The sequence below is a fragment of the Lacerta agilis genome, chromosome 4 (genome assembly GCF_009819535.1).
Source record: "Lacerta agilis isolate rLacAgi1 chromosome 4, rLacAgi1.pri, whole genome shotgun sequence".
Classification (NCBI taxonomy): domain Eukaryota; kingdom Metazoa; phylum Chordata; class Lepidosauria; order Squamata; family Lacertidae; genus Lacerta; species Lacerta agilis.
The window spans coordinates 40142646-40214734 of NC_046315.1; the positions used below are offsets into that span (position 1 = coordinate 40142646).

At 42.6% G+C, this 72089-nt stretch overlaps 1 protein-coding gene across 1 annotated transcript; it reads left to right on the forward strand.

Annotated features, from left to right (window-relative positions):
* Positions 1–9535: 9535 nt before the first annotated feature.
* On the forward strand, positions 9536–33479 carry VGLL3 (vestigial like family member 3). Its single transcript, XM_033146822.1, has 4 exons — positions 9536–9994; positions 21906–22152; positions 26542–27045; positions 33307–33479. Exons 1-4 carry the CDS (start codon positions 9761–9763, stop codon positions 33348–33350), a joined length of 1029 nt encoding a protein of 342 aa, XP_033002713.1. The 5' UTR covers positions 9536–9760; the 3' UTR covers positions 33351–33479.
* Positions 33480–72089: the final 38610 nt, after the last annotated feature.

Below are 72089 nucleotides of genomic sequence, written 5' to 3' on the forward strand. Positions count from 1 at the left end.
AGCCCGTTGCAGAAGACCTTGGATATTTTATTGAATAGCCACACACACAAATATGTACACATCTCCTGCTGGGGGATTCTGGGTATATTAATAACTTTGGGGAGCACGTGGGAAGGGTTTGGTTCTTTTTTTTACTATGGTGACTCACTAACCTTTTCATGGTGCTGTGCCTTGGCACTGACAAACATGAATTCTCCACAGCTCAGAGGGACATCTGAACCCCCTGGGGTCTATCTATTGCCTCAGAAAGAGCTGGCGTGGCTGGCACGTTAATAACATTTGATTCCCACATGAGAATGGGTGGATCAGCTGTTGTCCATCGACACAAGATGGTTCTCCTCATTGCCAGATTTAGGGAAGTGTGGGCAGTTCCCCCGCACAGGGTGCCAAGCTGACAAGGTGCAAATTATTGTTGTTGTTACAGTCAAACCTCGGTTATCAAACGTAATCCGTTCTGAAAGCCCATTCAGCTTCTGAAATGTTTGACAGCCAAGTCGCAGCTTCTAATTGGCTGCACTCAAGCGGAAGCCCTGTCAGACGTTCAGCTTCCGAAAAACGTTTGAAAACCAGAACACTTCCGGGTTTTGGCGTTCGGGAGCCAAAACGTTCCAAAATGGAGGCTTTCGGGAGCCGAGGTTTGACTGTACCTATATTTATATGGGTACCTACTCAAAGTTAGGCCCTAGTAGGATAGGCAATTGAGTTGCAGCAAAGATGACGTAGTGCACATGAGAGCATGCGCAGAACAGAAGGTGGGGGGAGGTGAGAGATATTTAGGAATGAGCACCAAATTTTGCCTTTGCTCAGGGCACCATATTACTAAAGTCTGCCACTGGTTTTCCTGCACCTGCTTCCATTTGTCCTCCTGTTCTTAGGCATGTATGTTTCACTCAGCTTAAACATCCTATGAGTGCACAGAGCAGTTCCACTTAGACAGAGCCCTCTTCTGCAGCCTTCCGCTGCTTAGCTTGGCTTGTTTTACTTTCTCCTTTTTTGCTATGTAAGAAAGAAGATACAGTAAAAGCCTGAAATGCCCACTTGTGCCATAAAGTGCCATCTTCTCTTAAGAGTGCTCACCCACTACATGCTCTTAACAGGAGAGCTGGACCTAATAGTTCTCCATATTCCTAATGCACCTTCTTGTGTTAACTTTGTATGTAGGTCATTGTGTGGCAGACTAATGCATGCATACATAAACTTCTGTTTGTTCATTTTCCAACCAGGATTTGGGAACTTTTGTTCTGGTTGTGTTCATCTTTGTTTCTGGAAGCGATGGGACAGTTCAAGCCCAGTGGCACATGCCGTTTTAGGTGCCATAGGGACCGAAGGGGAAGACATAGTAGTCTGTGGTGACAGTTGTTTGCTAATTGGGGCAACTCCAGCATAAGAATCAAAAGAGGTCCCTGATTTTACAGCACCCAACAGGGGCCAGTCCTACCACTAGGCAGAGTAAGGCAGCAAATGGCAATGATCTGGGGTGGAACGGACAGCAAGAGCAGGGTGCTAGGGGGCACAGTGGTGTTCATGTAGTCTGCTCTGTGCCCCTAAAGCCAGCCTGCTGCACTAAGATGGGTTGTCCTGTCATCACTGTGTAAGATTCAACTGCAAGCGTGGTTGGCTTTTGCACATGGAATAGGGAAATGGACATCATCTTGTTTGCCTCCAGCAGAAAAATCTCTTGAGTTGGCCTGGCAGTCAAAGCCAAGCTCAGACATTTGTACATTTTTCTCCCATTAATGCACTGATTTATTGCACTTTTCCCACTGGCTGAAGGGCCATGCCATATTTTTATTTGGGTCATGTTAAGGGGTGTGGGGTGGAACACTTTGGTTTATTCATCCAACCACTACTTGCAGGAGCAAATGGATCAGCATGAGGTGCGACCTCTCGTTCTTGGATCACCAAGTTGTCCTTTCACTTTTCATGTATGTGTGCATTAGATCACACCTTCAATTAAAAGTACCTGCTTTCCTTTAAAAAAATTGTATCTCACTGCCACCATTTAGTTTCATATAAATAATAGTTTAGCTCACCAGTTATCGCATTAATCAAGACCGGCCATAACATCTCTGCACCAGTTTTATATTATAATTTATATTATAATAGATTATATTATAATCTCACTGTAAACATGTGGTACAGTGACAATAAAGTATTTCTATTTCTATTTCTATTATGCAGGCACATAATGGTGTAGTGGTTAAGAGCGGTAGACTCGTTATCTGGGGAACCGGGTTCGCGTCTCCACTCCTCCACATGCAGCTGCTGGGTGACCTTGGGCTAGTCACACTTCTCTGAAGTCTCTCAGCCCCACTCACCTCACAGAGTGTTTGTTGTGGGGGAGGAAGGGAAAGGAGAACGTTAGCCGCTTTGAGACTCCTTCGGGTAGTGATAAAGCGGGATATCAAATCCAAACTCTTCTTCTTCTTCTTCAAACTGAGGTGCCCCCACCCAAGTGGAGGATGCTTGTGGGTGAGGAGGAATGTAGCAATCAGCCTTCCATTCCTTTTAAGCCCACCTCTGTTCATCCCTCCAGAACCACACACACACACACACACACACACACACACACCGCTGCTCTTCCTGAGCCTATCCCAGGCATAGGCAAACTCGGCCCTCCAGATGTTTTGGGACTACAGCTCCCATCATCCCTAGCTAACAGGACCAGTGGTCAGGGATGATGGGAGTTGTAGTCCCAAAACATCTGGAGGGCCAAGTTTGCCTATGCCTGGCCTATCCCAACCCAGGCTGCACCAGTAATTCCTCATGAGTAAATGTAGGGGGATGGAGAGGTTGGCAAAGCACACACAGATCTTCCAGGGCTCTAAATCACAGAAGGCCTCTCATGACAAGAAAGGGCTTTCTGTTTTAGAACTTATACATCAGCATGTATAGGACTAGGAGTGTTCACAAAAACTTCAGGGGGTGACAGAAAGTATTCAGAGCAAGTACTGAAAAGGAGAGATATGCTCAAAGAGGCGGGGGTGGGGAACCAAATATTTTAATAAATTTTGTTCACAGCTAGGCTCTTAATAGAAAGGAAACGTCAGATTTCCACACTTTCTGGGAGTGAAGTACTCCTCACAAACATGGCATGGTAGGTTTCTTGAACATCACATTTCTTAGAAGATGCTAGTGAAAAAAAGGCTTTTTCAAGTGAGAGAGGACTTTGGGCCCAGAACACGTAACTTCAGATAAGGAGCTCTAGTTTGGCCCAGGATTTACGAAGAATTTATTGGTATTTTTCATAACAAAGAATAATCCCACACCCACACCTACATCTACCCAAACAATCACCCACCCACAATTATACAAGACAGATACAGACATAACCAAGATTCTTCTTCTTGTTTACATACACACACACAAAAAAATTCTTGTTTCGAATCTTTACAGTTGACTTCCCCTGCCTTCTCTCCTTCGGTTTCAAATCCAGATTCTACTTTAATAACTTCACCTCTCTAAAAATTAAATTCATTTAAACAAAAAAAATTCAAATCTAAACAAACCTCTTAAAATCTTATTTTCAATTTTCAATTATATCTCACTTCTATCTTAGATAAAATCGAATCATATTGTAACTTCATGACAATTCATAGCAAAACTTTCTATCTTAACATACCGGTATTATTCTTGTATCACATCAAAACAAACTTCTTCTTTCCCTTAAACTGCTGCTAATAACAAAACAAAAATTCAAAATATCCCCTTTCTTATTTAAAAAGACTTAATATCTTGACACACCGGTTTCAGGTTACCATAACAGACCATTTATATTTTACGCTTAATACAGTTCACCCTATCCCCCCTCTAACCATTGTCCTTCTCCACCTTACACCGGAACCACTCCTCGAATTGTCCTCTTTCCTTATAAATCCACAGATCCAGACGTAGTCCATAACAGTCCTTGCCTCGAGCATCAGGGTACACAATTGATCTTCTTCCAGCTTCTCCGGTTCAATGCTGCATTCTTCTTCTATTTGTAGACATCTCAATTTTTTGCCCATCGCTCCCGAGCTCTCACCTCGAGGGCTGGATATAACAATCTTTACCGTCCCGGGTCTGCCACCCCCAAAGGACATTTCTTTTCCCCGGAGTCGCCAAGCCATCTCTCTCTGTTCTTCTATCATCCCCTTCAGCTCTTTGCCAAGGCTCTCTTCCATAGAATCAATCACCTGAAAGGTCTCCTCTGTGGGAAGCACATTTTTCTTCATGCCCCAGTTCAAGACCATCAGTTTCTGATTAAGCAGTTCCAGTTCCAGAAAAGTAATCTTTTGTTCATCGGTTAATCCAGAGTTCAAAACAAGTTCGAGAACAAAGCCCAACATGGTAGAAGCGGGCATAGGTGTCAAATTTCAGTTTCTATTTCAATGTTTCTCCATCTTAATACCAGTAATTTTCCACTCCAACTCAAGCTTTCGCAGCCATTTTCCCCGAAACCGGGGCGTAAAGACCACAACTTTAAACAGGGATATTTTCCATCATCTTCCTCCCCAAAGGGAAATCTCAATAGTCTCAATTATCAAAAAGACAAAACAATGTAACCATCATTGTAGCAGCAGTCTATCAAAAACCGTTATTTTCTTGCCACCGAAGGGAGGGAGGCAGGCTTCCTTTCCCTGAAACCTCCCGGATCGTTAAGTCCACAAATTAATCCAATCAAGTACTCACAACCACCGGGCTTCATTTCCTTTCATCTTCTGCAGGGAGAACGTTGTCGCTCGTCACGGCCAGCACTCGCCACTTTTCCGCCCGGTTGGGGCATATCCCCTAATGGCCCAGCTCCGCGCTCCCTTCACCCCCACTCCCCCTTTACAGGGGGAACGAGGGAAGGGTACAGAGCTTAGCGGGCCCGCCGGGGAGCCCGAGGCGCGGGACGCTCTTCCCGCGCCTCACCGGAGCCCCGCTTAACGGTAGCGGGGCTCCAACCCCCGGGCTGGACTGGGTCGCCTCGCTGCCGAGGCAACCCACGACCGCCCGTGATGGCGACCTCGCCGGAAGTCCTAGTTTGGCCCAGGATTTACATCAGGTTTTGCCTTCTCCCCCATTCTCATGACCATAATTAAACACTCATCTTAAGTCAGATCGGGGCCCTTTCAGATTGGACCCCAAATTGAATTGGGGAACATGCACAGCCCTAATAAGTACAATAAGTACAAATAACCTGCTGGATGTTTGGAGACCAGACTATCTGAAGGACCAGCTGCACCTGTATGTGCCTGTGCAACTTTTAAAATCACCCTCATTTCCCCTGCTCTCTGGATCATCATTAGTTTGTTAGCATTGTGGATATTAGACACAGGTCCTTTTTGGTGTTGGTCCCACAGCTTTGGAATTCCTTTCCCAGGAAACTATGCATGGTCCCACCAGTATATGCTTTTAAGAAGATCCTGAGGACTCCCCCTGCCCCACACTTTTCATTCTGTATTTGGTGGGTGTGTTGCTTCCTGAGTGTACTGTTGTGGCTCATTAATTCATGAGACAGTTTTAGTAAGCAGCAAAGCTGATTTTGTATGATTTTATTCATCTTTCTGTACAATGCCTTGGAAGTGCTATGCCCTGGAAGGTGGGTTAACAAATCTTAATAAGCAAACAAAGGAAAGATCAGGAAACCACACCATCGGTCTCCTGGATCTCATCTAGTTCGACCCCTTAAATAGGACCACTGAACTGAAGAAGTCTCTGAAAAAGTACATGAAAAACTTCAAAAGCACTTTCTGTTTGGCAGCCTAATCATTTCTGCTCAGAAGCAAGACCTGCTGCATCCAATGGGGCTTATTCTCTAGTAAGTGTGTTTAGAATGTTGGCCTTTATTCTTCTATTAAAAAGCAGGTTCAAGTCCTCACATGCCAGGCTTCACATGAACTCTAGATGTTTGATAAAAGCTAGTGCTTAGTGTCAGGGGATATAACCAGTCCAAATGTTAAATCCCCACCCCCCTTTTAGCAGCCAGAACTAGACTCTTAATACTGTAGTAGATACAGAGATATATGAAAGCTCTTTTGCTACTGTCTGTTTCCCTGCATCAATTCCATTTACAAATAACTCAAGAGCTTCTCTCATCTCTCCATTAATGCACTCCTCATCTATGCTGCAGGGTAATGGAAATAAGAAAATAAAAATATGCAGTGCATGCGCAGAAAGAACATCCAGTCCCGGACATTTTCTCACCTTGCTCAAACTTGCTGTGATTTTAAATTGATATAAAATACGATATAAATTTGAAATGGCATGAGTCTATATTATCTTTCATTCTGAAAGCAACAGCAAACATCTTTCTATTGGGTTGTAGCTAATGTTAGACATACTCAAGAGCAGGACCATTGAAATTAACAAGTATGACTAACTTGGGCTTCTTTATTTCAGTGGGTCTACTTTGAAAATTACTAACTCTATTGATTAAGTTACAGGTGGGTAGCCGTGTTGGTCTGCCATAGTCAAAACAAAATAAAAAAATTCTTTCCAGTAGCATCTTCAGCTCTCTATATTGGACAAACAGGCCAAACCCTACGCCAAAGGATAAATGGACATAAATCTGATATCAGGAATCACAAGACAGAGAAACCAGTAGGAGAACACTTCAATCTCCCAGGACATTTTATAAAAGATCTCAAAGTAGCTGTCTTAATACAAAGAAATTTCAGAAATAGACTGGAAAGAGAAGTGGCTGAATTGCAACTAATCACCAAACTTAAAACCATGGAGAAACCTGGTCTGAACAAAGACATTGGATTCTTATCTCATTATACATGACAAAGCTATCTTTAGCCATCTCACCCCTTGCCTTTCCCTGCAAGACTAATTGCAGCCGTTAAGAGTCATCAACAGGTTTTCCACACCTATCAGCTGATCACCCATTCCCACCACCCTCTGAGTAATACCCCTCCCCACTCCCTCACTATATTCAAGGATCTGGTGACTTCTGTTTCAGTGTATCTGAAGAAGTGTGCATGCACATGAAAGCTCATACCAAGAACAAACTTAGTTGGTCTCTAAGGTGCTACTGGAAAGAGTTTTTTTATTTTCTATTGATTAAGACTAGTAACTTTAATACTCTGCTCTTCTAACAGCACCTTCCTTTTTTTAAAAAAGACATAAAAATCAATTATATTAAAGTAAAGCAGAACAGCTGCCTTGGAAAATGATTTGGTCTGGAATAGGGACACAAGATTATTAACTGGAGCTGCATGGCTTTGACCATATTACACCTGTGCTACTGCTTTGTCAGCTACAGTGTCTCCTAGGACATTTTTGGTCTCAATTTGAAGCCGTGAACTGCTTGGGACCGACTTATCTGAAAGATCATCTTCTTTCAACCTGAACACCAGGAGAGGACCCTTCTCCAGGTCCTTCTGCCTAATAAATAAGACTGATAACTAGCAGCATGAGACCTTCTTGGCAGAGACACCCCAGTTTTGAAGAGCCTTCTTTTTGGCACCAGGCGAAAACTTTTCTGTTCACTCACCTCTTTAAAACAGCAAATATTTCACAGTCTGAGTCTCTCGGATTAGTGTTTTATTTTCTAAAAACGATTTTTTTGCTACAGTTTTGTGCTATGTTGCAATATTGCTTTTTTTAAAATTCCTACTTTGCACTGTGATCCACCCCAATAATTTCTGTTATGCAACAGCCATATAAATACTGTGATATAAATAAATCATTTATGGGAAAATAAAAAGGGGTTTACCTGGTGCCCAAAGACAACATGCAGCACCGGGGAAATATCTGGGCATAGAGTCCCAAAGCCAGGCCACCACCCCAGAGAAGGAAAGTGAAATCTGTGGGCCTAAGTTACACACTCTGGGAGTTTGGGGGCAAAGGATGAAAGACAGATTGGTCCATTGTTAGAGGAGGGTGGTTGTGTGAGATGGACCTTTTTCTTTTTAAGAAGGCTGGGTGGACAACCCTTCTTTCTCCCATTTTCCTTATCTAACTATTCTGTCCTTTCCTTCTTTAACCCTGCAGTGTACCAGATATTAGCCCTATCACTGCATTATGCCTGAACAAGATGTGTGTCAGAAGCAGAAGGAAGTGATATTCTTCTATAATGCAGTATTTATCAGTAATTTGTATGAATGCAGCATTTTCACAGGGAACTGTCTGTAACATTTGTTATTGTTTAAGTTGTCTGTAGCTGTTTTTGTTTTCAGTACATTGCATGTGTGTGTGTGTGTGTGTGTGTGTGTGGTCTATCATGTGTAGGGATGATGGGAGTTGTAGTCCCAAAAAATCTGGAGGGCCGAGTTTGCCTATGCCTGAATTAGTGTAAACCAGTAACCAACCTTAGCTACAGTCTGTGTTTGGACATAACGCTAAGGCAAACTGTTGCTTAGCCCTTGGTAGTGCAACAAGACTGACAGGGTGAATGCTGCTTCATCCACTTTTGCTTGTTCCTGCTAAATGCTGTTTTGGGTTAGCATGTGCAAACTTGTTCTTGCATTTGGATACAAAATAAGGCTCCTTCCGAGTGCTGCTTCAGAGTTTATATTCTGCTCTCATTCAGTGAAGCGCATATGATGTTGTTTTTTGAAATTTCTGTGAAACAAATTTAAGGGAAGATATTGCCTCTTACCTCTTTGCAAGCTGAGGAACAGGAACCCTGAACAGGAAACAAAGGTGTTCTTTGGGTAAATGAATACTAAAAATGGCACGCAAAAAATCTCCTCATTATGCAGAAATGAGGAAGAAGAGGAGCTTTTCTGGAATTCTTCATGACAGGGCCGGCACACCCATGAGGCAAGGTGAGGCAATCCCCTCAGGTGGCAAGATCCACTGTGGCAACAGATCTGACCTCAAAGGTTGCTGCTACTGCCCTGCTGGCCAATAGGAGGTGCTGCTGGTCTCTTCCCACCCTTGCTCCTGATGCAGATCTTCAACTTAGGTGCCAAAATGTATTGACCCTGCCCTGTTTCATGAGATAGCAGAGCTTTTTTTTCTGGGGGTACGCATACCCCTAAACTTTTTATGAATCTCTGTACTTTTGTCGATTTACTGTATTTCTTTCCCCCGATTTGAACTAAAAAATGGTGATTTTCTTGAGTCAAAATGAGAGTACCCCTAAACATTTTTTAAAGAAAAAAAAGCACTGGCAGGGTCCATATTGTCGTCTAATTGAACTTCTTAATTACAGGGACTCAGGTGAAGGGTCTTTGGCGACCTGCCTACCCCCTTTCCCCAACACTTTCTTTCACCTCACCTGCAGTTACACCTTTACCGACCAGGTCACTGACCAAGCCGCTCTGTCAACACGATCCCAGCTGCCAAGCTCGTCTCCCCTTCTCGCGCGCATCGGTTGCCTCGCTTTCCCAAACGCCTCCCTCGTTCTCTCCAGGTGCCGCTGCCTTCCCGGGCGACGTAGGAAACTCGCGTGGCAAAAGCATTCTGCAGAAAGGGGCGGAGTCCGCAACCTTCTTTTTTTCTCTCCGCGCCTTCTTTCTCGGCCAATCCCCTTCCCAGCCCGATCAGTCCGGACACAAACTTTTACCCAATCCGAAGGCGGCGGGGCGGAGTTTCCCAAGTTGGGACGCGGCTCCCCCGCGCCCTGGCTATTGGCAGAGCGCGACAGCCCCTCATTGTGTCTATGATAATCAGGGCGGCGGAGGCGTGCTGCCCCTTCTCTGCCTCCCCGGGCTGCTCTGCCTCCTCCGCCCAAGGCAACCCGACTTCTATTTAAGCGCCACGACGGCTCCCCGAGACTTTCGAAGATGACGGTGCCTCCGCCACTGGCTTCCGCAGCCCAAGGCTCCGTGGCCGAGCCCGGATGGGAGAAGGCAGCGCGGCGACCGGCACCGGCGGCTGGAAGGCTCGGCTCCCGCTTCTCCGGACGGTGGCATTAGTTGGCCCCGCGGCGGCTGCCATGAGCTGCTCCGACGTGGTGAGGCACCAGCCGCAGGCGACGTGCTGCCCGCCCCAGCTCAAGCTGCCCGGCGCCGTAGCTGCGTGTCCCGCGTCCCCCGGCGCCTATCCTGCGCCGCCCTTCGCGCACAGCCAGCAGGTGAGACTCTCGCTGGACACGCAGGAGGCGGGGCAGGTTCCATTCTAGGAGTGTGGGGTGGGAGAAGAGCAGAAGGGGCAGCTCACTTTGGATGAAGCGAGCTGCTTCTCCGAGCGACTCTCCCGCTGGGTTTTACACGTGTCTGTGATGAACCTGACATACTTGCGAGCCAGGTCGCCAGCTCATGGCCCTGAACAGAGATTCCTAACTCGGTATGTGCGAGTGACGGATGCAGCGGTCAGTGAGTGATGCACGTGTGAACGAGGCTCAAGCGTGCACGATATTCTAAGCGCGCGCGACGACCTGTGCCTTGAGTATTTGTGCCTATAAGCGAATGTTGACATAAACGTCGATGTGCGTCACTCCCAGTATCTTAGGAATGTTTATGTCCTTCTTCACGGTCACCCGCTCTTTGTCGCACAGACGCCCGCTTTGTCTCTCCCACGTCGCAGGCACATACATTCCCTTGGGTGCGGCACACACTGCCTGTCACTACTTGTGACAGACAATGAATTGGGGCTATTTGCCACCACGTGTGTGTGTGTGTGTGCCCGGGCGGGGTGGCGGAGAGGGGGACCGAGCCCCAGCCGAGGGGAGAATGTCAGGCGCGCCGGCCTTTGGACAGAGAGCACACCTGGGGGTTAGGGGTGTGGGGCGTGAGAGAGACTGGCGGCGACTGCGACCTAGACTGAACGGGTTTTCACGACCTCCCGCCCTGAAAGTAGCAGCAGAGGCGCTCCAAGTCACCTTAGGATCTGACGCGGAAGTTTCTTGGAGCTTTCCTGAAGCTCAAATAGCAAAAACAGACTTCTTCGACGGGACGGTGTCCTTTAGTGGTGCCTGCAGGGCAGGATTGCCCCCTCTGGCGAGTTACCTCACTTGCTCGTGACTGTGAGGAAGTGGGTCTGGGGAGAGGAAAGGCGGCAATGAGAGAGGTGAACGTCTGGGCCTCGACGACGCGTGTTTGTGCGTCTTAAAAGCGCGAGAGAGAGCGGGGGAAGTTGGGCGTGCGTGTGAATATACCCGTGAAGGTTTTGGACTCCAGGGTCTGGAATGTATGTACTTTTGCGGATTCCCGCCCAGTGACTCGGGTTGCCCGGACTCTGTGGCCGGACCCTTGCGGGGCTCGCTTTCTCGACAGCCATTCGGGTTGCGAGAGCCTCGCGAGGTAAGCAGGAAGCGCTTCTCCTCGGCCGCCTGCGCCCGTCCTCCGGCACCTGAGGGCCAGGGCAGCCCCGGCGCTCGGCCCTGCTCCTAGAAAAGATCGCGCGGGGCCGGGTCCTGGACTCCTGGCCAAAGTTGACCACGGGGAAGCGGAGGAGAGCTCGACCGCATTACTTAGGCATGGCGCCTGACGAGATCGCTGGTGCATTTGTACCCTGACTTCGGAAGGTATACTTTCGAAAGCAAGCTCCATTGCTTTCAGTGGGACTTATTTCTAAGTACAGTACATAGTACTTTACAGTGGGATAGATTGCGAGATCTATTTGTTTGGGATATAGGTAGGTAGCCGTGTTGGTCTCCCATAGTCAAATAAATGAATAAATAAATAAAAATCCTTCCAGTAGCACCTTAGAGACCAACTAAGTTTGCTCTTGGTAACAAACTAAGTTTGTTCTTCTGTTTCAGTGTATCTGAAGAAGTGTGCATGCACACAAAAGCAAACTTAGTTGGTCTCTAAGGTGCTACTGGAAGGAATTTTTTTTTTTTTACTATTTGTTTGGGAGTTAGTCTCGTTGACTCTAACAGACATACTCTGAACACAGTTGCTTTGAAGGGAGATCTTCCTGTCCATACAACGTAATTTGGGATTGTGGTATGTAAGGGTTTACTTCCAAGTAAATGTGCGCTCCTTAAACTTGCTATCCTGGTCAGTTGTAGGTGTTGTCCCATTGAAGAGCATAGCCAGAAAGTCATCTTCGTAATTGCAGAGAGTTAAATGGGTCTGTATGTTGGAGCAAAACGTACAACAGAAGAGTTTTGTGGTACTTTAATGACTACCAGATTAATTTGGGTTTACACTTTTGTGAATTGAAGAAAGTCCTCTTCATCAGATGTATCTTATATTGTGGGCTCTACTACACAAGAACTTTAGTTGCAACAAATCTGTTACATTCAGGTGCCACAAGTATTTCAGTAATCCTACACAGGTCAACTCAAAAGTGAGCCCTATTAACTTCAATGGGAGTTAAGCATGTATACGATTGCAACCTTTACTGCCTTTACTGTTTTAATTGCTTCATTTGGGTTTTTAATTGAGAGCATTGCTTTGTGGGTGTAAACAGTGTTAGGGCCTACTTCCATTCCAAGCATAATTCATTGTAATTAACCATAACAATGGCCTAGTTGTACGTACTGCATATTATTACTATGGCTGCAATCCTGAACACATGTCCTATGTCCTCCTGAACACGGTATAACTTACTTCAGAGTAAACATTCACAAAGTTGCATAGTATGTCTAATTGGTGTGCACGACACCTCACTTGATAAAACAAGCCCCAGTACTCTGTTTTTGTTTTGTTTTGTTTTGTTTTTTGTTACAGTGCTGTTTTAAAGTACTAAGTTCTTTTGCAGATCTAAAGGAGAAGAGGGTTGTTGTTTTTTAACGACAGCCAAACATCTTGTTCTTCTAGTAAAGCGGCAAGGGCTGTTTTTACCCTTTAACTTAAGAATCTGATGTAACAAAGTAAATCAGGAAATTCTTATCAGGCTGACAGCATTTTTAGACTATGCTTGTGCGTGGGTGAAGTGGGACTAATATTGACTTGGCCCCAATGCAGTCATCTGAGAATACATTTTTTGGTTGTTGCTGCATTCCATAAGGTTTTATCATTATTATCCACAAAAATTGTTTTCTCCGTACATGGGAAGTGACCCTTAATACCAGCTTGCCTGGGAGACACAAATATGGGCTAAAATACAAAATCCCTTTTTTCAAGTTTATTATTTCCTCTTTATTCATTGCCAAGGCAGTTTGAGCAATGCTTGGCTAACTGTTTCAGGTCCATTATACATGGACAGTAAGAGCATGTAGAATTTGGGATGTTTTCCCATCACCATCATCACTGAAGTATACTGAAGTGTATTTTGCAATCTGGGTTATTACAGTTGCAACAGAAACCACTTTACTGATTTGTAGTTTTACTGTTTAAGCATTCCACAATTTCAAGTATTATTTGCTAAGATATCAAATACGAACAGATGTTCCAGTTTGCTATCATATTTGGAAATACAGCATGGCAGTGAAAAATTTAGGGTTTATATACCTTAAATTTCTTCATCTCTGCTTTTTCATTTTACACTTCCAGGTTTTGAGCATCTTTTTTCATCTATGTATTTTTAAAATTAAGAAGCCGCTTTCTTTTTAGGAGACTACTGAGTCCGTAGAGCAAAGCATATATTTAAGCAGGTAAATTTCTTTGCTGGCGAATTGTTAGATCTGACTTCTTCTATATGCCACTGTCCCTATGTTTCCCTGCCTTGAACTTTTCTCCTTGGGTTTTTGTTTAATTTTTTTCTATATGAATCTTAACAGCGATAAGAAAATGGTGATTAACTTTAATTGTTAACAACTTGAACACAGGTATGCTTAATTGTCTGAACACAGTTTAGTTTAGGAAACACTTTGGCATGTTCTCTCTCTCTCCCCCCCCCCCTTTTTTATATTTCCAAGCTGGCAAGTTTGTAAAGAGGTGATGACTCTGCTCTTTTCACATATTTGTGTATTTCTGATTTAATAAAACATATGATATTGCTTAACATTGATAAGAACCCCGGCTCTCACTGCTATCTAGCAGAGGTAATGTGCCTGGAGCAGCTTCCACATACTGTTTTCTTTGCTGGGTCACATTCCTTGCAGCTTTTGCTGCACACCATAAAAATCTTCCGTGTATGGCACCTATGGCTGAATGCTGATATGTTCTGACTCAGTCCAATATGCATCCATGATGGCATCAGCACGACGAGGTTGAAAGCACTGGTTTCTTCTAGGGAGAAGAGGACCAAATCTAGCCTATCCCTCAAACAGGTGATGGGCACTCTTCACCAACTGTGCTGGTCATCTGTTTCACAGGTGCACATGGATAGATTTTAATGGAAGTGGACATGCAAAGAAATGTGTCTGGGGAGTCTTTGGTCTAAGACAAAAAAAATTGTAAAAAGAGTCACACTTCCTTTACCTTTGCACACTTAATGGTTCTAGAATGTCAATATTTGGAGTCAATACAATTCAGAAGACACTGCCAGTGATATTTTAGGGAATTTGGAATATTTGTTTGCCTATGTAATACTTTATAAGCCCATAGCAGGCAAAAAACAAACAAACCCTAAAACAATAATAACCCCAGATTGGAAGGTCATGAAAATATTTTTGGTTGGCACGCTTATTTGTGGTATGAAAAGTACATAAAGGTTTTACAAATCATATAATTGGGGGAAATGTATAGAATATGGGACAAATATTTTTTTTTAATTGAAAACTAAAGCACCACTTTGGCTTTCAGCTTTTGAAGCCATAGCAGTGAAAAAGAAAAATATGCCGGAAAGTTGGGCTACTTAATATAAATTTGCTAAGAGAGGAGGGTGGAGAATTTAAATTGAGAGTTTAAGGATTTACCAGGGGTGTTAAAAAAATGGTAACAGTATCATCATTTGAATGAAATATTTAGAAAGCATATGAAGCGGGGGTTTGGGGAACAACTATCACAATTAGAGAGAGAGATGTTAAATTGTAATGTTAAAATGTACAAGATGCTATTGGGTTGGGAGACAAAGAATGAACAAGTGAAATCTTCAGTGATAGAGTGGGCAATAGATATTAGTCATAATATAGAAATGGAAGCATGGGAACGATTATGGAATACAGATATAAAATTTACAGCATGTTATGGTTTAAGAGAAAATCATATGAAAATGCTATATAAATGGTACCTAACACCTAGTAGATTGGCAAAAATGTATAAATCAAAGTCAAATAAGTGTTGGAAATGTAAAGAGAAAGAAGGCAACTTTTTCACATGTGGTGTATTGTTAAAGCTTACTGGGAAATGATATATAATGAATTGAAAAAGATGTTTAACATTAGTAAAATAGCCAGAAGCTTTTCTCTTGGGAATTACAGGATTAGAACTACCCAAACAGTATAGAATTTTATTTATGTATGCAACTATAGCTGCAAAAATGTTATTTGCCCCAAAGTGGAAGGATATAGAGGTCCCAACAAAAGAAGATTGAATACAGAAACTAGTGGAGTGTGCAGAAATAGCGAAACTTACTGGAAGAATAAGAAATCAAGACAACAAACGTTTTAGAAAGGAATAGAAGTGATTTATTGAGTATTTACAAATAAGGTGTAAACAGATCAAGGCATTGGCAGGATGATTGTGAAAACCTGCAGTTTTAAAAATATATATGAGATATATATGAGAATAGATGATTAAAAGCAATTTGAAGTATGCAGGAAAGGATGGAAATAATTGTAAGGAACTGCAGAAAGAGGGAGAAGAGAGTCGAAACTTGAAAATGTTAAAACTATGGTTAAATAATTGTTATAATGTATTTAAATGAAAAATAAAAATAAAAATTTAAATAAAATATTAAAAACCCCAACCATTGTTTACATAAATCCTAACATAAACAACAGATTTAGACAGTTTCATTTTTTCCCTTTTCCCTTGGCTCTGTCTATCTAGTCTGTTCTGCTTTTGGTGTTGTCAAAATACAATGGGAAAAGAATTCCAAATTCATTTTCTGTTAATTATAATTTAATCATGAATATTGCCACAAGCTGATGTTTTCCGAACTAAAATTGTACAATAGATTACTCACTACTTTAGCCTTGATCACGCCAAAGTGAACTTTCAGATCCCACTGATTTCAATTGGGATGCTTCAGCACATGTTAAGATATTTTCCCACTGAACCGCTGGTATGGTGAAGTGTACACCTTTAGACTGCAGCATGCCCTAGATGGACAATCTGTGGCCCTCCTAATGTTGTTTGACTTTAACACCCGTCACCCCTGACTATTAGCCATACTGGGTGGGATTTATGGTACTGGAATTCCTTTTGCATGCTTATTAGGATGATTCTTATGATAGGTAGGAAAGAAATTGGCATTCATTTTCCATAGGCAGCAATGGCAGCAATGGCCAGCCCTACTGCTTACCTGCTGCTTACCAGGGTTGGCCATTGCTGCCTTTGGAAAATAGGCAGTGACTAAACGCGGGTGGCGCTGTGGTCTAAATCACAGAGCCTAGGGCTTGCCAATCAGAAGGTTGGCGGTTCAAATCCCCGCGACGGTGTGAGCTTCCGTTGCTGAGTCCCAGCTCCTGCCAACCTAGCAGTTCAAAAGCACGTCAAAGTGCAAATAGATAAATAGGTACCGCTCCAGTGGGAAGGTAAATGGCGTTTCTGTGTGCTGCTCTGGTTCGCCAGAAGCGGCTTAGTCATGCTGGCCACAGTAAAGCAAGATGAGCGCCGCAACCCCAGAGTCATTCGCAACTGGACTTAACAGTCAGGGGTCCCTTTACCTTTACCTTTAAACTGCACCAGATTATTTCATATGCTGTACTTAGAATCCCTTGTTCCCTATCCCCATATTTACTTACCTGTCATGCCTGCTAGCCAGGTGATATTTTAAATGCACAGGCTGCATTTAATTGGTGGAAAGGGGGTGGGGGAATCGGGCATGCTGCTGTAGGTGAAGAAAGGAAGGAGTAAAGAAGGTAGAGGAGAGGAGAGCCAAACATTTGCAAGTGCCAGCAGATGGACATAGCACTGAACCAGACACATTTGGCCTGTGGCCTGACCATCCTTTTCAAACCAATGCAAATTTATTCATATCAACACTCACAGGAAGTGTGCTTTAAACTTTGCTGCTGACATCCAGTTATGCCTTCAACAATTTCTGACACTTCACCTCATCACTAAGAAGTTTTATAAGCATTGATCCAAGCAGTGGCAAGAGAATAATCTGAAACTTTAAACAAAAACACCAGTTGGTTATATCCAGTTATGTACGTCTGCTCTTGGAAGGCTCTTTCCTTTAGTGGAGGCTTCCGTAAATGAGAGGTGGAAGGAAGAGAGGGTTTTGTTTTTGTTTTTTTGCAAATCACACCTTTCTTTTATAACTGCCCCCCCCCCCCCCGTTCACCTCCTGCAGTGCTCCAGAAGGCCTCCCAACATTCTGGAGCAGATTTCTGGTGGGGACAGTGGGCTGCAAAAGGGAAGGCAAATCCTCAAATACTGCTCCCCCCTCAGTTCATGGAAACTTCTGCTAGGTTTAAGAGCCTTCCAAGAGCTGAGAACCACAATAGGCTAAAACCTGTATTCCCCCCCCCTCAAATACGATGGCATTAAAAATAATGGGGGAAAGCACTGTAGTATGTCACACAGTTTGAAAAAAGGTTGTAGTTTACAATTCTCAGTAGTGTAAGTTATGTGAATGCACTGACTTAGGAATTTTCAGCCTTAAAGCTTTTGGGGATCTGTTTTCAAAAGCTCCAGAATATCTTCATAATATGGGGGTGGATTGTATCTCGGTGCAAGGGTGCATGTTTTGCATGTAGAAGGTGCCAGTTTCGGTCTCCAGTTTAAAAGAATAATGTAGCAGGTGCCAGGAAATAGCTGCATTGTTGGGGCTTGGATTAGATGACCCCCGTGATGCTTTCCAACTGTGCAATTCTATGAGCTACTCTTCTGCAAGGGGAAGTAACATAGTTTGGTCCTTTATAGTTTAGAAAAAAAGATTAGGCTAGTAATAGAGACCATGTTAAGAGGTATATATGGTTTGGAGAAAATGGACTCTCCCACAATATCAAAACATGGGGTCTTTCAATGAAGCTGAATAGTCAAATACACACAATTAAATTATGGAATTTGTTACCACAAGCATTGATGGTTTTGAAAGGGAATTAGACAAATTCATGGAGAATCGGGCTGTCACTTGCTACCAGTCATGATGCCTATACACCTTGAGGTTCCGAGTCAGTGAGGAACCAGAGCAAGAGATGACTATTGCCTGGCAGGCTAGATAGATCTTTGGTCTGTTTTTATAAGGTGTCGTACCAGTGAGGGTGTGTTTAGTGATGGCAGAGAGACGTATGGGGGAATAATTCCTAGTTTTGCTCTGTGGCATCTTTGCAAGATGGCGTTGCTTATTTCTGCTGTGCAACGTAGCGTGCCCTGCTGCTCTTATGGTTCATGCCACAGATGATGCATGATTTTGCTTACAACAATGTTGAACTCTGCAGTATTGTTGCCACTTTGCTGACAAAGCGTCGTCATCTGTTAGTACTGGTCAAATGGCACGGGTTGCAATAGCAGCCATCCTATGAAATGCACTCTCAGAACTCTCATGTGTGCAAAGGCTTTGCCATTCATTTTAGTCGATTTATTCATTGAAATGAATGGGGAAGCCTTAGTATGTACTCACATCAAGGTGATTTGGAAGAGGACCATAAGGAATAATTTGCTTTAAAAGTGTTAGTAAAGTTTATTTTATGGCTAGGATTCTCCCATCTCTTGAAGACTGCCAACGAAAATCTAACTTCATAACATGAACAACGTTGAGGCTCAAAGAGATGTCTTAGGAATTGTCCTACTGTGAAAACATTAGGGGGGGATTCATTTGGTTTCTGTTGCTTGAAAATGTATATCAAGTATTACCCTGTTGTTAAAACAAAACACTCTATGTATGTAGAGAAAGTTTGCCACTAGGCTAGTAAAGTGTTAGCATCTCAGGATAAAATAGGAATATCAAAGATTCAGCTTCATTTTCTAAAATTAACCAAAATAACTTTCAGCAATAACTCTTGGGATGAGAAACAGGAAAGATTGAAATGCAAATGCTGTGACAGAGCCTTGACCATGAAATGGAAGAGCATTCCTGCACAGAGCAGCAGCTCTGGATATGAGTTTTAATTTCCTGAATTCCACCTACTATATACAAACACTAGCAGACTTCCAGGCAGTAGCATCTGGATCCCAGGAACAAGTTTCCACATTGCCCCCTTGCCCTACCCTTCACATGTAAATTTTCCTGGTTCGCCATTTGAAAATGGTCTCAATAAGCTGAAAACTCAAACGGAATAAAATAACAATAAAATGAAATCTGCAAAGGGCAGAATCAAAGTGCTACATTTGCAGGGAGTGTGACGATGCCAAAACTGGCCCATGATGAAAAAGAGATGATAATGTATGACAGTGAGCACTGCAATGCAATTTTCTTCCCATTTTTTTTAAAGCTACTGATTATTGCTAATATATGACACAGTTTGCCATGTAAGAGGGTGTGTAAACCGGGAGTGGGGTGGGGTGGGGTGGGGAGTGAGTACCAAGGGGCCTGGAGGAAGAGCCCCTGGGGCTGTGGTTGCTCACCCTGTTCTATTGTGATGTGAGTAACAATGTGGTATTTCTAAGAAAGTGAAAATACTAACTTTTGAATATGGGTCATTGTGATGCTGCTGAGCTGAAGGAAATAAGTGAAAGTTATAAAACACTGGACTCTTCCTCTTTTGCATACTCTCTCACATCCTCAGATCCATCTTCCCAGCTGCTCATGTGCCCATGTACTTGAACTACAACTCCCATCAGTTGCAGGCAGTTTGCAGCCCAAAATACCTGGGCAGCACTAGGTTGGGAAAGCCTGGGTCAGGCTAAAATGCTATTTAACAGACTACTTTGAGAGCCTAAGAATGGTGGCAAACATTGTGCTGCACAGAGGGTGACGGGGAAGAATGGGAAACACTAAGGGCTTATCCATACTTACCTTTTGCCCCACTTTTTCCAGGCACAGGTCAGCACCTTAAAGCTCCATGTCCCACTGCTCCCCCCCCCCCAATTTTACTCCAGAGCTTTCCCTGTGAAAACCTGCTCAATCAGAGCAAACGTCAGTTTGGTATTTTCACGGACTAACATTTGCTCCAATTGAGCATTAAAGAGTAGATTTTCAAGTGGGAAGCTCCAGAGGGGGAAAGGGTGCTCGGACCCCGCGCTTTAAAGCACAGGCTGTACCAGTGGATGAAAGGTAAGTGTGGATAATAAGCCCACAGAGAGCCGAGTTAAAAACCTGCAACCTCTTTGATTGCAGCTTGCTTGAGGATGGTGTAATGCAAGCAGGGACAATCTGATGCTAATAACAACTCCTTCTGCAAATAATGGGGAAATTACTGGGGTGTGTGTGGACAAACATACCATGTGAGCCATTCCTGCTGCCTGCCACCACCAAGGAGCCATACAATGGCTCACATGGTATGTTCATCTGTCTGCCAGTTCCTGGAAGCCCCTTACTTCCCAAACTATGGTCTGTGTCTAACGCTTAAGTTAAGATAAGAAACAAAAGCACAAACTGCCATGAACCAAAATATATGCACAACAAGTTCATATGAGAAAGGGGAACTAATAGCCCTGGATAATTGACATATGATAGCAGAGTGGGAGAGGAGGTAAGACCTCTGTTTATTCCTCAGGTGGAGACCAAAGCAGAGAAGCCTCCACTTTGGTGTATGTATCCTGGTCCCTCAGCCAACTAGCTCTGCATGAGCAAGTCAGCCAAATGCTGAGGCCTCCATAGCAGGTGGCATGGCTGGCAATTGTACCCTAAGATGAACAGCCACTGGCCACGCAGCCAACAATCACACCCGTTCCCTTCTCTCCCCCATGCTGGGCACAAAGGGATGCTCGCTGCCAGAGGGGTGTGGATCTGGGCTTCTTGGAAAACATTCGTAACATGGAACATCTGAAAAATATGTTCCATGTAAAATTGATCTTCACACTTAATTTATTTTGACATTTTCGTTTGATTTGACAGAAAAATTGTGCAGAGATACGCAGAGGCTTTCATCATCCAGCATTGGTTTTAATTATGTTTCTTTCCCCCTCCCCTTATGAACTTTAAAAGGGTTTGTTTATCTCACAGCAATCTCATCACATTTAATCATCTTTTATATGCAATGTTTTTATAAGTTGGTGTTATGTAAAAAAATGCAGCATTTGTTTGAATGAGGGAAGAGCACAGATTTGTTTTGTATCTTTGGCAATGCTTAGACTCCCCCTCTCCCCGCTCACAAATGGCTCGATTCTGCTACCCACATCTATGTGTAGTATCCTCCTCCTCCACAAATGATAACTAAGCCCAGGAAAACTATGACAAGTGGAGGATAGTGAAGAATGCCCCAAACTGAATTATAAAGCTGGAATATTTTATAGCACTTACCGCTCATAAGTTAGGGTTTGGAAAATCCATCACTTGAACAAGAGTAATAATTCATCAGATGGCTGATTGAGGAACAGTGAAATATTATTAAAAGCATAGGTGTGCATAGGACTGCACCATAACAGCATGAACTTGAGCCACTTGAGTCATTTAAAACAAGAACCAGCACGACTCTGTTGGTAAAATGCAAGCATAGTCAATGCTGAACCATAAATCTTTAGTTAGACTACAACTCCCATTAGCTTGGTCAGCATGGCCAATGCTGAGGCATTATGGAAGTTGTGCCCAAAAGCATATTGAGATTCCTGCATTGCAGGGGTTTGGACTAGATGGCCCCAAGGGTGCCTTCCAACCCGATAGTTTATGATTATATGAATATCTGGAGGACGCCTCACTGGCCACTGAATAATGGAAGGGGCTATGTTTTGATTTGTGCATTAATCTTGGTGGTGTTTGTTAGGTCAGTTAATTTCATTTGGTCTGCATTTCTACTTATCTTCATCCCTATATGACACAATATGAATGGCCATTCTCTGTGGCAGGCACTTACAGAATAGATAGGGCTGGCTACAAGTAAATGTATAATAATATAAAATGTATCTCCATTGCCATACGTTTAATGGATGTTTGTTTCAGTGGTCTGTACTTGAAGTTATCTTACTCTCTTTCTTTCTGTTTTTCCTCCCTTGTACCAGAGTAAGCTAGCTGTATACAGCAAGATGCAGGAATCTCTGGAAGTGACCCTTCCTAATAAGCAAGAAGAAGACGAGAAAGACCAGCCTACTGATATGGAGTACCTTAACTCTCGCTGCGTCCTTTTCACTTACTTTCAGGGTGACATTGGGTCAGTAGTGGATGAACACTTCTCAAGAGCTTTAAACCAAGCTAGTCGCTTCAGTCCTGAGACTGCCATTTCAAAAAGCAAGACAGGGCTATGGAGAGGTAAGTTTTATAAGCAAAACTTGGTTACATCTCATTTACTTTATTCCTTTGGTTCTGTGAGCACAAAAGTTGGGTTTTATATACGCCTTCAGGTAAACATTATTTTTAAAGATTAGGTTGCCATACAACACCTGGATGGCAGCACACAGATACACAAAAATCTGACCTGCAAAACCAGTGTTACCCATGCAGTCTGACTGTTGTTGTTGTTGTTCAGTCGTGTCCGACTCTTCGTGACCCCATGGACCAGAGCACGCCAGGCACACCTATCTTTCACTGCCTCCCGCAGTTTGGCCAAACTCATGCTAGTCGCTTCGAGAACACTGTCCAACCATCTCATCCTCTGTCGTTCCCTTCTCCTTGTGCCCTCCATCTTTCCCAACATCAGGGTCTTTTCCAGGGAGTCTTCTCATGAGGTGGCCAAAGTACTGGAGCCTCAACTTCAGGATCTGCCCTTCCAGTGAGCACTCAGGGCTGATTTCTTTAAGGATGGATAAGTTTGATCTTTTTGCAGTCCATGGGACTCTCAAGAGTCTCCTCCAGCAACACATCTCTTTTCATGATAACAGTCTGACTAGCCACATGCAAAATTTGGAAATTCCTGGGGAAAATTAGGAGAGGAATTCAACATCACACTATTAAGATTGTTCCACTAGTGTAAGCAATTTTGCTTATCAGATGGAACAATCTCTCCTCTCCTCCTGCATGCTATTATAGCGGTTCTCCTAACTCAGGGATGCCCAAACTTTTTTCAAAGAGGGCTGGATTTGATGAAGTAAACATGCGTGAGGGCCGACCAAAGTTTTTGAGCTTTTTTTAAGGATTTGTCCCCAATAAATGAGCTGCCACAGGGGCCAGATAAAACTGGCTAGGGGGCCAAATTAACACTTTACTTTCAACATGCCTGTCCTAAGCCTTCTAGAGCCAATTGGGGGGGGGGCCTTTGCACTCTCCTCCTGCATGCTATTCTGACGTCTTGCATTGGCTCCTACTAGTGGAACTGTGTGGTTGAAACCAGCCCCTACCTTTTATTATGAAAAGAGATGTGATGCAAGAAATCTGTAACTAGCATTTTCTTCAGTTCTTTTTCTTAACTAGCAGCCTCATGCAGTGGCTTTGATAACTAGAGAAATAGTACTTGGAGAGAGTGCAAAATCCGTTTCTCCTATGCTATTTTACCTTTCTGAATTTCCCCTCCCAACTGTAACTAGAGCAATGGGGAAACCATGCAGGTACCAGACATGTTAACTGCCCCCCTTTGTCCAGCTCCACTTTTTAAATCTTCAGAGCAGAAATATGGGGCTCCCAATTTGTAATAATAAAACCTACAGGAAGATCCTATGCTTGTGGATTTTATGTGTTGCGTTGAGTGTGACTCTCACGTTACAGAATTAGTCTCAGAGAATGGGAGGTTGCCATGTGGAAAATTCTTTAATATTCACACCTTTAAAATTTCACTTTCCTGCAAGATATTATAGCGTGACAATGCAGGAATTGCTAACTTATCATCATGCTCTATAGTTTGGTGGCTGGATAAGCATCATGACTTCGGAAAGAGCTGGCCGTTCCGGACAGATGGGATTGCTTAGTATTACAGAATTAATGAAAACTAGAAAATGAAATGGGAGTGATAGTTGGGATGTATTTGGTTTTCTCCAAGCAACTAAATACCACCAAAATGGGTATAAACACAGTATAAACAGTATAAACTTGATAAATATTATCGTCAGTTAAGCACTTTATTGAAACCTCAAAACCGAAATCAAAGAACATACGAACACTTGATGCCTGAAATGATTGTGCCCTGCATTTACAGCTGATCTATTACATTGTAGAATAGCTTTGAGAAGGAATTGCACCCCTCTGGCTATTTTTAGTGCAAGTGTGGGCAGACTGCAGGCATATTGAATCCACTTAGGGGTTTGTTTGTTTGTTTACTAAAACCCTGTGATCCACCCTTAAGTTCTTTATGCTTAGAATGGAAGAATTCTGACCTTGGTGACAGATAATATGAGGACAGGCAATAGCGGGTGGCATGATGGGGCTACACTGTATACCTGACCTCGCCCCACCCAGCCAGGACACTGCTGCATCCTGGGCTGGAGAGCAGGAGTGAGGTTGGCAGAGTGCAAATGTGCCAGCGGAGCTAATTACTGTTCCTGCTGGTGTGTTTGCACTGTGCCAATCTCTCTGCTGCCTCACCCCTTCTCATCTCAGTGTACAGCACAGAATTGTTGAGTTGAAAGGGACCCCAAGGGTCATCTAGTCCAACCCCATGCAATGCAGGAATTGCAAATAAAGAATTCCTGACAGATGGTCATCCAGCCTCTGTTTAAAAACCTCAGTTTTTCCACCATCTTCTGCAGTCGCTGTCCAGAAGGGATGTCAGATAAGCTATGCAGCCTGGCCATGTTGTCTGCTACTGAGTAAAGGAACTAAACAGAACTCACCATCCTTCCCTACAAAACTCTGCTCCTAGTTATCCCATATTTTTCATACTGGCAGTACAATGAGTGTGTCATTTTGTTGCTGCTACTGCTTAACAATTAGGAGTGATAAATCCTTTCCGATTTACTGCAGTTACATAGAGATCTACTGGTAGATGCAGATTTACCTACTGCCACCTCTGCTTTAGCATCTTAACTAGCCATCCTAATGTAATTCTCAGGTGACTCTCACCAGAGAGGGGATGATTTCTGATAAATTTTAAAAATATATATGTAAAAATGCCAAGAGAGCACCTCACCAGATAAGGAGCGTCAAAACTGCAACCCCCCCCCCCGAGTTTTTTGTTTAAAAACAACCAAAAGATATTAAGAAGTTGTCTCCAAGAATTTGGTTGTGCAAGAGGTGAAATGTTTATGAATTGGGTGTGGAAGCATGATGACATTTCACAAATATTCAAGAATGTTATTTTAAAGCTCTACAGACCTAACATTCTCCATGCACATTTAGCACAGAACAGAGGAGTGCGCTTTTATCTCTTGGACACTGAACACCATTTCCCATCAGTTATATGCGAAAGCAAACTTAAGGTCTCCAGAGTTCCCGAAGGAGGGGAGAAATGGATTTGACTGTGTTGCTTCCCTTTCTGTGGTTTGCTTTTCTCCTTCCAAAGCCTTCGTCTGCTGCTGAGCCATCCTCATCAGAAAGTATACTGGGCTAGATAAGATTTTTCTTCAGGGCATCTTGGAGTTCTGTTGAACTCAGGTGTGATAGGTTCTGAGTAGAGTGCTTAAGTTGGTCCCTGCACAGCTCTTTACTGGGATATATACAGCAAGGGCCTCAGTGGTGTGAATGTATATATTTTTAAAATTTACAGTTGATTAACTTTTGTTAAAATTGAAGTCTTATTTATAAAATAAAATAAAAGGTCAATGAGGAAATCCATTGAAAATTGTAATTTATTAGCTATGAAAGCTCTTTAGCTTAATAAAACAAATAAACCTTTGCAATTGCCAGATAGACAGATAGATAGATAGATATGGGTGGGTCTGATAAACACCCCACTGAAATGTTCTTATTTTTGTGATATTTCTCTGACTTTATTTCCCCATCATGAGCTATAGGCATATTCTTCCATGGCAACATCTCTAGCTTCCCTCCTTTCCCCCAAAGCATCTTCCTTTCTACTTCATTTCAAATCAAGGTTTTGGCAAGAATACTAGTAGTATCTATGCCAGCACTATCATTACATAGTAAAATCATTTACCACTCCTTAGAAAGATGGGATTTAAAGTATGTGATTTCATAATATAACGGCATTGGACCGGAGCTGTGCTTGAATTGCAATCTGTTTAGTTCTAAAATCAGCTGTTTTGTTATATTTCCAAACACATTTTAAAATTTGCTGATTAGACACTAAAGTGGCCAGTTACTTAGGCCCTTTTCGGTGAGCCCTGGGGTCTAAAAAGAATTTTCATAAAATAGGGGGGAAATCAATAAACCTAAGAGACAAACAACACCCAAATACAAAAGCAGCACAATGAAACCAAAAACAACAAACTGCTGTACAGCAAAGAACATAAATAGCCCTTAAATGCATATATTAAGACTGCCACTGTGAATTAAACATATACTGTTATCTTAAAAAGGCCTGGAAGAACATAAAAGTTTTTAAACCATGTGAGCTTCCCTAGGGAGAGCATTCCATAGTCAGGGGGCCACCACTAAAAAGGCTTGCTTTCTCATAGTTGTCCTCCAGGCTTCAGATTGAGGAGGCACATGAAGAAGGGTTTCTGGCAGGGTCCAGTTACTTGTGCTTTCATCAACATTTTTAAATAGTTGTCTATGGAACTTAAGTTTGTTTCTTTACTCATGTTAGCAAAGCTGTTTATTATTCATGATCCATGGAAGAATTTATCACTGTTTTGATGTTTCTTTTAAAAGAGAATGCAACAATCGCAAGCCAGAGGAGTGGTTTCCCAGCTTCGTTTTGGACCAGTTCTTATCAAACTCCACCTCCACCGTGCTTAAGTGGAGTTCATCATGACTTTCCTGTTACTGCACCAGGCACCTTCTCAGCAGCAGATCCCAGCAGCTGGCCAGGACATACTCTGCATCAGACTGCTCCACCTCCTCCGCCGAGTATGCCAGAATCTTGGCATTATCCATTAGCATCTCAGGTGAGCCCTTCATATGGACACATGCATGATGTATACATGCACCGCCACCATCCTCATGCACACATGCATCATCATCACCACCCGACTTCGCACCTTGACCCACGGTACAGATCTTTGCTGATGCCTTCAGTTTGCGCAGGCAAGATTCCTCCACCACAGTGTGATGCAACAAAGACAGATCCTACTGCTGTCACCAGTGCTACCTCAGCATGGGCAGGAGCCTTTCATGGAACAGTTGACATTGTGCCAACTTTTGGGTTTGACGCAGGTAAGCTGCAGCTTTCTCTTTTACATGGTTCGTAATTTAGGAAACATATGTCGTAATCAAGCAAATTCTCAAGACCTCCACTAATTCAGAGGGGGTGGGGACTGTGGCACTGCAGATGTTGCTGGGCCTCCTTCTCCCATCTCCCATCAGCCACCATGGTGAGTTATAGTCCAAGACCAACTAAGGGGGTCACAAGTTCCCCACCCTGATTCTTTCACCTCATCTGTTAGGTATGAATCCCTCATGTAGTTAGAAAGGGATGAAGTTGCAAGAATGCTAAGATTTGCAATGATGATCTAGAAGAATTTGTTCTTTACTCCCACTGAGATCATAAAGCAGACAAAACACGCTTAATACAGGCAAGCAATCTCAAGGTTCAGAGCTCTATTGTTTGTAACAAAAATCTAACCACAAACATCCTGTTATTATATAAAGTCAGTAGGAACCAGATACTGGCTTTCTTGTTTTGCAGTTCTAAATACCCTTCCTTGGAAGTAGACTTTTTTCAAATTAGACAAACTTAGGATTCTTCTTTCTGAAAGCCTGCAATGAATCTGATTTCTTAATCAATCTTGTTTGAGAATGAGATGTTATGAATTCACTCAATGTGAACTCAAGAGATCATAAAGTGTTTTTCAAAATCCAACCCAAATGTTAAGTATAAAACTTTCCCAAAGCAACCCAGCATAAAAGAAAGCTGTCATTCTACAGGGCAGTCCAAATAAATTTATTCCAAGCACAAAACACTTTTTCTCAAATTACTTTTATAGATGCGGCTCTGCTGCACCTATACAATCTCATTTCAGCACTTTGAGATGCTCTCAAAATTGGAAGACAAAAGTTTTTCCCTGTGAGCTCCATACTCGGGACCCAGAAACTTTGTACTATTGGAATGACATCTGGTCTCATCCATTACTCTGCTGCAGACATCCCAGCAGGTCTAGCTAGCATTTGAACCACAAAGAATTGCATATTAAGTATACATATCAAGTTACCTTGTGGTAATTCAATATTCATTCTCTCTCTCATGCATTATGTTTCATGGTCCCTTGAAAATAAATTAAAGTGACCACTTGTATATTGCTAAAAAAAGAAGCTATGCATCACCAAAAAAGAGGACAGGGATTTGCACATACAGGATTTAGGTAAAAAAAAAAGGAAAGGATCCCTGGACAGTTAAGTCCAGTCAAAGGTGACAATGGGGTGCAGTGCTCATGTCGCTTTCAGGCCGAGGGAGCCGGCATTTGTCCACAGACAGCTTTCTGGGTCATGTGGCAGCATGACTAAACCACTTCTGGCACAGTGGAACACCATGACAGAAACCAGAGCACATGGAAACACTGTTTACCTTCCTGCCATAGCGGTACCTATTTACATGCACTGGTATGCTTTCGAACTGCTAGGTTGGCAGAAGTTGGAACAGAGCAATCGGCGCTCACCCTGTCATGTGGATTTGAACCCCTGACCTTCTGATCAGCAAGCCCAAGAGGCTCAGTGGTTTAGACCACAGCACCACCACATTTACCTTTACCTATACTGGTTTTATGTGTAAAAACAAATAATAGAAATATAATGCATCTGGGGAAGACTGTGGCCAGGTGATCATTTTGTCTCCTTAGTCTCCTGTCTGGATGCTAACGGTTGATGAGAAATAAGTTGCCAATCTATTGGTTCTTTACATTTAAACGTGACATGAGAAGACAGACAGCCCTTCAAATAGAGCAGGAGTGGGGAACCTTTGGCCCTCCTGGTGTTGCTGTACTACAACTCCCATCAGCCCCAGCGTGCATGATGGGGGTTGTAGTTCAGCAACCTCTGGAGGGCCAGAGGTTCCTCACACATGAAAAAGAGGACTCCTTCATGAGGACTGTCCTCTGATTTACCATGGCTATCAAATCAAATTTTATTAAACGGTCACAGACCAAATCGTGTCCTCTGATTTAGAGTCACGCTGGAGCCGTGTCATGAATGTGTACCAACTTTCATTCAGATATCTTTGTCTTCAAGGCAGATGTCATTACCACAAAAAACTGAAGGTCCCAAGCAGTCAGGTTAAATCAAAGGCCTTACTTGGCTTAGGCAGTAATCTGTAAATCACTCTTAACTGAAAAAAGGAGTAAAGGCAGCTGACTTTGAGTTGAGACATTTAATTTACTTAGCTATCACTGAGCTATGATATGTGGCAGGTGAATTTGCAGCTGGTTTTGACTTGCAAAGCTTTATGCATTTCAGGAGCCCAATGTGCTCAAGGATCACCTCTCCTCACACAAACCACCTCAGATCCTGTGATCATCATCTTCATGTGCCCCTTCCATGGGAGGTCCAGAGGGTGGCATCTGAAGAACCTTGTATATCTCCCAGAGTGTTTGAGGGCTAGTGCCTGTCTTTTTACACATCTAGTGGAGAACACTAGTATAACTCAACTGTATCAAAGGGCGAAGCAGCCATTGCTGACCTGAAAAGTGAATTGGAAAAAAGGGGGCAATGTCCCATGAAATAACTCTGTATAGAACTGGCCCATACAGCTGCATAGCTCATTCAACTACAGTGAGCCCTGCCAGCCATAGATCTGAAAAAAGTTGATTATTCTACTTCTCCCAGATCTGGTGTGGAGAAGTGGCAGAGCCACAGGTTACTGGGTTACGACCTAGTTACTTACTGGGTTAGGACCTAGTTCAAGTGATACTTAAGCCAAGGGCAGATTATGCAAAAGATTGAGGCTCACATATAATGTGTAATTCTTGTTTGCCGTTGCCTATTAATATAGAGTAGCAGACTACAGACTTTAGCAAGCAATGCTAGATCTTAAATTGATTTTCCTGTGCTTAAAAATAAAACTGTTGTTCCAATTCTCAGACTGCAGTTTTTGCCATCAAGGATAGGAAACCCACCAAGTTCCCCCCATACAAGTCTGACATTACTGTTTGCAGGTTTAATATAAGAGTTTATATGAGAAATAGTACAGTAGATGGCTCTCACAAGTATACATCACACACACACACACGGTTGTACCATTCATATAGCATTAGATGATGGTCTGTTTCTTTTAGAAGGTTCTTTGGATTTGGATTTCAGAGAATGCAGCAGTGCAAATGCCCAGTCTCACGTTCTTGTACTAACTGCTAAAACCTAATGAAAAATAATTTTAAAAAATCCTTCCAGTAGCACCTTAGAGACCAACTAAGTTTGTTATTGGTATGAGCTTTCATGTGATGCACACTTCTTCAGATATTCTTCAGAATAATTTTTATTTTATTTTGTTTCGACTACAGCAGACCAACAAAGCTACCTACCTGTTGCTACAACCTAGCAAGCTTCATTCCCACATTCTCCTTTATAGGGGAGAGAGTTAAACAAGCACTGCTTTTGCTGCCTCGGGAAATTAAGAAAAAACAGCACAACCGAATCCTTAAAAGATCTGGGCAATTTTATGGCCATTAATTATGTTTGCAGCTGTACAGATGACACAGGAGTAATTAAATTTCATGCTCCAGGTTGTAAAGTGATCGTCTGCTATGACTAGGAGCAATTGTTAGCCACTTCATGGGGTCTGCCTTTTGGCAAGGTGTATTTATGAGCAAATTTCAGCTGTCTATGATTCTTGTCATAGAAGGCAACATAAAGGTGCATCTGATAGCAATTCCAGTATTCTGTGCTGTCTAGACAATTGGATTGTCTGTCCAAGGCTGAATAAGGAATCTTATTTTAAGATTTTTTTAAAAAAAAACGCAAAGGCTCAGAAACCCTGAAAGGGGGCTGCAATTTGTTCATGGGTAAGTGAAAGTAGGAAGGAAATGAATTAATATTTTGGGATGGGGTGTGTGTGAGTGAGGGATGCCTCTAATTTAACTATTGTTATAAGAATAAAGAATGCTAATAGCCCAGTCGAGCTTTTCAGTTTCAGAGCTTGGGTACAGGGGTCAAAACTGAGGATGCATCGTCAATAATGGATCCAGTCCATAACTGCATGTGTAACATTTAATTATGCATGCAATACTGACTTCAGGTTTACCTGAACACAAACATAAATGATAATGACCATTTTGCATGTTATAGCATGCCATATATTAATCAATTAGCTTGTATTTATTTGAACTTGGGGTCGGCTTTCCCCACATATGTAAAACAGTGACAAATTCCTGTGCATTTACTTTTTATTAATCCTTGAGGAATGGAAAGATGTTGGAAGAAGATGAACTTGTGGCTCTTTAGATGTTGAATTAAAAGTTCTACCACCCCTGTCCATTGGACTGGGGCTGGTGGTAACTATACAATGTTTAATTTCTCCTTACCGTGTTCATTGCCCTAATCCCAACAGAGCTGGCATGTAGATGTTATATGCAATTGTGATGACTCATAGAGAGCTTTGAAATGTTATGTTCACTCATGGAGCACTGCCTGGGGGAAGGGATTTCCACAGTCTACACAAAAGATCTGTAACCAATGAATAAACACTATGGGTTAGGGAGAATTCACACAAACATTTCTGATGGAAGCAGCTGCTCCAGACTCATCTCACTACACCCATCATTCACAAGTTTTCTTTTGAGTCTGCATCAATACAGCAAAATATCTATTTAACTGCATCCATAATGATTGAAAATGAAAACTAACATTATCACGCACACACGCACACACACACACACACACACACACACACACAAAATCTCACTCTCTCACTGAGCATTACTGAGGGGGGAAAGGTAAATTGTGTCCTATAAGACTACAAATTTGCCTTCAAGAATCACTGGCTAGATTACTCCTAGCTCCAGAGAAGGACATATTCATTAACTGAGGATGCAGCAGACCAGATATGAATACCCTTACATAGCCTTGTTGATGTTAAAAGATTACAAAACTACACATAAATTAATCTGGGCCAGTTCCACAAAAGCATAAGGAAATGATTCAACAGTAAGTAATTTCAAGTGTGTTCCCATCCCATGCCCTTTAGTGCAGGAACTTCAGCATAATCTTTAATTTCACATAAATGTTTTTAATAACTTACTTTATTAAAAGGCAAAATAAACCAAAGATAAAGGGCATAAAGAAATATTGTTACAGCAGGTTAAGATCAGTATAAGGCTTGTATGTTCCAAAACATTACAAAAAGGTACCCATTTTTTCATAATAATATCACAGAAATATTTGTGTTTAATTTATTAAGATGGAACAGATAATTGTCTTGGCTCTTTCAGTTGTCTCTTTGCTTAAAATTTTCAGTGATTGTTAGTGGATTAATCTTTTTGGTAAAGTTTTTGGGGAAGCTATTTTTATTTTTTTAATGCATTTAGGAAGTTGCTTGTTTTTCATTGGCTCTTTCATTTTTTTATTGCGCTGGGCAGCCTTTTATATTACATTTTGTATTCATTTACTGTTTTATCCTTTTATATGTTTTTATGTTTACTACAACTAAAAAATATTTGGGGGAAGGCAAAAGTGGTTTGAAAGGCACATTTATGATGAGGTTCTTCTCTTATTAGGGCCGTACCTGGCCAATCCCCCTGGCAACACCTCCCCAGCTGGGATGGAGTATGTGGAGTCCACAGATATCCCAACCTGGGGAAGGCAAGCCAGACCAACTACCAGGAGCTGCCACCGTGATCCAATGGGTCTCCCCGCGACCTCGCAACATGCGCACCCCATTTGATGTGGGGAACGCTCATTTTGCATCTCTATTCAGCCCTTGTCCCTCAGAATCTGAGGTCGCCCCTTCACTTAGCCAAATGGTCAGTCAGTTGGCCAGATTTTATCCTACTCTCACCTCTGGTCAAGCAGGCAGTGCAGGTTTCAGAAATAATGCAAAAATCTGCCAAATGTGTGTACCAGAAGCAAAAGTGGGATGAATGCACATGCAATGGTTCTTCTTTCAAACTACTTTAAACTGAAAATTATGGTGCATCTCAGGCACATAAATGTCATTTCTTAATAAAACCAAACTGATGTTTATGTCAGATGATTTTAATCAATATGTTTTGAGTCTAGTACTACTTATTGAAATTGGACAGGGGCCGGGGAGTTGGACAGTACAGTCTAACACAGGTGTAATTAACTTTTGTCCCAGAGTATGATCTGATGGCACCTGAGGCCACCACCCAACTGAAGCTTAAGCAGGTATGGGCAATACCTGGGAACCACGTGTATGTTGCCTTAGGTTCCATGATGAGAGAAAGGTGGGATGTAAGATGATGACTGATTGATCAAATTAAGCCACTCAAACAACGCAAGTTTAAACTTATTTCCTCTTCCCTTTCAAAATAGGCATCCAACATCAGGACAAAAGTAAGGAGACATCATGGTTCTGAAGTACCAAAAAATGGATTTTACCAGTAACCAGTGTTAAAAGAGTTCCCATCTTGTGAAGGAGATACTACAGTATTATTATTTTTTACTGTTTCTTCACAGTGGCAATAAACATTATACTAAGCAGATGATGAGCAAACCAGCCATATGTTTTTTGGATGGAGCCTTTACCTCCAGAAGGTCATTTTAAAGTCCCAGGACATTAAGAAAAAAATCGAAAATCTTTCTTTTGTATATCATTTGTCATCTAAGCCTGCTGCAGCATTTCTCCAATCTAACTTCTCTATGCTCCTTTTAACAGTGTTTTGCTTAGATGTGTGCCATTGTCTATATACTAATGCACACCCTTGACTGTCAGGAGAGACCTAGCTTTGACCTAGAGTCCTCCTTCAGGAATGCAGTTTTTGTAGTTCTTTGTGCATCTATTTTTGTAGAAATACAGAAAGTTTGCATAAGCACTGGTGGGCTATTTTAGAACAGTGTATTTTTTAAAATTTAAAGTTTTAAAAATTTTAAGTTCTGTTTTAAAGAACTTGCTCTCAGAGACGCACTGGCAAATCTTTTGAAATGCATAGGTTTTTAAATGTCTGATGTGGTTGTATGAGATATTGTTGTTGTGACCTGAAGTATCTTCTCATGATCAAACGGTTCAATCCCCCATATAACAACCCCACAAGACCTTGAATGTACTTTGCCTTTTGCTTAAGCAATTGTTCAAATGTAAAATAGTTTTCACGGCAGTGCTCTTTCGTTGAAAAATGACTATTTGCTTTTGCTGCTTCTGATGACAACTTTGAACTGGGTACCTGATAAGAATATGTTGCTGAAACAATGAAGTACAGACGTTTTTAACTGAAATCCTAAACAGATGGGTAGCCTTGAGCCTTTAATCTCAGCTGCAGTGTTAACATGACAGTAGCTGAAGAGAGATGCAGCACCTTGTTGCTTGAGGTACATACCCTACTTTCCTGCCAACCTCCACCTATAACCTGCTAGAACGTACAGAGTGAGATTCCAAAAGTTAGTTTAGGTGTGTTCAAGGGACTGTGTGCACCATATAATTTTTCACTGTTTTCCTCTTGAAGGGGAGACTGCTTTAGAAGATATTTCCCTGGCCATACCATTCTTTGGATCCAGACCACAGCTAGCCAATAATTGCACCAGTCTATGGAGCATGTTGGGGACCCAGGTGGCGCTGTGGGTTAAACCACTGAGCCTAGGGCTTGCTGATCAGAAGGTCGGCAGTTCGAATCCCTGCCACGGGGTAAGCTCCCGTTGCTCGGTCCCAGCTCCTGCCCACCTAGCAGTTCGAAAGCATGTCAAAGTGCAAGTAGATAAATAGGGACCGCTCCAGCGGGAAGGTAAACGGCGTTTCCGTGCGCTGCCCTGGTTCGCCAGAAGCAGCTTTGTCATGCTGGCCACATGACCCGGAAGCTGTCTACGGACAAACGCCGGCTCCCTCGGCCTATAGAGCGAGATGAGCGCCGCAACCCCAGAGTCGGACACGACTGGACCTGATGGTCAGGGGTCCCTTTACCTTTACCTTTATGGAGCATGTTAAATGCCCTACACAAAGACACTAGTACAGTTGTCTATGTAGAAGCATGAATACAGTACAGTAAGCTATTGCTGGTGGCACAGTTCTAGGGATAGCACCTTGTAGCACAGCTAGGGCCATTTGGGGGGGGGGGCTGTTAGCTGCTGTGCTGTTCATAGAAACAGGATCTTCACTGAAAAATTCATTGAATATCAATGGGGCACACAAATAGGTTTCAAGACTATTAATTACCTAGCTTATAACCAAACATACTATTATTGGGCTGGGTGGTTTTTTGGAGGGGGGAGGTGATATTTCCAATGAAGCATTCTTGTGATGGGGGGGGGGAAATCTAATAGGAATTATAGAGACTGAAGCACATTTTGCAAGTATTGATAGGTCGTGGGGGGGACCTTTCCACCAATGGCTTTTGCATTCTGAATCAGCCCTTTTTTGGTGCGAGAACTTTGTATATTCCAAAAAGCTCAGTATTTTCAAATACTGGAATAAAGCTACTCATTTTCCACAATCAGGTGTCAGCTGGCAGTCCATTGAGTGCCTTCTTCACTACTTGTCAATACAACTAGATTAGCAAGTCATTGGCTAAACTGAATTTACCCATGGATCCATAATCAGCAAGACATTTATAGAATATGTGCTAAAGTTAAACCTGTGGTGAGATTCTTCAGTAGTCTGAGGTCTAAAGCAGGTACAAGAAGCAGAATGCATGCAATATAACTTATTAGGGCTCATCTAGCCTTCTGCTTCTGCCACATTTCTAGGCACAGCTCCAGCCTTTAAAGTTCTATGTCTGAACATTGGGTTTGTTTGTTGTCCCGGTACTTTCCCCATGAAGACCCCAGAGAAAGATCCAGGACAAAACCCAAAACCAAAAACACCCACTGGACAAAGTGCTTCAAAGCACATAACTGTATCTGGAAAGTACAGCACAAAAGGAATTCTGGATGAGCCCTACGTGCTACAAACCGCTGCTTCAACTTGAAGGAAATTCCAATGCAGGGAATGTTCCTCCTGATTGGAAAAATAAAACAAAAGGTCCTTGTTGTGTGCAGTCTTTTCTTCAATTTCCTTGGGATGATGGTTATTACAAAAAAATGAATAAAAATAAATCACATTCTGCTCATTTCAAGTATGTATATGGGTACATTAGGATTTCTGAGTGAGTGTTATGGAGTGTGTACCTCCTGACCACTTCTCTTCCAGATTAGTGTCTATCCACACCACAGGGACAGACAGTGTAGGCACACACAATTTGCTTTTCCAAGAAGCTGGTAAAAGTTGGGTCCAATACAATTAATCTGAACCTTGAAAAACACACAGGGTTGAAAGGAAATTGAACAGAGCATCATACTTCCAACTTCCTCCTTCAGCTTTTAAAGGGTTAAAAGGGTAACCACCATTGCCATTTCCTAATCAAGGACAGTGAGTTTAAAGGCTTCATTAGCACCAGGAAAATACTTCAAAGGCACCACAATGGCAACTCCTAGTTAGTACATCTTAAATGGGAATCTCCACTACTCACCAATTGCTTCTTGTTTGCAATTTTCTGCCAGGTAATTCAGACATATAACACCATTGAACTGGGATATCATAAACAAAAGTTTATACAATAACTTGTGAAGCAGTATCATATTTTGTCCAGGTACAGTGGAGTTATATAATCTATCCCACTTGCTTCTGCAAACACCTGAAAAACACTCTACTTGCACCACACAGATGTGCCCTATACCAAGAAAGGAGGTCAGGTCTGTTTCAGTGAACCTGCAAAGGCACTGATGAAAATCCCTGTTAGGATTCAACTTGTTATCATAATGGTGGTTTGGAGCTCCGACACATGATAGGTGATGTCCCTTTGTGCCTACACTAGCAGTAAAAATCTCTGCTGCCCCAGTGCTGACACTCAAAATTGCAAAATCTCTGCTGCCCACTTGCTGAAGTTAGTGCAAAACTAGGCACTACTTCAGTTGTGCAGCTAGAAAGGTTCCTCCTTTCTTTGATTACAGGTTCAGGGGCCCCTGGAAGGAGAGGTTTAATCCTTTCCACTGAGCCCCCAACAAATACTTCTCCATGCAGCAATTAGTCTCAAGGAAAAAGCTTACATTGGTGCCCATTGCAGCATGGATGTGTATGTGATTGTTGGGATTGTGGCCGGGATAGGCAGGGGTTCATTTTTTAATAGAAGCCTCTGAGCAGTGTTCAAGAAACATTGCAAATCAGACTGTTAAGAGAACACATGAAGTTTCTGGTTTTGATTTTCTGCAAATGTCAAAAGTATAGAATCTGACTGGGCCTAGGAAGAGAATCACTGAAATATCACAAGGAAAATGACTACCAGAGTACTAATCTATTGTTATTATTTTAGAAAAGTTTATTTTAGAGCTTTATTCACTTCAGCTTTTATCGCTATGCATCTGGAAATATCTGCCAAGTCACTGTTTTTCCAGTGGTAAATAAAGGTCACAAAGGAGCCTGCGTCAGATCTCTGAGGAGATTGGAGCTCTGAATCACCAGTGAGTAGGATCACCTCCAAAGCCTATCTGGACAGCATCAATCTCAATGCACTGGAATCCCTTGCAGTACAGTACTGAATTACTTTCTCAAGCAGGCTGTTTTGCATTAAGGGAACAATTCATTTGTAGCATTGTGGTGAAAGCAAACCAAATACCCATTCCAAAAATTCTACTGATATACCCTGACAAAGAGGTTTGGAATGATTAATATTAGACAATACATTTTTCAACAACCTAAAAAGCATCTCCTCCCCTACATAAACCAGCACACTTTAACTGTCTTACATCTGGCTTTCCAAATACTAAAATGTTTTGCATTGGCTGGGTGAGGGGGAGGAAATAGATGTCCCAATGGAGGACATGTAATAGGTGATATAGGTGGCTTGTAAACTTCAGTATGAGACATCAGCAATTTAAGACATTGCTATACACCATACATAATATACAGAGTCATGGGGGTTTCACATGCTTTGACAGAGGTACAAACCTCATTCTGGAGCCAGGTATGGATAGCTACTTGCAGTCAGTTGACAGTGGAATGGCAGAAAGTGATTCAGATAAACACTGCTTCTGCTTTTGTCACGATTCCTCACATGAGTAGTGAGATTTGTATGTGTATAGGAGCTTAATGCATTTTTACTTCAGCTCCATACATGCATCAGTGCATGTCTGTGGGCCTGTCTGTGCAAGTGGGACCCCTGCTTCAGAGTTGTGAAAATGAATAAACACAACCAAGCATTTCCCAAAGTATGAAGAGAAGGTTGCAGGATTACTCAAGCAATGAGAGGAAGGCACTTTGTGCATGCAGAGTCACAAAAAGCCGTTTCTGGGTTGTCAGTAAACAGACACAGCTGGAGGATATATAATCATCTCCTCTGCCTTTATCAGGGGCTCGCCAAATCATAGTTACAGGGGTGCAGGCCATAGTTCTGATTGATGCAGGAAGCAGGAACTTCAAATCCAGAGCATCGCAGTCATCTGCTTGAACACCTCCATAGTGAGAGAACCATCCTTCTAGGCAACTGAACTGCTCTTAGTGTTAATAAGTAATGTTCAACACAAATCTACACTTCAACTTCAAATCATTAGATCTAGCCCTGCTATCTGGGACAGCAAAGAACAAATCCTTGTCTTCATCTCTGTGACAGTCCTGCAAGTATTTGATGTGCAATCATGTCCCCAACTCAGGTTCTCCAAGATAAGCATACCTGTCCCTTCAACCTTTTCTCATAAGTCTCACACTCCAGACCATTTCCTTTGCCATCTTTTGAACTGATTCCTATTAGTCTATGTCCCACTTAAAGTGTGGCACACTTGACATGTTCTTCTGCTAGGTAAACAGTAGATTCTACTATGTCAGTATGACACGCTCCCAATATAAACTTACTGCTGACTATAAACATTAAAGGGCCTACAAAATGAAAGTGAAATGGAGATATCTTCCTGTTAAATGCTATTTAGGCTACAACACTATGAACACTTACCAAGGCATAAGACCTTTTGGGCTCAGTGGATCATAGGTCTTGAGTAAACATACATAGGATCAGATTCTTAAACAGCACTTGCACTAATCCTTTTCCTAATAATGGAGCTGGAAAAATAAATCAAAGCTTATAGCTTCCTCGTGTATTTAAAATCAAGGATGGAAAACCTGTGAGTCTCCAGTTGTTCAAATTTATCTCTCATCCCCCAACCCCCCCCAGGCGACCCCCCAAGCGGAATAATGACACAAGACAACGTGCTATGGGATTAAAATTGGCCACAACTTTATTAAGATTCAGATGTAGGGAGACCTTGGCTCAGGCATTGGGCGTTTATCCTTCCCAGCCCCCAGCCGGGGATCTGAGAAACTTCAGGGTTATCCAGAATGTGCAGGGATTGGGCTAGCTCTGGAGAACATATGTTCAAGCAGATAGCCCGCCCCCTGTTTGCCGCCACTGGTGGGGGAGAGCAATGACAACCTCTCGGCATATGCTCAATGCCTCCCCCCACTACCCAGTTGTTCAAATCTATCTCTCATCTGCTCCATAGATCATGGGCAGTGGATCAGTGATGATAGGAGTTGTGGTCCAATAGCATGTTGAGGACCACAGATTCCCCATCCCTGATTTAAATCATGAAAACTCAAAAGGGCAATAATTGGTTATGTGTTTATACTTCTGTTAGTATCTCAAAATGAATGGTGCAAAAGTACTAATTAAACACAGATGTGGGCTTGGTATTCATTATTTAGAGAGCAGAATGTTCTCTTGAAACATTTAAGGCACCAGCATAAATAGATGACTGGAGCTGATACAAATATTAATCCAAAGTTCACATTAACAATGCAGGCTTGCATTTGTGATCATCTGTATCATCACTGTAGTGGACACAATTCCATTAATTGGCTATACATTCATTCCAAATACATTAATTTGTGAAATAAGGATATTTGCAAATAAATGCATTAACAAATGTTTTTCTGTTGGCCTTGTGAAGCTTTTGATACATATAAAATACAAAATATTGCAAAAGGAAACACTGAGTGGTTAGAGGAAACAGTAAGCCTGCAAATTTCTCACAGTAGTTGTTGCCATATTATTGACAAATGTTCATGGCTTTGACATGTCGTATTCAGATCAGCCCTAGAAATCAAGATGCAAAGAGCCAGTAATCCATTTTGACTGACATTCTAACCTCCTGGTATAAAGGTTGTGATAAACACTACACACATTAATGATCCATGTTGTTCCATGACTCACAAGTGGAGAGAGAAAAAGAACTGATTTTATTTCCACATAAAATAAGGTCTCTAATTTAGCATAGCTTGATGGGCCATTGACAGCATTGGTAGATCAGGTTCAAAGCCCACTTGACATTTCTATTAATGGAAATAAGGCTGTGTGAAAACTACAACCGCAACAACCAAATGCCATAGAATCTCATGCACATATCATGCTGGAGATCTTTGCCACAGAAGTTCCTACTGCCAAAGACACAAATATCTGTTGTTTTAATAGCCACTTGTCTCTTTAGCAGAGAATACTGCTACAGTGACACCAGGTGTTTGACTGAACACATAAGGGCCTGAAGTGTGGACAGCAGTTTACCCCCAATGTCCTCACAAGCAACATGCCTCCCTGCTTGGATAAAGGGGAAAAGCAGAAGTCCTTGTGTGGGCTTCCATTAGTGGAACTAATTATCTGAATCCCACCTTAGGCTGTTGTTGTTGCCGCTGTTGTTGTTTACATGTGTGACATGTTCTGCACCATGTACATGAAGGTGTCTCCATAATGCACATCATTTATTTCTAGGAACAGCCTAAAACACAATTGCTACCCAGAGATGCCATTGTGGAATTAACTGAATTTCAACTCATTCATGTCCCATCACCATCTCATACATAAAGAGATGCATAATATGAGTGGATGAGATTGCAGGGAATTCCAGTGGCACAGGCCTTATTAGGACATGCCAATGCAGACCAGGAAAGGCTTAGAGCCAAAAGATCTAACACCTTCCTGATATCCTGGCCTACTCCCAAACTGGGGACTGGGCTATGCCAGCTCGGAAACTATGTGTGTTTGTATTTGTGTGTGTGTGTGTGTGTGTGTGTGTGTGTGTGTTTAAAAAAGGTTAAATTTCTTAATTACACAGTCTTATCTAGAAGCTTCAGAAGCTGTTAGGCTCTCAGAGACATCAGAGACATCTCTTCTCCCTGTGATCCCAATGGCCTAAGATATGAATTATTCTTTTTAGGGTTATACTCCATAATTTAAACACCATTTTGCCTTTAACTTGCTAAAACAGTATGCTGAATGGAGACCAAGACATCAGGTAAGAATTTGTCCCAGTCCAATTGTGTTTTCTTTGGGGAGTATTTTGATTTGTTGCTTTGGAATATACAGCCATCCTGTATGTTCTGAATTTTCAAGGACGGCATGAGATTCAAATAATCAATTGTTTGCATACTCTAAGGATCTGTGATAGAAAGCTTCTGCCCTTGATAATGGGAGTGAACTTCGAATCCATGGATTTCAACAGGACCTGCGTATGCTCAAATGTATGCTGGATTGTACACAATATCTGTACATCTGAAACTGGTTTTGTTATTTTGTGCTAGCAGGGGAAAACTGAGTCAAGCAAAACAAAATGGAGGACAGGCTCTGGTGCTCACCAGTGTGGTGTAGTGGTTAAGAGCGGTAGACTCGTTATCTGGGGAACTGGGTTCGCGTCTCCACTCCTCCACATGCAGCTGCTGGGTGACCTTGGGCTAGTCACACTTCTCTGAAGTCTCTCAGCCCCACTCACCTCACAGAGTGTTTGTTGTGGGGGAGGAAGGGAAAGGAGAATGTTAGCCGCTTTGAGACTCCTTCGGGTAGTGAAAAGCGGGATATCAAATCCAAACTCTTCTTCTTCTTCTTCTTCACTGATGCAACTGTAGTATTTTGCATCAGTGAGCCATGGAGTCTGTTCTCCTTTTCATTTTGTTCATCTGAAGTGCTTCCCTCCCTTTTCTTTTCTTTTCTTTTCTTTTCTTTTCTTTTCTTTTCTTTTCTTTTCTTTTCTTGTGCTCTATTTCTCAAATATGCTTATTCTTGAGATCTCACCAACATCTGAACTGTGTTTGTTTGGGATTCTTCTCTGTGGTTAGGCTCAGGCACCCCCTGAAGAGTCCACGGGACTCTCAAGAGTCTCCTCCAGCACCATAATTCAAAAGCATCAATTCTACGGCGATCAGCCTTCTTTATGCAAATGTCTCATAAAACCACAAGGATTTGCATCAAACATAGATAAAAAGTCTCAAACTTTAAAGGCATGTAGTATAAGAACTCTGGAGATTTGGGCCCAAGGTAAAATACATTGTTTATCTAAAATGTAAAAGTAGCCATGTTGGCGAATAAGAATTTTTTAATTTTTTTTTTAGAATCAAATATTAGGGCAATAATTTCACTACGCCAACTAAAATATCACAAAATAGCACGCCAGCTTTTAAGATCTCCAGTATTTTTCATTACGCTAAATGATAAATAGAGCAATGGAAGGGGGGGGGACATTGGGTAATGTTTGAACCATGAAATCTGCACGGTTGCAGTCTTCTGGTAGAATGAAGAAGGAGCTAGCAGACCTTCAAATAAGGCTGTTTAGATGTGCTGGGAACAAGAAGCACAGTAATGGCTGATCCCATGCTTCTTGTTTCTAGCAGGCCTTGAGATCATGCACACTATTTTGTGATATTTTGGTTTGGCCTAAGAAAAGTATTGTCCCAATATGGATTTTGAAATACTGTATCAATTCTAGTCACCAAGCCTGAGCAACTCCCACCCATCAAAGCCTCTTTGAACAGCCCTCTTATCTCCTCATGCTGAGATGAGGATAGGGATATCACTTCTGTGCCTAACAGTGACTACATAACCGGCAGGAACCAGGAAATGAACTTCTGCATCATGGCATCTCTATGGCAGGAAAAACCTTGCCTGTTGATTTCTGCCACTTATGTCTCTGTTCATTTTTTTTTTAATGAAGCAACCCTCAGAAGAGTCATGCCTTTGAACATTTGGGGGTTTGATTTTCCGTTGTCAAATTTGGCTTGTCAACTGGTTGCTTTTGCTTCAAAGGCTGTCTTGCCTAAGAGGGTCAAATGTTTACAGGAAGGTTAAAAATACAATAAAAAATTTTGCACAGGAAAATATCTGTATATAAGTCAAGCTAGACTTATAGAGGGTAGTGGTGGAGAAGTCAAAAGGTTGAGAAGTTAGAAACTGAAGCTGATGGAACCAGGAGAGGGCCACAAAGGGACTCAGAAGCTGAAGTGATGAATGAAAAAAATGGGTAAGTATTGATTTGGTTAGACTCAGTAAAGCTGGATGTCTTGAAATCTGTTCATTTGTATTTGGCTTACTATTTTAGAAAAAAAGTAGTTACCCAACTAATAATTACTGAAAAACTGCTTATTATTTGGCCTTACTAAGTACTTACTTAGAACCTTTGAAGAACCTTTTAATGAGGGTGAAAGAAGAGAGCGCAAAATATGGTCTGAAGCTCAACATCAAAAAAACTAAGATCATGGCCACTGGTCCCATCACCTCCTGGCAAATAGAAGGGGAAGAAATGGAGGCAGTGAGAGATTTCACTTTCTTGGGTTCCATGATCACTGCAGATGGTGACAGCAGTCACGAAATCAGAAGACGCCTGCTTCTTGGGAGAAAAGCAATGACAAACCTAGACAGCATCTTAAAAAGCAAAGACATCACCTTGCCGACAAAAGTCCGTATAGTTAAAGCTATGGTTTTCCCAGTAGTAATGTACAGAAGTGAGAGCTGGACCATAAAGAAGGCTGATCGCCGTAGAATTGATGCTTTTGAATTATGGTGCTGGAGGAGACTCTTGAGAGTCCCGTGGACTGCAAGAAGATCAAACCTATCCATTCTCAAAGAAATCAGCCCTGAGTACTCACTAGAAGGACAGATCCTGAAGTTGAGGCTCCAGTACTTTGGCCACCTCATGAGAAGAGAAGAATCCCTAGAAAAGACCCTGATGTTGGGAAAGATGGAGGGCACAAGGAGAAGGGGACGACAGAGGATGAGATGGTTGGACAGTGTTCTTGAAGCTACTAACATGAGTTTGGCCAAACTGCGAGAGGCAGTGAAGGATAGGCGTGCCTGGCGTACTCTGGTCCATGGGGTCACGAAGAGTCGGACACGACTGAACGACTGAACAACAAGTACTTACTAGAGACGTGGGTGGCACTGTGGTCTAAACCACAGAGCTTGCCGATTGGAAGGTCGGCAGTTCGAATTCCCGTGACAGGGTGAGCTCCCGTTGTTTGGTCCCAGCTCCTGCCAACCTAGCAGTTCAAAAGCATGTCAAGTGCAAGTATATAAATAGGTACTGCTCTGGCGGGAAGGTAGACGCCATTTCTGTGTGCTGCTCTGGTTCGCCAGAAGCGGCTTAGTCATGCTGGCCACATGACCCGGAAGCTGTATGCCAATAAAACGAGATGAGCGCAACAACCCCAGAGTCGTCTGCGACTGGACCTAATGGTCAGGGGTACCTTTACCTAAAGTACTTACTAGTGTAATTTGTGGTGGGATAAATTACACAAACTTGCACTCAACCCATGTTTAAGTGCCATACCACTCTGGCTATAATTGGGAATAGGGTGGGCTACTGAAAGTCCAGAAGGCCTGAGTTGGGCTATTTAGTGGAGACAGCCAAAGAAAAAGAAAGGTATCTACTTGGTGGCAACAAAGAAGAAAAAGGAAAGGCTTGTTTGGGTGGTTTGTTTGCCTTCCTTCCCTTTGAAGGTGCAGGCTACAACTTGCACCATCACATGATATAATGGAAGTCGATAAGGAATAGAAGCTGAAACGAGCCTGATCACTGGAACAGATAATAAGCCATGCATCTTCACTTTTGCTGAGGCTGGTTTGGAAAGCCTCTTTGGTACAAACATGTTTCTTCTGAGTAAAACTGCCTAATAATGCCAGCATTAGTTTTGACTTTGACTTTACTGGAAGCAAGGCTGACTCTACTTCTTTTTTTAAAGAAAGAAACCAGTTTCCAGAAAATCTCACCTTGGGAATAAGTAATCCACAAAGGCCTGTATTGCCAGACATGCTAGTGATGGATTTTAAAATAAACACTGGGATGGGATGTTTGGAAATATTTGGGGTATGTAAATATGCAAAACATGCAAAACAAGGCTAACAGCTGTGGGATGTTCTCTCAGTCGACAAGAGAAGGGCTTGCGTAATTCTCCACTGGTTTCCCTACAAAACAGGCAGACACTTAGCTTGACAGATGATGCCACAGCAGCTAAGCCCTGGAAGCAGGATGGAGCATGCTTGTTAAACAGAACCTGCCTTCTCAAAACAGGTTAAATGATGCAAAACCCCATATGTAACAGAGAGACCTTTTTATTTCTGGAGCATTTCTCCATTTTGGAAGCACAGGAGAAGCTTGTAAAGTGTAAGAGAGACGACTTTCTACAGAAGCCAAAGTGCCGCCTCTCAGCAGCTCAGTCTGACTTTCTTACATGCATGATAGTTCTGTCACATGCATGAATTCCTGCATACGTAACAACTTTCCTTAATCCTGTAATTCTTTAAAATGAATGGTTCTAAAATTGAATGGTTCCTATTTTCACATCTCTTGCACTCAATGCACTGATTGAATGTAATGTGATAATTGAACAGAAGAGAAATTGAGTTGAATAATAATAATAATAATAATAATAATAATAATAATAATAATAATAATAGTATTTGTCCTGCTAGCTCCTATGTATCAGAGCCTAATCAGCCCATGCCTGGTTTCCTCAGAGAAGAATTAGAGCAACAGAGAAGATGCAGGGGTTCATCACAGCTGTGCTCTCTCAGGAGCCAGAGTTGGAGCCAAAACACATTGACAGCAGCCAAGACACATGGAACATGCTCGTGTAATGCTCTCATGTGGTGTTCCATTGCATATAAATGCACTTATCACATAAGCTGTCCCATGCACAGTTAAGTCTTCTGGTAATGCACCTGCCCAGGACATCAGTCACTGGCTTGCTCATGTCAGCCTTCCCCAGATGCTTTAGACTACAACTCCCATCAGCCCAGGCAGCATGGCCAGTGGTCAGAGATCATGGGAGCTGTAGTCTCCTCGAAGCAACCAATTTGGGAAAGGCTGTCTCCATGTATCACATTCAAATCAACTGACCCACAAGATAAGAACATTTGTATAGAACAGGATATGTGTGGAACATCTACCTGGACAAGCAATTTAACTGGGCAGATTGTCCCTTACATACATCTGCACCTGGCGGTTTTTGGTAGCTGCCCATCAATGCTAATGTGCCTGGTCCTCCTGCCTGTGCAGGAACATAAGAAGAACCTGCTGGATCACGTCAGTGGCCCAGCATCTTGTTCTTACAGTGGCCAACCAGAAGCCTGTAGGAAACGAGCAGGACTCCTGCAGTTTCCAGCAGCTGGAATCCAAAAGCATAGGGCTCTGACAAAGGAGAAAGAGCATATTTGCACATTCCCTATGTTGCTACTTGGATACTGTGGGGAATTGTGAGAAATTTAGCATGACAAGTAGCTTCCCACACCTCTACATGCTTCTAGTTAAGCCCATGACTGGAACAGCAGATGTGGGGTGGACCAACTGAAGGTCACCTTGATGGGAGCTCCCTCAAACTTAGAGCTAACCCTTCTTTAAGTTGTTGTTGTTGTTGTTGTTGTTGTTGTTGTTGTTGTTGTTGTTGTTGTTATTACATTTTTGGTCACCTTTTCACTCATGCCAACAATTATTATAAATGAACAGAAACTCACATTAAAACCAGCATTAAGAAAAATAATCTAAAAGACCATTCTGTGTTTTTTTTTTAAAAAAACTAAATCAAAACATCCTACCCACCCCACCAAATTTATTTAATCACCTGCCTCATGGCTTATGCCCCTATGTTTGGGTTGTTGTCCTCTGGGTATGTCCAATGCGATGGTAATTTTTCATAATCTATGGCCTTGTGGTTTCATTGTCAAACTTGTTTAGCAATATATGCAAGATGGCACTGTTGCAAAATGCAGTCTGTTTAATTGGATTTTTATATCTCAGTCAAGTAGTTCAGCCAGATACAATGCAACCTTCACATTAAGCCTCTCTGTAGTTCCTTTCCCCCCCCCCCATCTTACACTGTATTTCAGTGACTGTGATCAAAGGAGAATTATATGGCAAGTGGCTTCACGGTCACAATCCTAAAGATTCCAGCAGTGCCAAATGCAGGCACTTCTGATGATTCTCCCTCCAGTTGAAAGGACAGCATGAAGAACTCTTAAAGAAAAATGCAGGCAATGAAATGCCACGTGGCATCACTGTGTTCCACAATGACACAAACCCCCCCCCCCCCGAAAGAGCCACAAGTGTCCCATTTTATAAAATAGGAAGCCAGCGGCGCTAAATTTTTTGCCACAGCAGGAATACCCACTCTGCTTCCCGTCTCCTTTCGGCAAAACCACTGGTTATCTCCTTTGATAGATCAGGCTTAAACCATCTCCAAGCGGATGGAAAGGAAAAGTCAAATTATTGTTTTTGCTGAAAACTTCTGCAGCTGTCAGGGTGTGTATGAAACAGTCCTGATGACTGGAAACAATGGCTGGACGCAGTGTGCCGTCTGGGTGTAAGAGCATTAGAAGAGCTCCAAGTCGCCAGCTATTATTTGGAGAAGATGGGGCTAAATGAGGTGAAAAAATACATTGCTGAACAACACTGAAATGCTTTCTAGTAGGATGTTTTCCCCACCAGGGAAGTCTTACTATACTTCATATTCTATCCAGGCTCACGCAGTGAAGCCAGCAGCTAGAGTAAGCAACAGCTAAAGTATGAAGTGCTGTGCATATGCTAGGAACCTCCGTCTTTCTTTATCCTCCACTGCAATCCTAAAGACATTCCTCTTAGGGTACATTCACACCATACATTTAAAGTGCTATGGTACCACTTTAAACAGTCATGGCTTCCCCCAGATAATTATGGGAGTTGTAGTTTGTTAAGGGTACCGAGTGTTGTTGATGTTGTTGTTTGTTCATTTATACCCTGCCTTTCCCCCATACAGGTTAGGAGACCCCTCTTGCCATCTCAGAGCTACAATTCTTAGAGTAGGTTAACCATCAATCCCGCTTCTGAGGGAACTCTGGCGAGGTGAGGAGGATGCCCTGTTGTACCAGCAGGAGTCCATGCACTGGTTTCTGCTAATGGAACCATGTAGTTGAATCTGACTCACAGATTCCACTTGTATATTCCTCTAGCCATGGGACTGGCAATTTACTGTCCAGATTAAATGTGGTCCATCCAGTGGTGGAGGAACCCACTCGGGTGCCTGGGGCGGTGCGCTCAGGGGTAGGGTGAGCTGCCCATAGTGGTGAGGTGAGGGTGGGGCCTCCGGAGTCTGCCTGCCTCCTCCCACTCAGCTGCCCTAAGCTGGGGGGGGGGGAGGCAGTGGGCGGACCATTTGGGCAGCGCAGAGTCTGTACATGCCCAAACCACCGCGTCTCTCCCAGAAAAGACGTGTGGCTTGGGCACGCTGCAGGCCCCGCGGTGAGTGCTGCCCAGCATTTTGTCACCCCCCCCAGTGGTGACACCCGGGGCGGTCCACACCAACGCACCCCCCTTCCTCCGCCCCTGGGTCCATCTGCTCTTTTCTTCTAGCATTTGAACTGTTGGGGAAAGTTTTTGTAGGACTCTTTCATATCCTGATCCAAAGATAAATGGAATCTGCATTAAAACCCATTAATTCTGCAGAGTTCAGAAAACAGATCTATGGTTTGCAAAATGAATGTGTGTCTGTTCCATTAAAGTCAATAACACCAAGTGTGGGAGGAAAACATAACTTAGGTAATGGAGTCCCTGGAAGTCTGTAATTCTGGAAACATTCTCAGTATTTGTATGTCCTTCTGTTCAGGTCTTTTTAAACTTTAGCGACATTGCTAAATCATTGCCAGGTTTTTATGCAAAATCCTTACATCACCACTATGCACCAAACTAGACATGACAATAAATGTGTTGCTGCAATTAACATTCATGCTTTTAAATGAAATGGCTGCCTCATGCCCCCATTAGCAAGATCATTACAGTAGTTAGCATGGCAGGCGGCTTAGCCCTTTCCCCTAAGATTCTTCCCCCCTTTTTTAATTAAAGATTTTCTTGATTTACAAAAGTGTGTGCAATGTCTCTCTCGCATTTTTTCCATGTAACATTTTTACAAATCAGTTTTGGTTGTTGAGACATTAGGGAGAGAAGGGGGAAAGAGGTGGGTGGGGTGGGGCGATGGGTGAGGTGGGGTGAAGATGTTTCTATTTTACTTAATATATGTAGGGTTTGGTGTCAGCATTGTTTGTGTAGGTTCTCTGTTGTTCGCCTGTGCTTCTTTGGCGGTAAGAGGTCAGGATTGGCGTAGAGTGTGGTTGTTCATTTGTGGTTGGCTGTGGTGATCTTTGGTGAGTGGGGTGGGTGGGTGTTTTTGATCAGGTTAGCCATATTGATCTGTATGCTGTCGGTAGATTTTTGTCATTGTCTTGCTGGGCTGTGTGTGTGATGAAGGGGAGCCATACTGGGGTGAAGGTGTTTTCTTCTGTTTGTCCCCGTGTCAGTTTCAGGTTACTGGTTAGTTTTTCTAGTAGGGCTGTTTCCTATACTACTTGGTACCATTGGTCCATGTTTACTCCTGACAGGTATTTCCAGTGTGGCCTGACTGAGATTCTGATGAAAATTGACCCTGCCTTCAACACTGCTATTGAGACCAAAGCTCCCATGAATACTTTTAATCTGCCAAGGGTATTTGGTCAATTTCATTTACTGTTTTGACTGAATTTTGTGTGTGTATGCTTGAATTTAACTGTCAAAAAGAGCTGGCAGACACAAGCAGTCATGAAATTGGGGCTATTATTTGCTATTAGCTTATCTGCTTTCCTGCGGAGGGGAAAGCTGGGAATAATAAAGTGCTATATTGCATTGCTACTCAAGGAGTTATGCAACAGTTCAATTTTTAAGTTACATAAGGAGCAGCTCACTGGGTAATTGCAAGCCCTAATATAAATGGTCAGAAACATAGGGAGCAGAGCAGTGGCCTCTCCATTTCTTAGCATACCCTAAAAATAATACAGTTAGGAACGTTTGAAATGGCCTTCTTCCATATCAGGCCACTTGTTCATCCTGCCCAGAATTGCCCAGGGTGTTACTGGAGTACAAGTCCCATCATCCCTGATCATTTGTAATGCTGGCCAGGGCTGATGGGAGTTGCCGTTAAGTATAAGTTTTTAATTGTACATTGAAATCGAAAATGACTCTGTTGGTAAAGGGAACAGAAGGGAAATTCCAGAAGAAGAACTTTCTGAGTACCTAATGGGTTGATAATTAATTTAGGATGTTTCACTGGTCTGCTCTCTCAGGTGGTGTTTAACTTAGATCAAGTGGGAGAGGTTTTCAGTTGCAAATCTCCATTCTGAGGGAGTTGTCTTTGTTCTCAGACACCATAGATTTTAGAAGAAAGGTGTGCAAATGAGTCTCTGTTGGAGAAAACAGCCTCAGGCTGAAATGCAGGCTAATGGAGTCTGTTTGTGGAGAGAAAGACCTTTGATTTTAGGTCTGTTTGGAGTATTCTAATATTACTAAGAAGATGTACCCGTGCTTGGACAAGCACATGATTTTATGCAACTATCTGGTTGTTACACTGATTGTTTTTGTGTCTGTTTTGGAGTAAGTTCTGTTAGTAAAGCTTTTGAACCATATTTATGGTCGGGACAATTTTTATTCGAAGAAGATTCAGTTTTTATTCATCCTATTGCTTCAAGCGACGCAATAGTAACAATTCAATAGTTGCAATTTCAACAACTTCTGGAGGGCACCATGACCACTTGTGTAATTTCACTCTTCCACAGTCATGCTTGCCTCCTCCTTTCTTTTCTTTTCATGGGGACCTTGATTCTTATTATTCAGTACTTACTGTATTTTGGTATCAGAAAATCAATATGCAAAAACTGTGCGATACCTCATCTGAAGTCAACCAGTGTGGTTCCACATTTCAGTAACATTCACTTGATTTGCACAAGGTTTAGCTTTAAGGCCTTATCAACAGGAAGTTAATGGCTACATGCTATATTTATGAATGGTGTTTGCATGGGCTAAGATTTCAAATCCCAAAGCAGCATAATGTAGCAATTGACAAAAGGATCGTTCACTCATATGCTCTAAGAAAAAAAAATTCCCTGGGTTATAGCAATCAGTAAGGCTGGAATTATGGACAGAAATCAGTCCATATTCCATTATCCTGCAGATAATTAATTTTTTTAAGGTAACTTTCTTTTCCTCCGTAGCCTAATTAGTTGCCTGTTGGGAAACATGAACCCTGAGCTGTCAAATAATAATAATTTTTTAGCTGCATTCCAATATAATTAGATGGCTGATTAGGCCAACAAACACAGCCACAGCTGTTTGAAGCCCAGCACTCCTTAAGCTTCACCAGCTTTTCTTTTGACAACAGCTAAGACATATGGTAATGATACTCCATTTTCTCCCCTTGTGTTGCTATGCTAGACACTTCAGTTCAGATGCCAAAGCCGTTAGAAGTTCTTTTAAAAAAATAAACAAACACTTTAGCTATTTGTCTCTCTCATGTCATTTTAACTTCCTTTCCTCCTTCTTTCCTTGACCACTCCTTCTATTCCCAAATTTCCTGGAGTATAAATGTGAAATTACTGTCCTTGCCTCAAACATCTCTTAAGGAACCCTGAAAGCTGCCTTTTACTGAATCACATCATTGGCCCATCTGGTAGCTGTTGCTCTGGTTCCAAGGACATTTCCAGAACTGTACGTTTCTCTAGCACTTCACAGTTATTATGCCTATGCAAGAACAATTATCTGAGGCGGCACATGCCACCTTGCTCCCAGTGTCCCTCTTCTCTCTGTTTCCAACCTTCTTGTGTTGAATAGAAAGGTTTTGGCGATGACTATCTACCTGCAGTAAAAAGAAATGTATCACAAAAATAAGGAAAATGGGACACCAATTTGCATAAAATTTGCAATACATAGGCATAGATTAGAAGCTTAGAAATTACACACAGAGAAATCAAACACAATATATCGACCTCTCTCCTGATGATTCTTCAAGTAGGAAGTGTGCTGGAGGAAAAAAAAAGAATTCTGGAGACATTTTGGATGCTATACAACAGTGATGGGGAAACTGGCACTCTAGAACAGGGGTCAGCAAACATTTTCACAAGGGGGCCGGTCCACTGTCCCTCAGACCTTGTGGGGCCTGGACTATATTTTGAAAAATATAAATACCCTGCAAACTGGTCCTGCAGCCACTCCATTAGCCCGTCCCCACGGAGCTCCCAGGAGGCATGCACCACGCCTTGCGGCCCATCGTCCAAGGCCAGGTCGGCGGACAGGCCGTGCAAGCAGAGCGGCAGGCAGGTGGCATGCAGCTCACCCTCCATCTGCTCCAGTACGGACACCGAGCACACCACCAGCAGCAGCGCTGAGCCGGGCGCCAGGCGCGGGGCCAGCAGGCATGCCAAGCTCCGGCTGAAGCCCCACAATGTACCTGCCATGATGCCCATGGCGTGGCCCAGACCCGCCGTCCACTCACCGGCCTCTCCATCCATGGCCATGGGTGGAACTTCCTGTAGCCAACCGGAAGCCGCACCAGCGTCACCAACTGCCCAGAAGCCGAGGCGTCCGCAGCGAGTGGGGACTGACTAAGCGGGCGGCAGGGTCTGCGGGCTGGATTTACAAGCCTGGGAGGCTGCGTCCAGCCCCCAGGCCTTAGTTTGCTGACCCCTGCTCTAGAAGTTGCTGGACCAACTCCCATCAGCCACAAACTGCATGGCCCATGGTTGGGTAGATGGGAGTTGTAGTTCATCAACACCTGCAGGTCATCTGCTCCCTATCTTTGTTGTACAACAAAATGAAATGCAAAGCCTAGGGCACCTTATATAGTGGTAGAAGAAGAAGAGTTTGGATTTGATATCCCGCTTTTCACTACCCGGAGGAGTCTCAAAGCGGCTATCAATCTCCTTTCCCTTCCTCCCCCACAACAAACACTCTGTGAGGTGAGTGGGGCTGAGAGACTTCAGAGAAGTGTGACTAGCCCAAGGTCACCCAGCAGCTGCATGTGGAGGAGCGGAGACACGAACCCGGTTCCCCAGATAACGAGTCTACCACTCTTAACCACTACACCACACTGGCTCTGTAGTGGTACCTCTAGTTACAAACTTAATTCATTCCGGAGGTCCGTTCTTAACCTGAAACTATTCTTACCTAGAGGCGTGCTTTCGCTAATGGGGCCTCTTGCTGCCGCTGCGCCGCCGGCACACGATTTCCATTCTCATCCTGGGGCAAAGTTCTCAACTTGAGGTAACTCTTCCAGGCTAGCAGAGTTAGTAACCTGAAGCGTTTTTAACCTGAGGCGTTTGTAACTCGAGGTACCACTGTAGTCTGATTGAAGCAAGCATCCATAGTTTGCTTATGCTTGTGCAGTCACAATTACTCTAAGGTAAATTGTCTGATATTTTAAGCCTCATTAGGTGATGGTAGCTGACCTAAGCTGAGGCTTAATGGTATTACACTATGATATGTATTCCTAAAATGAAATTGGTCACTTTGTGCATGTGTCTCCCTATTTATAAATGGGAGTTTACTAGGCCACTGACATGTAAAAGATATTTCAAGGTATTTGTGTAAACATCTGAAATATTTATGCTTGGATCAGGGCTAATCTTACAGAAACTGATGAGACATGCAGAAGTACCCCATTTGCAGCTTTGATATAAATACTTTGCTATAAAGATGATTTATGTTTCTCTGTGCTCAGTGAGCATACATCCTGCTCTGCACAGAGGATGTGTAATTGTTTATATGCTTAATTTTCTTTTTATTGTTTTGTACAACAGTGTAGTGCATAAAAAGCAATATATAGAGAAAGGTGTTGCCAAGCAAAGGGCAAAAACTGAACATGGTGATATTCAGTACAGTAATGAGAAAGATATTTCAAGTTACATATACTTGTCATGTTTCCAGATAAGGTTTGTCTGTACTTCTTGTTTTTCATTTGCACAAAACAGCATTACTCAACCTTGTTCGGGGTTGGGGGGAGGTGGCAGGAAGAGGAGTTTTTGTTTGAGGGCATTGTGCACAATATGGCCTGGTACAATTTATTCATTTTCTTACATTTATATTCTGTCTACCTTCCATCACAGAAGTCAAGTTGGTAATACATGTGATTCCCAAGCAGTCATTTATCCAGACACTGTCCAGACCCAGACCTGCTTAGCTTTAGCAAAATGTGCTTTTAGACTGTGCCCCGGGATAATTATTTTTTAAAAAATGTTATTATCAGTTTTTCAAAAAGGAAGTACAAGACAGCTTGGTTCCTCCACCCCTTTACTTATAACAAAACTTCAACATAGCCCATTGTTACAGAAGAATTCAAGAAGAAGAAGAAAAAGAGTTCACACTATCATGTGAAGAAAGTATCATTCCATGGGTCTCCATTAGTTTTGGGTCGTTTGTAGCCATGTTCCTTTTCGGAACATAAAACTAAACCATGTGTTGAAAAACCTTTTGAGTGTATACCCTGGGATAATGGAAGAACTTTTGGTTAGATTGGGGTAAGATTAGAATGCCGAGGCCTCAAATTCTTGCTTTCACAAGATTCTTGGGCTCATCACCCCTACCGAATGGAATCACAAATCTCTTCCACCAATGGGCAAAACCCCCAGAGGCTATACAACCCCCAGAGGCTATAGAATCAAACAACAAGGTCGGTCAGGGTAGCTAATCACCTAGCTTTGTTACTTTGTAGGTGTGGCCTTCAAGGAAACAGCTCTGAGCATGCTTAGAACAGATGTATTGGCTACTGATTCTACCAGAAAACTAGACTTGCTAGATTGCAATCATGTCAATGGGAGGAAAGGAGAACTTGCACAACCAGGGCTTAGACATAGTTGCTCCATTAACATACAAATTTACCATTCCAGTTTTGGAGACAGGTGGATGAGACATCCTGGCCATAGCAAATGTTTGGACTGAGATTAGCTGAGTAGTGCAGAAAATTGATTGATCAGAGATTGACAGAAATATTTTCCTCAGCCTCTGTAAATTCAAATAGATTATAGAAGTTTGTTGGGGATTTTTTTGGGAAAACCTTTTAAAAACGTGCTTGACATTTGACACAGTATGGACCAACTTTGTTGTTGTTGTTCAGTCGTTCAGTCGTGTCCGACTCTTCGTGACCCCATGGACCAGAGCACGCCAGGCACGCCTATCCTTCACTGCCTCCCACAGTTTGGCCAAACTCATGTTAGTAGCTTTGAGAACACTGTCCAACCATCTCATCCTCTGTCGTCCCCTTCTCCTTGTGCCCTCCATCTTTCCCAACATCAGGGTCTTTTCCAGGGAGTCTTCTCTTCTCATGAGGTGGCCAAAGTACTGGAGCCTCAACTTCAGGATCTGCCCTTCCAGTGAGCACTCAGGGCTGATTTCTTTAAGGATGGATATGTTTGATCTTTTTGCAGTCCATGGGACTCTCAAGAGTCTCCTCCAGCACCATAATTCAAAAGCATCAATTCTTCGGCGATCAGCCTTCTTGATGGTCCAGCTCTCACTTCCGTACATTACTACTGGGAAAACCATAGCTTTAACTATACAGACCTTTGTCGGCAAGGTGATGTCTTTGCTTTTTAAGATGCTGTCTAGGTTTGTCATTTGACCAACTAAAATGCTAGTATTCAGCAATGGCAATTCATGGTTTGTAGACACATTTTAAAAGTATCCTCTCAGTTAGGAATGTATGCAACAAACTAGGGGGGCCCTAAGCTGCACAAGGCCCTAATTCTGCACATATTGTGTGTGCCTATAAATCTGTCAGTGCCTGAGTAGGATTTAATTGAATACAATTGTATGTTCTAAAAGGTAACATGTGTTCCATAGTCAAATGCCCTCCCCTTTTGGCAGTCATAATTTCACACACACACACACACACACAGAGAGAGAGAGAGAGAGAGAGAGAGAGAGAGAGAGAGAGAGAGAAGGATAGATCATACTAAACTAAGACCATAAGTCCTAAGACCATTGTGTTTGCATGCACAAAGGCTTTACTCAGGAATGACTTTGATCCAGAAAACCACAAGTAGAATCTTGTCCCAGTGTCAGCTATGCAAATCAAGCATCCATGAGCACAAACTATGCCATAACTAACAATGCGGTTGCTATATTCACCTCTGTATTTATATTCTGTATCGGTTTAATAAATCTATTTAATAATACCATCAAAAACAAAGAAGCGAAACATGCAATGGTACACAACCTGCTGCTGTTGCATCACTGGTATTTTGAGATGGGGATGAATGGGAAAGCAGGAAGACTATGAAGGGGAGCTGTTATCCTACATTCAAAGCACAGGTTTTTATTTTATGAAATAGCACCCTGGGAGAGGGATACCTCACCCGTAACCCCCAACCCCAGTCATTATGTGAAATGTTTCATTGGGGAAAATTATGTGCCAAACAGTATACTAATTAACTTAAACACAGACAGAGAGATACACATTAGTACATCCTTTAGTTGTGGAATGGCACAATTACACAATTGTTAGCAAGTATTAACATGCTATGGGAAAAAATGGATTAGGACTACGAGGGATATCTGGATTCACTAATAAAGATCAATTAGAGTCCCAGTGGTATTGGGTCTCCTGTTGTTCACCATGCCCTTTTGACTTCTTAAATCTTTCCTGTCACATGAGTAGCAATTCCTGTTATGGTACTTACTGGATGAGAAGCATGGGAATACATAGACATTCAAACAGCTGCATTTAAGTGGCCTCATTTCAATACTGGGAACAATGAATATTGAATAATGTCAAGTCACTGTTTCTTAGCTCTTCTACAATAGCATCCCCCCATTGGTTAATTAATTGTTCCCTAATTCACCAAAATTATTAGATTTGTAAAAATAAAAAATAAGACTGTTGGTGATCTACAGGACACAGCTAGTTAAGCAACTGATATATGGGTCTGATGCACTGGCATGCTTAAAACATGATTGCAATATGGCTTTACAACTACCACCCCCATTGCTATCAATACTGCTACTACTAATTCTAAAAACTCATACCTTGCACATTCCAAAAAAAGAACCCGAGGCAGCTTACAACACATAAAAATGGTCAACAAAGAGCAGCTAAGATAACAAGAAATCAATTCAAGAACAAAAAAACAGCTGTTAATAAAACAATGATCAGAAAAGGAAACAGCAGGCAAAAGAGGGTAGAAAATATTCTATATTTGTTTTGCATACCAGACAAAATAAGATGAAACAGGAAATACAGTGCTTAATGAAAAGCCTTCTTTTTTAAAAAAGAAAACAAAAAACAAAACAAAAAAAGTTTTAAGCAAAAGTAAAGGGACAATATGGTTCTCAAGTGAAACGGCATTCTACAAGGTGGGTGTCACCACTGAGAAGCCTCTGCTCCTCATCACTGCCTGCTGCACCTCTGGCAGCTGGAAAATTTGGAGCAAGGAACCACAGTGTTGTTTCAGCATTAGGAGAGAAATAATAATAATGTTGTTGATACTGTATCTGACTTTTGCAGATACTGCAAAAGTATCTGCCAAATACTGTATTGTACAGTATCTACTGTTCTGCAGTATCTACTGTATTGTACAGTATCTACTGTATTGTAGATTGTAGATACAGTTTCTCTTTCTCAGATTTAGAAGATCATAACACTGCTGGGGGTTTCTTTTTGGGGTTTCTTTTTTAGCTCTCAGATTTCTTAATGGAGTTAATGGTCCCACAGCCTGTGGAAATTTCAGTTTCTCTCAGGGAGGTCTGTGACTGAGCTCCAAAAAGTGAACTGGTGTGGCCAGCCAGACCCTCCCGCTGACGTGAAAGACCTACAGGCAGGTGGCGGGTCCATAATTCAAAGTCTTCATTTGAACGTGCCTTAAAATTGTGAATGAAGTCTCCATGCACTCATTAAAATAGCTTACTATAAGTAAGCTGCAGAGCAGGGGAAATGAATCCTGGTGGCCCAGACTACCCAAGCATATGTCTGGAATAGCTGGTGCACTCATATAGGAAATCGCTAGATATTTTACACCTCTTGCTGTGGCTTAGAAACTGGCTGTAGAAACTCATTCCGCACTTGAGAAAATCATGAATTATATCCTCCCCTCCACCCCCCTCCTTTTTTTACATCTGTTGAGCATGTTGTGCTTCTCAATCAACCAACTCGGCTCAGTCTTGAGCTTTCACAATGAGCTCACTGTTTTCAAGCATGTTCTGGTGGCATTTTGTCAAGCCATGTGCGTTTGCTGGGCTGGGGGTGGGGGAAGAGGAACAAAAGTCTACTGCAGTTTCACAGCCTTTGCAATCCCCTTCTCAGCCTACAGAAAACTGTAACTGACCCCGTCAGTAAGAAATATTCTTTGTTTACTCTTTTTGAAGCAGTCTGACTGCCTACAAGAAAAAGATCCATCTCCTCCATTGGATTCCGAGCCTTTTTAATTTCAAGCTCTTTGGAGGCTGTCTTCAGAAGACTTTCTTTTAAACTGCATTTCCCTGGGTGCAAAGATTCATTTTTATGCCAGCTGGATAGTATTTTGCACACAACATCTCTCTATGAAACGTAGGAAACCCATGAATAATATTCTCATAGAGAAAGGCATTTGCTACCCAATTCCAAATAGTCGGCTGATGCAAAGTCCACTGAAGCAAAAGTGACACTGCATTTGCACCCCAGGTTCACAATGACTTATCTCCTGTTGCACTTTGTCCAGAAGCTTCATAGCTTCTTGTTTGAAGATTTCAAACACATACATTTGGCTCGGAACTGGAGGCTGGATGGAATGGAGCAGGTAGCAGAACTCACAGTAGCGTGGCTTGATTTGTTTGCAAAGCATTTTGAGGATAAGATTGCTTGCATCCTCCAGGACTTTGACTCCACTGTTACAGCAGTTGAATCCCAAGGGGTATCCAGAACACTGGCTAGTTCTGTTGTGTTGGATGGGCTTCAATTGGTAAGGCTTGAGGATGTGGACAAAGTGCTTGGATCAGTTAGGGCTTGTGCACTGGACCTTTGCCCCTCTTGGCTGATTAAAACTAGCAGGGAGGTGACAGCTGGCTGGGCCAAGGGGGTGATTAATGTATCCTTACGAGACGGGGTGGTCCCTGCCTGCTTGAAGGAGGCAGTGGCAAGACCATTCCTTAAGAAACCCTCCCTGGATTCAGATTATCTAAGTAATTACTGGCCAGCTGCCAATCTTCCCTGCTTGGGCAAGGTTCTTGAGTGAGTCGTCATGGACCAGATCCTGGCACTTTTGATCCATTTCAATCAGGGTTTAGGCCCAGTTTTGGCACAGAAACTGCTTTAGTCTCCCTGTATCAGATGACCTCTGTCAGAAGAGGGACAGGGAGAATGTGTCCCTGTTAATTCTGTTTGACCTCTCAGTGGCTTCTGATACCATCGGCCGTGGCATCGTTCTGGAGCAGCTTTCCAAGTTGGGGGTAGGCAGCACTGCTTTGCGAGGGTTCTGGTCCTACTTGGATAGTCATTGCCAGAGGGTGATGCTTGGAGAGTACACTTTGGCCCTGTGGGCCAAATATTCTGATGACAAACAATTATATTTGTCATTTGCATTTGCAGGTGTGGCAGTAGATGTGTTGGACCATTGGCTTGCCTCAGGAATGGACTGGAGGAGAGCCAACAAACTGAAGCTCAGTCCAGATAAGACTGACGCACTGTTAGTCCATGGTCCCCTAGACCAGGTAGATAGGAAGTGGCCTGCTCTTTATAGTGTTACATTCTCTCTAAAGGAACAGGTACATAGTGGGGGGGGGGGGGTTCCTAGGCCCATTGTTGTCCCTTGAGGCCCAGGTGGCCTCAGTAGCATGGAGTGGTCCGGCTATGCCCCTATTGGCAGAAATAGGCCTTTTCAACCCTTCCCGCCGCACACGGTCAAATAAAAATGGATCAAAAATATCAGCAGAGCCTTGGTCAGCTCTAACCATCTGGAAAGCTGGTTATACACACTATCAATTCCTGACACAGGTAGAGTTGACGGGCAAGATATTTTAAGTGGATGCCATATGGTGAGGCCTGCTATCCAAATGGCATGATCACTGGGGGATTTGGGATGTAACAATGGCAAACTCATATCATCAAGTCAACGGCATCTGTATGAATTCATCCAGATAAGGCTGGATGAGGAAAGGAAGTGACAGTAGAGAAGGCTGTTTTCACATGTAAGTAAACATGCTGTGTTGCCATTTTCTCCCTACCCCCACATCTAGCAGTTGCAATCACCATTTCAGAAAACTGTTCAAACCACTGCGAAAGCAAACAGGACCACTTTTATGTTTTGGAAATCTTTTCTGGAGGCAATCCAGAAACTCACAGCTTTCATACTGGGAAAAGGCCCAGTGAATAGCAAAGATACCATCTGACATATTTATTCAATCACAGAATTTTAATCAACAACAAATATTTCCTGAGAGTAGTTTTTGCAATATGTCTCAGATAAATCTGAGATTGATTTGCATAAAACATTTTGGGGTTTGGTAGGGAGGGGGGAGTGCACAGGGGGGAAAATAAGAGCTGTATCTTACATTTTACAGAACGGTTCACCACAAACGGTTGACTCAGAGTCTTTATACTGTTTGATAAAGCCTAACAAAAGAGGTGTGTGTTTGAGGTGAGGCAGCTACATTCTGCTCCAGAATTCATATGGAAACATGTCCTCACCTAAATAGATATGTATGACTGTGTTTGCCTCTCATCCCTTTGTTTTTAAACACCAAGACACTGAATCCTGGACTTGTCCAGCTGTGTTGTCCTTTCTTAAGGAATGGGAACACTACTGTTGAGCCAGGGATTGTTTCAAGAGAGAAACGTCCCCTCAGATATTTGGAACTTAAGCCAGACTGGCCAGCTGAGCCCCAAGGGAAAGTATGAATAGCTAGCTAACAAGAAGCTCAGTGCGGCAGGGAGATTTCAACTGCATGCACATCATACATTGAAAGCAAATTTAAAGCACATTTCCTTTCCCCACCAGGAACCCTGCAAACTCTAGTTTGTTAAGGGTACTGGGGACTGTGAGCTGTGTACGAGGTAAACTAAGTTACCAGGAATTATTATTATTATTTTTTGGTGTGCACAGTCTTAGAGCCTGAGTACACATGCTACGGGAAGGCCGACAAATCCAGCCCCTTCCAAATGTCTTTCCATCCTGACCATCTGGCAGTGCATCTACAAGCATCTCTACAACTTCTGGTTACATATTAGATCAGCACCATTATATTGTGACTGTCCACATCTCCATGCCATGTTCTGAGCAGGATCTTCATATAGACATCCTCCCATATGTTGCAGACCACATCTGATTATTTTTCAGGAGCACAAATAGCTCCTAACAACTCACAGGTTTGACACACTGAATGAGTATTTTCTGGTGCTGTGCCAAAATCCATCTTTGTTGTTGTTGTTCAGTCGTTCAGTCGTGTCCGACTCTTCGTGACCCCATGGACCAGAGCACGCCAGGCACGCCTATCCTTCACTGCCTCCCGCAGTTTGGCCAAACTCATGCTAGTCGCTTTGAGAACACTGTCCAACCATCTCATCCTCTGTCGTCCCCTTCTCCTTGTGCCCTCCATCTTTCCCAACATCAGGGTCTTTTCCAGGGAGTCTTCTCTTCTCATGAGGTGGCCAAAGTACTGGAGCCTCAACTTCAGGATCTGTCCTTCTAGTGAGCACTCAGGGCCGATTTCCTTGAGAATGGATAGGTTTGATCTTCTTGCAGTCCATGGAAACCATCTTTAGGTTTCCTCAAAGTTTTCTTTCTTTGTGAAAACAAACAAACAACCAAATAAATAAATAAATAAAGCAAGCTTCCATTTTTCTGTTCGGACACTTGAGAATTTATTTAGAATTTCAGTCGCTGTATGGTTTTGAGCTCAACTTAGTTGGTCTTTAAGGTGCTACTGCACATTTTTTTTATTTCCCCCCCTACTCTCCCCCACCCTCCACCAATTTCATAATTTTCAAATGCAAAATGAAGAAAAATCTTTGGCACATCACTAGTATTTTCAAACATTAATCTAGGCTCCACTTGCCCATTCAAAGACACAAATCCCTTCAAAAAGAAAAAAGGTGTGTGTGCACATGTTAGATTTGTATTGATAGCACTGCCATAGTTATGAAGACATCTGAAGGCAGCCTGTTTAGGGAAGTTTTTAAAGTTTGATGTTTTATCGTGTTTTTAATATTCTATTGGGAGCCGCCCAGAGTGGCTGGGGAAACCCAGGCAGATGGACAAGGTATTAATAATAGTAGTATTACTACTACTACTACTATTACAGCGGTACCTCGTGTTACGTACCGTCCCCCTTACGAATGCTTTGGGTTATGAGCTCCACTAACCTGGAAGTAGATGCTCCCAGTTGCAACCTTTGCCCCGGGATGCGAGCGGAAGTCGCATGCTGGCAGCACAGCGGCAGCAGGAGGAGCCATTAGTGAAAGCACGCCTCATGTTACGAGCGGTTTCAGGTTACAAACAGACCTCTGGAATGGATTAAGTTCGTAACTGGAGGTACCACTGTATTATTATTATGAAAAGTAGCCACAAAAACATTTTCTTTTTTAAATTTTAAAGCCTTTGGGCTTGTTAGCTTTACAAAGATCCAAGAGCAGTTCATAGCATTTTCTTGAGAGTCTTACCCCAACCTCCCACTGAAATCTCTTTCTTCGTCCCCTTTAATTGACAGATGAAATGGTACCTATAGAGACTTGTAACTTGATGGCACTGTTCCACCTGGTGAGTACTTGCAGTCATTCTGAAGGGACAGGGATGATTCACCATGGAGAGGTCGCTCTCAGTGTCAGTCCAACCGCAAGTATAACATGTGTGCCAGTGCTTGGGCTGAAGTGCAGAGTTTGGGTCAGTAGGGAGAAATATCTATTGCCTAACTGTAAATGTTCTGATACATTTTATGTCACTCTAATGCCACGGCATAGCAAGAAACAAGAGTATTTCTGGTTCTGTGTTAATTACTTGCACACTAAGGGAAACGCCCGCTTTGAAGAAATGGGTAAAAAGAAAAAGAAAAAAACTTATTTAGGAATGAGCTGGCAGCTATTAAGTTATTCTCTCATTCAGACCACAGAATCTGCTCCACCTCTTTTGCATCTGAAGGAGATTCATACCAGATGGTAAGAGAAGACAAAAAGCCAGCATTCTGTACATGGAAGACAGCCTTTTTACCACTAGAAAACCAGACTTATGTCCTCACCCTCAGCCCATTTGCTTAATAGAGTTGTCGCATTAATTTCAATGGCTACTTATTTCTAACAGCAGCAGCAACAACAACAACAATATTTATACCCCATCCATCTGGCTGGGTTTTCCCAGCCACTCAGGGCGGTTTACAACACATAAAAAAGTTAAACATTAAACATTTAAAATTTCCCAATACAGAGTTACCTGCAGATGTCTTCTAAAAGTCAGATAGTTGTTTATTTTCTTGACATCTGATGGTATTCCAAAGGGCGGGTGCCACTACCGAGAAGGCCCTCTGCCTGGTTCCCTGTAACTTTGCTTCTCACAGTGAGGGAACTTCCAGAAGGCCCTTGGAGCTGGACCTCAGTGTCCAGGCTGAACAATGGGGGTGGAGATGCTCCTTCAGGTATACTGGGCCGAGGCCGTTTAGGGCTTTAAAGGTCAGCACCAACACTTTGAATTGTGCTCGGAAACATACTGGGAGCCAATGTAGATCTCTCAGGACCGGTGTTATGTGGTCCCGGCGGCCACTCCCAGTCGCCAGTCTAGCTACCGCATTCTGGATTAATTGCAGTTTCCGGGTCACCTTCAAAGGTAGCCCCACGTAGAGCGCATTGCACTAGTCCAAGCGGGAGATAACTAGAGCATGTACCACTCTGGTGAGACAGTCTGCGGGCAGACAGGGTCTCAGCCTGCGTACCAGATGGAGCTGGTAGACAGCCGCCCTGGAAACAGAATTAACCTGCGCCTCCATGGACAGCTGTGAGTCCAAAATGACTCCCAGGCTGCGCACCTGGTCCTTCAGGGGCACAGTTACCCCATTCAGGACCAGGGAGTCCCCCACACCTGCCCTCCCCATCCCCCCAAAACAGTACTTCTGTCTTGTCAGGATTCAACCTCAATCTGTTAGCCCGCTATCCATCTTCCAAGTAAATATGCTTAGGGTTTACCCAAAGCACTGGTAAATCTTTAATGAATAATACTTACTCCACATCTAATAGGTTACACACACACTCTCTCCAGATCAACTTGTGACTATTGTGTTGGACTGGTATTGTAGTAGCCAATATCCTGATATTCATTTTCATTAACATCATTTCACTCCCATCCTTTAAAGCTAATCTAGAGCTTTTTGGAGGACAGACTGCATTGTAATCTAGCAGTGCAATCCTAGGCATGTTTACTTTGGTCTCACTGCTCAATTGTGTATACTCCCCAGAATGGGTGTTTAAAGTTGCAATCTATTACGCAGATATATCAGGGACCAACAGTCAGAATAGACATGATAAACAAGTCTTCACATTAGGCTGGCTGGCACTAGCACCCATTCTTGCAATTAGTAGCAGTCAGTGGAGCCAAACAGTGGCATTTACTTGCCCTCCCATCACCAGCAACACCGAGACTTACCAAGAGGGGGAGAGAATAAGTAGTGGTGAGGTTGGCACAGTGCAAGCCGGATTGCCTCTGCTGTGCCAACCTTGTTGCCACCTCCCCTTCTCCCTCCTGGTAAGCCACAGCTTACACATCACTCATCAGTGATGTGCCACCATTCCATCCTGCCAGCCACTTCTGCTGTTAGATACCAATATAAACAACAAGTAGGCATGGGTCAACTCATTGGAGGATACCTCTAGCAATACCTTAAGGCTCAGGTGCTTTGTAAGGGAATACAGGGCCAGAACAACATGCGGCCTCTTTGTTGTCCCAGGCACTTCATCCTTTGCATCTGGATTTTTGCCTGAAAGACCACGGAAAAGTGTGGGTTCACGCAGGGTAAGTTGTAAGCAAGCATAGTTTGTGACATGACACAACATCATTGCTGATCAAGTGACAGGGTTGGAGTCAGGTGTAGGTCAGCGACGAAACAATAAATCACCTGTGGCCAATTAACTCTTTATCCAAGGAAACAATCCACAGCTCTGGCCTAGTGGTCTCAGCAACTCTTTCTAGGAGGTCTTGCCCCAATGAAGGAGTTGTGAGGACTGAAGGTCCCCACCTTCCCAGGAGCCCAACAGGACTCCTCCTTTCCAGGGTTTTCCCCACACAGTTTCAGGTCGCGTCTGCACACAACCACCCTCTGCTCTGCCCGTTTCATTTCTCTGCGTGTTGTAGGAGACCAGGGGAGCTGGTCACAACAGGAGAGGTAGACTCCTCAGCTTTTTCAGCATCATGCATCTCTGTCTCCTGGCTCCCCACTCCTCCAGTCCCCACTTCTGCCTTGAACTATGCCTTGCCTCAGCCTCTTCCTGTTCACTAAACTCTGTCACCTCTTCTGCTTCTGACACCTTCTTCTCCCAGTCTGTTCCTTCTCCCTCTGACCACTTCTTGTCCCACCACCAACCCCCTGGCTCTGAGCATTCTTCCCCTGGGGGTTCCCCAGCTAGTGCCTTCCACCACTTCTCTGCATCCAGCCAGTCCATGACATCGTGGGACAAGACTGCTCAGGCATCAGCCTTTATTTCCAATTTCCTGACTTGATGGCTAGAATTAATATTCTATTGTTTGGTATTTTATATGGTTGTAAATTCTGTGTGTTGTTTAATTTGTTGTAAGTCACTGCAGAAAGAAAATACAGAGGAATTTAAATTCATTAAATAATTAAATATTTTCTCACTGCAAAGACTTTAGCCTGGGCAGAACAGGTTAAGTTTTCCCCACCAACCTGCTGAGATCTGGATAATTATCAGGGGTCTTTCAGTGGGTGCTATTTGCATTTACAAACACATGCACCGAATACATTTAACATCATATCCAGTTTGGCTTGGTGGAACTAATTTCCAAATAAACCTGCTTTATATTGTTGTGTGAAGCTACAGTCCTATGTACTTGGACTCCAACTGAACTCTGTTGGTCTTAGTTCTCAGTAGGGATACACAATGACTTCAGATCATAGAGAACGTTTTTCTGAGCAGCTTTTAATGCCCAGCCCCCACTTCAGTGGTACAGCAAATTGCTGATATTTGGGCACAGCTGTTGCCTGTTCCTAGCATATTTTCTGTGTCAAGCCAGATTGTACATTTGGATCTAAAAGGGAGAAATGTAACTTATCAGTTCCTATCAACTGCAATCACCTGTTGGTTTGGTTTTTTAAAAATCTACCTTTAGAACAACTTATTCCTTCTGATGTAATATTCCTGCCTGTCCATAATAGAATATCATAAGTATAAGAAATATGACATTTCATAACCACTATATTTATTCTAATGCTGGGCTTTGACTATCTCCTTGAATATTTTCCTGATCCAGACATGATATAGATTTTTGTTCTCAATGCAGTTAAATAAACTACTGAACTTGGATCTGAGGTCAAGTACTAGCTCAAAGCTGCCTTCATTATTTTCCTTTACTAAGTATGTTTCAAATTTGTTTATAGTAATTGGAAAGGTCATACCTGAGTTCAGAATATATTAACTGTAAAAAAAAACGGTCCTGGAGCTTCACTGGGTGGTTTTATACTCCTCCCATCTAAACATGCTCACCAATTTCTCTCCAGTTTTAGGAGTTCCATATTTCTTGAACTTTTTAATCAAAGTGGCACTGATAATATTAGATTTGCAATATTTCCCCTTGGAATCTGTAGACTTTCAGAAAGTCATCATCACCATAAAAATAAAATGAAATCAATAGCTCAAAGAAATGGAAAAAACCACTACTATTTATCTATCTTTATGAATTTTAAAAACAATTTTCTATGGGTTGTATCCAATACTGGTGTGCCATTTCACTTGTGCAATGATAATTTCGTTTCCTCTCCCCCTGAACCCAGAAGCCCCCAACACTCTGGAGGATCATTTGAGGGGGTGAAGGGAGGAGGGCAGGGAAGATGAGAAGAGGGGAAATTCTGTTGTAGAAGGAAGAGTCTGTTGTGCGAGTGGAAGGACAGCAATGAATACAATCCTATGGCAGTGAAAAACCTTCCTCCTCCCCCTCGCCAGGTCTTTGCAGAGAAATGAAGGTGAGGGGAGAAATTCTGAGAGATTTGGTTGAGTAGTCTGGAGTTCTCTGAAATTCAGAAGGGTGATTTACTTACTGTATTGCAAGGTGCTCTGAGGACCAAGGGTTTACCATTTTCTCTTTCCCCCAATGTTCATATGAAGCCATAGCTCAGTAGCATATTGTCGCACACTTGGGAAACCCAGTCACTCAATGACATACTGTCATTGCCAGGACACTCTACAAACACAGAAGGCTTTCCTAAGACATCTTTTTAACCTTCTGTAAGGTGCTCTGGTACTGATGTCACATCATTAGAGGTGAGTGAATCTGTCAAGTTTGGTTTCTCTCAATTTGTACATTTTCAGTTTCACTGAGCTACAGTTCCCAGATTAATTTAGCAGTCAATTCTTCTAGGAATTGAGAACTGTGCTTCAGTGAGGGGTATAGAGGTCTCCTAAAGGCTACAGCACCCTTAACAAACTAAAGCTCCCTTAATTCTTTGGAAAAAGCCATAACTGTTTAAAGTGGTACAACGTATGATGTGTATGTGGTCTAATAGATATGCAGAGCAGACCCCCTGAAATCCCTGGCTGTAAGTCCATGGTTGTGGCTTACTTACTTCCATCAGTTTCAATTACCGGTAGTCTACTTTTAGTATGACTGAGGATGTACTTCATGTATCTGATCAATTGGGGTCTGTTCTCCAAAATCATATAGCACATTTTTAAGGTGCCATGTGGCTGTGTGTAGATTGTGCATTAGCATGGCTAGCCCAATGGAAAGAGCTGACCCTACTGTATTTATTAATGCTGTAATATAAGGTCCATCTCTGAGGGAAAATGTGCTTTTGGCAATTTGTACAATTGATTTATTTGGATTTAAATCCTATTTTTCTCCCAAGTCTTTTGGACCATGACGTGTCTCAGCATGGGATGATTTGTGGATGACAAACGTACAGAAGCCAGCTGTTCTGCAGTTTTTAAAAATGAAATGAAGGCTAATTGGTGTGGCAATAATATGTCAGTAGCATTTATTTTCAGGCTACATAGCGCTACTGGTAGAAGATAAAAGTCCCGCTTCTCCTTTACTAACAAGTTCATCTTCCCATTTTAAAGGTAAAAATCTAAGCTGAGTTTAAGGGTCTATGTGCCCTTAAACATGGGAACAGCATAGATACTGCCATAAGATCAAATGAGTTTTGCCTCTAAACCAGGTGTGGGTCTTTCTTTCTTTTTTGCCTGAGAGTGGAGTTGACCAGTCACTTGCTAGCAGTGGGTGTGGCCATTCCACACTCTTGCATATCCACAGAGACACTGTCTCTGGCACACACAGCTACCCTCTGCTCCATGCCCTATTGACAAACTGACTGACTTTCAATCAGTGAAAAATAAAAGTAAACAGTCACCAGTGTTGCCAGAAACTTCTTGTATGAGAATTCGGGGACTCCCTACATGGTATGAAATGTTTCTTATGAAAACATGTGATAAGTCAGGGTTGCTCAATATTGCTGTGACTTTTGCTCCAACTATTTAATAGAATGCCAACCTAGCAAATGTTTCTATAACGACCGGTGAGTGTGAAGTTGCACAGCTCAAACACCTGAACGGGTTTACAACTGTTACTCATGGGGAGAGCAGGATTGTGAGAGCAAGCTCAGCTTCCTGACCCATCTGCATTCACTGTACCACAACATATTTTCACACAGGTATGTACAATATATGGTTCCAGGTCGCTTGTACAGGGTTGTCAGGTTTCCTGACTGTGGGGAAGTTTCTAAGTGCATTGAACAATGCTTAGAAACCCTCTTCAGAGTTTCACGATGAATGCACAAAGGTCAAAAGAGAAGTCTGCTACCACCTTTGCTTTGACACGGGTGGTTTATATCAGGTCTGTACAACTTTTGACAAAGCCAAATGTTCAATCATCTTGTTAAGTGCTTGCAGGTCTGGCATTAGCAACCAGCATCCTCAGGCAGCTGCTGGGGTCCACTGGAATTGAATTGACATCTGCTCGGGACCCATCCCCTCAGACTCCAGAATCCTGAATTTCTATTTCTGAGTAACAGTAACAGGCAGCTGAGAAACCATCATTTTAAATGGCCCACAACATTAAGAGAGAAACACTATGCACTAGGGCATTGTGGGAAGCTGGCCCCTGAACTGGTCTTAGTGCACCACAGACAAGTGCCTTGCTAAGTGAGTCTGGACAATGCTTGGATGGTAGATGCCCACTGCACCATGCAGGCAGCCTTGAGTTCTAAGATAGAAGAAAGGTGAGATATAAGTTATGGTTTTTAAAGCTATGGTTTTCCCAGTAGTAATGTACGGAAGTGAGAGCTGGACCATAAAGAAGGCTGATCGCCGAAGGATTGATGCTTTTGAATTATGGTGCTGGAGGAGACTCTTGAGAGTCCCATGGACTGCAAGAAGATCAAACCTATCCATTCTCAAAGAAATCAGCCCTGAGTGCTCACTAGAAGGACAGATCCTGAAGTTGAGGCTCCAGTACTTTGGCCACCTCATGAGAAGGGAAGACTCCCTGGAAAAGACCCTGATGTTGGGAAAGATGGAGGGCACAAGGAGAAGGGGACGACAGAGGATGAGATGGTTGGACAGTGTTCTCGAAGCTACTAACATGAGTTTGGCCAAACTGCGAGAGGCAGTGAAGGATAGGCGTGCCTGGCGTGCTCTGGTCCATGGGGTCACGAAGAGTCGGACATGACTGAACGACTGAACAACAAAAGAGATATAAGTGAACTACATAAATAATTACAATGAGAGACAGCTTGCAGCCACCCAGCCAGATTGTGTGGCTGCTGCCACCTGCTGCCTATAAACTCACCAGGGGACTAATTCCTGGTGTTGAAATGGCACTGTGTTTGACGCCCATGTAGTCCACTTTCTTTTGAGATCGCTTTTAATAAATAATCATGCTCCTAAATTCAATATTGTGTGTGTTTTGGATGTTTTCAAAGCCATTCAGATAAATGAGATGGTCTTGTAGATGTAACAATACCCCTTCTGCCAAAATAAAATTAATGTGCAGTCGCTGTCTCTTATGAATGGAAGGAATTACATCTTGAATTATAATTCTTTTCCATTGTTCCTCAGTACTATTATCTTGCATGTTTTGGAATGGTACTGGAATGATGGGATCTTTTGGTGATACATCAACATTAAAATCTTGATTTGGTATTACAAAGCATCTTGTACTGTTTAATACACTGTAGGCATCTCGGGAGGCTCAAATGTTCCACTGAAAGCTCAGACTTGGACCATATTTGGGTGGACATATTTTGCAGATGGAAGCCAACATGACATTACTGAGTAACTCTAGAGGATTTTCTTTTTGTGCGTCTTGTTGACTCATGTTTTTCAATGGAACTTCCTCACAGATTTTTTTTAAATAAAAAAAACCCATTTTTTTAGTTTTCTTTTTTATTTGTAGTAGTGGTGTTTTATTATGTATTTATTCATCTGTCTATCACATTTCTATCCCACTTTTCCTCTCAAAGCATTCCAGGGCAGTGAACACCAAAGTAGTAAAACAAGACAATTAAAAATAGAATACTGTAAAAATAAAAATAAAAACCACTAATAAAGTGAGGTGCTATTCAGCACTTGCAAAACATGAAATGAGCTAAAGAGTTCCAACATGTACCATATTTATTTTCAATAAGATGTAATTTATTTATAGCACAAAGGAAAGCAGAGACCCTGTTTGTTGATTGCAAACAACCCTGAAATGCTTTGGGCAGGGTCGTTGCTGAATGCAAAAGGCCCAGGGTTCAATCCCTGGCATCCCAGATAAGGCTGGGAAATACCCCTGCCTGAAATGCCTGACACTCTTGAGATCTGCTGCCAGTCAGTGCAGACATTACTGAACTTAGATGGACCAATGGTCTGTTTCTGTGTAAAGCATGCAAAACAGTTGATCTATCACTGAGAATTATTGTACATTTGATACACATATGAAAAGGGCTATTCCTTCTTTATATCAGGTGCCATCTTGTAAGTTAGTCAGAGTTCTGAAATGCTGGATAATATAATATTGTATTGACAGCAAAAAGAAAATCCATAAAGCTGTACAGTAATAAACCATCAGTGAGAAAAGCAGAAGTGTCACAACTGTGAAGATTAATCAGGGTAGGGTATTGCTGCCTCTTCACATAACCTCTACTCTTCCGCACATGCATTTGTCCTGTTATTCTGGTCATTTAGATCTTCTTCTATATTGGTTCACATAATCCTTACCATCTGCTCTTTTGTTTTTTACTTATTTTACATACTCTTTTTTTTTTACTTCTTTACTTTTCTTAATATCAAATGTCCACAGATTCACCAAGAGGAATAGAGCCAACTACATATTGGGACTTGCCAGGGGCATGACAAGCCACCTTCTCTGCAGTATCCAGGCAGCAAGGCAACTAAACCAGTCCCTGATACATGCATGGACAGCTACATTTGCCTGAGAGCATCACAAATTGTTCAAGTTCTTTCTAGAACTTTCCCCAAGGTCATGCCTATATCAGATCATAAGCTGGACTTCAAGAGCTTTTGACTTTTATTTTCTGAAATGTGGGCATTTGTACAATCAAGGTTTATTAAGATTAATTAGATGGATCTGTCTCCTCCTGCTTCTCTCATGAGTTTTGATGTAAATGCCCCCCCCCTCCCCGAGGTGGCTTGACAACAGAGGAGACCTTTCATGTATCAGAGCTTCATTGTGTACACCAGCTTCAGACTTGCTGTGAGAATTGTGAATTGCAACAAATTTAAATGAACAGCTTTGCAATTCCAAATGGCTGATGTGATCATTATCAAGTCAAAATGGATTGCATATCCTTTTTATATCTTTTCTGTTAATTGATACACTTGCTGCTCTGTGGCATAATGTCCACTTTTTAGCATTAATGTCTAGAGGCTCGTGATCAGAAAAAAT

Bases quoted from the DNA above. Each gene is read 5' to 3' on its own strand.
- VGLL3 (XM_033146822.1), top strand. From the start codon at position 9,761: ATGGGAGAAGGCAGCGCGGCGACCGGCACCGGCGGCTGGAAGGCTCGG. The intron at 9,995-21,905 runs GTGAGACTCTCG...CCCTTGTACCAG, and splicing joins CCTTCGCGCACAGCCAGCAG to AGTAAGCTAGCTGTATACAG. The intron at 22,153-26,541 runs GTAAGTTTTATA...TTCTTTTAAAAG, and splicing joins CAAGACAGGGCTATGGAGAG to AGAATGCAACAATCGCAAGC.